The 72,089-nt window shown below is 29.4% G+C and overlaps 3 protein-coding genes and 1 non-coding gene across 7 annotated transcripts; 3 read left to right on the top strand and 1 right to left on the bottom strand.

The window, feature by feature from the left end:
• Positions 1 to 4,379: 4,379 nt before the first annotated feature.
• LOC112536437 lies at positions 4,380 to 4,486 on the bottom strand. Its single transcript, XR_003080459.1, has one exon. It is a non-coding gene; the product is annotated as a small nucleolar RNA R71 (small nucleolar RNA).
• Positions 4,487 to 14,639: 10,153 nt separating this feature from the next.
• On the top strand, positions 14,640 to 17,657 carry LOC8260086 (cell division cycle-associated 7-like protein). Its single transcript, XM_015725616.3, has 8 exons — positions 14,640 to 15,272; positions 15,358 to 15,610; positions 15,833 to 16,028; positions 16,426 to 16,496; positions 16,579 to 16,656; positions 16,811 to 16,898; positions 17,040 to 17,095; positions 17,267 to 17,657. The coding sequence occupies exons 1-8, from the start codon at positions 15,207 to 15,209 to the stop codon at positions 17,344 to 17,346; spliced, it is 888 nt and encodes a 295-aa protein (XP_015581102.1). The 5' UTR covers positions 14,640 to 15,206; the 3' UTR covers positions 17,347 to 17,657.
• A 4,457-nt stretch (positions 17,658 to 22,114) lies between these two features.
• Positions 22,115 to 40,760, top strand: LOC8260098 (chaperone protein DnaJ). Of its 4 annotated transcripts, XM_048371907.1 has the most exons (13): positions 22,313 to 22,451; positions 23,314 to 23,403; positions 24,028 to 24,251; positions 24,537 to 24,760; positions 24,851 to 24,943; positions 25,644 to 25,765; positions 28,529 to 28,724; positions 30,595 to 30,770; positions 31,962 to 32,091; positions 34,927 to 35,087; positions 37,168 to 37,250; positions 38,535 to 38,628; positions 40,096 to 40,760. In XM_048371907.1, the coding sequence occupies exons 4-13, from the start codon at positions 24,737 to 24,739 to the stop codon at positions 40,298 to 40,300; spliced, it is 1,284 nt and encodes a 427-aa protein (XP_048227864.1). In that variant the 5' UTR covers positions 22,313 to 22,451; positions 23,314 to 23,403; positions 24,028 to 24,251; positions 24,537 to 24,736; the 3' UTR covers positions 40,301 to 40,760. The 4 variants fall into 4 exon arrangements, with proteins under 4 accessions (XP_015581106.2, XP_048227864.1, XP_015581107.2 ...); XM_015725620.3 differs by lacking the exons at positions 23,314 to 23,403; positions 24,537 to 24,760 and having other exon boundaries at positions 22,115 to 22,451; positions 24,183 to 24,251; XM_015725621.3 differs by lacking the exon at positions 23,314 to 23,403 and having other exon boundaries at positions 22,315 to 22,451; positions 24,028 to 24,760.
• Positions 40,761 to 58,375: 17,615 nt separating this feature from the next.
• LOC8280393 (probable inactive receptor kinase At1g48480) lies at positions 58,376 to 61,716 on the top strand. The gene is made up of 2 exons (XM_002533381.4): positions 58,376 to 59,929; positions 60,741 to 61,716. The coding sequence occupies exons 1-2, from the start codon at positions 58,570 to 58,572 to the stop codon at positions 61,364 to 61,366; spliced, it is 1,986 nt and encodes a 661-aa protein (XP_002533427.1). The 5' UTR covers positions 58,376 to 58,569; the 3' UTR covers positions 61,367 to 61,716.
• The last annotated feature ends 10,373 nt before the right edge of the window (positions 61,717 to 72,089 follow it).

Genomic DNA, 72,089 nt, shown 5'->3' with positions numbered 1-72,089 from the left:
CATTTGCAATTGCCCTACAGCCATTTGACGAACCAAAGCAGTTAAATCAAAAATTTGATTTTCAAGATTTTTAGTGCTTACCTCATTAACTCGCCTAATAGCTCCATCAACTCTTGTACCAAATTGCTGAGAATTTTCAGCCATGTTCGAAATCAATTGTTTGGCTTCTTCAAGTGTCTTATCTACCAAAGCTCCACCACTTGCTGCATCAATCATACTCCTATCCATTGACAATAATCCTTCATAGAAGTATTGGATTAAGAGTTGCTGAGAAATTTGATGATGGGGGCAGCTAGCACACAGTTGCTTGAACCTTTCCCAATACTCATACAATGTTTCTCTAGTGAACTGTGTTATGCCACAAATTTATTTTCTGATGTTGGCAGCTCTTGTTGCAGGGAAGAACTTATCTAAGAACAATCTTTTCATCTCATTCCATGTTGTTATTGAACTGGAGGGTAGATAATAGAGCCAATCTTTTGCTTTATCCTTCAAAGAAAATGGAAAAGGTCTGAGATTTATTTGCTCTTCGGTCACACCATGTGGCTTCATTCCGAAGCATACAATATGGAATTCTTTCAAGTTTTTATGAGGATCTTCACCTGCACATCCATGAAAAGAAGGGAGTAAGTGAATTAAACCAGATTTTAATTCAAAATCAACTGCAATATTAGGAAATATAATGCATAAAGGTTATTGATTTAAATCCAGTGCAGCTAGCTCTTTGAGAGTTTTGTTCGCCATGTTTTCTGTAACTTCTTAAAAAATAGATGTGTCGCCAATAGCTAAATCTATTTCCAACTCCTCTATGAGACAACTTTTTCTTTGCTTAGTCTCCTTTCTTAATCGACGCGCTGTCTTCTCAATTTCAGGATTAAACTGCAAATCAATATCTTGAGAAGAACGAGTCATAAACAAATAATTTAAACAATGAGAAACTAAAATAGGCTCCCCAGCAACGGCGCCAAATTTGAACGGGTTGTCGAAGCCCTTCAAAATAAATTACTGATTTTCCTAAACTAAATTGTAGAAATAGTGAAACCAGGTCAAATCCCAAGGGAACCAATGTGGATAGCTTCTTAAAGTAAAATAAAAGGGCGGTTTTTGAATGTTTGAATCAAAATTATAAATAAACAGAAAATAATGAAGGCTGAATATTAAAGTAAATAAAAATCAATCTTAACAAATTTCCAATTCAAGAGTGCTAATTCCATCCAATTGTAATCATGATCATAAGCTAAAATATCAATTCTTCTATTCAAGTACTTAGTCTACTTATTCGAAAAAGCCGCAATAAGTGTAATTCTCCTAATACAATTGACTCAAACCTAACATCCAAATCAAGACTTATCATTAGTCAACTGAGCACGATAGCATTCCATATCAACTTAATGATAGCATTAAGAATAATGAGAATGACTAAACCAACATTAATTTAATTGAGATAACTGCAATTGAAATAACCTTGTTCCTTTATTTCCCTAGAGCCTATTATGCAAGCTATGTAATTCGAATAAGCCGTAATCACACACACATGAGCCAGCTCCTTGCTACTTGTGTTAATCGTTCATGACAATTACAGATCACAAACTCAAAGTTTAGCAATAGAAAATCAATATCAAAGTTGAGTCATCAGTTCAATCAATATCAAGAATTCATAAATAATAAAAACAAGAAATAAAGAATACTTGAATTAAAGAAGAATTTTGTTAAGCTCAAAGCCTCACAAAATCACAATTGGAATTTATTCACTCTTGAATTAGAAACTATAAACTTAGCCACTCATGGTGGAGTAAGAATTCACAAGAATTGTAGAGAGTAGAAGAAGAATAAGAATATGAATCTTTAAAGGTACTTCCAGCCGTCCTTATATAGGAAGTAAAAACCTAAACCCTAATAGAATCCTTATAAAAAAGAAATAAGCTTCCTATTTAATCTTATCCCTACAAGAAAGGATAAGATTAAAAGTGATCTAAATAAATTAAAAACCTAAATACATGGAAGAAAGTTCTATTAATCCAACACTTCCAAAAATAGAGGAGATTAACTAGGGATATTTCCACCACAATGAAAACTCTGAAAATTTCGAAGCTCTCCTTCGCATCTTTTAGCAGCTCATGGGGCGCAAGGCGTGGTCACGCCTTGTTGATGTGAATCTTCCGCATGATTGCGGAGCTTATAATGGGCGTGGTCACGCCTTGTCGACAGTGATCTTCTGTGCAGATTTTTGCACTTCCTCTAAAAGACTTGATTTCTGATAAATGATGGCTTAAAACATGTCTTTAGGCTGGATTTTGCTCCATCCTTGATATTTTATCACCTAAGTCAGAATAAACATAATTAAGTACATTATTCAACCAAATCGCAAGGAAATTAAACACAATAAATATAACTATTTGTGACCTTTCAATCTACTAATCAAAGGGTTGAACAGAGAGTTAGTTGATAAATCATCAAGGGGAATAGGATTAAAGCCCATGCAAGAATATATCATTGCAATGGAAACGCAACCTAGTTGACTAGAGATCCCAATATCTAGGTTCAAAGGGAAAATTAAGTTGTAAAGACATGGCTAGAACACTGTGGGGGTAATCCTTCTACCCATTTCTATGATGACTATAATGATAATAACGTGAAATAAGGATAAGCAAGTGCTTTTAATGATTCTTATGGAGGAAGCCATAAGAAATTGATGTAGATGATTCTATGCATATTTATTGGCTATTTATTAGTCGTTTATTCATGTATTTGAGTCATATTTATTCCTGTTTGATCGCACTTTGGTATGTTTATGAGTTTTTCAGGTTTTCGGACTCCTTGATGGGAAATTGATTGATTTCCAGATAGAAACCAAGCTATGTGGATGATTTACGCATATTAGATGTTTGTTGGATTCAATTCCTTGTTGGCACGTAATTCGAGGCTTTTGCAAGGGCAGTTGCACGGCCATGCATATTTGCATGGCCTCCCTTGCCCGTTGCACGGGCTAGGGCACTTTTGCCTATAAGTAGGCGCACGTAAAATGAGACAATGTTCCGCTTCTGATTTCTAGACTTCTTTACGTGCGCGACCCCCCACTTTTACATCTATGTTCTTGACATTTTGGGAGACCAACATCATTTCAAAGGATGGATTTGGGAGATTTAAGCAAAGATTGAAGGTTATAGCCGATTGATCGAGACATTCAAGATCCATACTTGAGTCTGATTTCAGAGTTGGCTTGCGACATTTCCACTCCGATTCGAGAGAAGAGGGGTTACATGTTCCATTCGAGAGAAGAGGGGTTCACCTTTATTAATGGACTATGCTTAGTTATTATAGTTTTATTTGCCATTCTTGTAATCTTCTTGTTGTTTAGTAATAAAGTTTTATTCAATTAATTTGAGACGTTGAATTAATTGTCTTTTAGATTGTTTCTTGACATTGAGAAATGCTTGTTACAACTGAAATTTGAATAGTAAGAACTGGTAGTTAACACTTAGAGATAAGGTTAATTTACTCCCCGGATTAAGAATTAACAACTTTTAATAGTTCTAAATCACGCTTACTGCTAATCTGTAATAATGTGATAGGAAAAGATTCCATTAGGTTAGTGCAGGTTTAGGAACTCGGTGAGCTCGAGAAAGTAACCGAGTTCGATTCAGGATTTAGGCACGGGTAAGCAAGATTGGTAATTTATAAAATCAACCTTAGAATTCCATCACTTAGGTCCCTTTTGGGTTTATTTCTCTTGTGCGGTTGTCTCTCGATTTTTGGTTGTTGTTCATTCATTTATTTGCATTCATAGTCATTAGTTAATTAATTTAGACTTCTCTCACCTTATTTCAAACTAGATAACATAGCAAACAGTAGTAAGTTTAGGTTCACTCGATCTCCAGGGATACGACCTTGATACTCATTAGTGCTCGGCCGCATCGATAGGTTCACTGCCTTAGGTGTAGGTTGCATCAGTAGCCCACTAAGTTTTTGGCGCCGTTGTCGGGGAACCACAATCCCTAGGCCGATGACGATCAGAGGACGATGTACGAGTTTGCTCGACCATCTTTGGATGGGACGAAAACTAGTATAGTCAGACCTGCTGTAGCGGCCAACAATTTTGAGATAAAAGCCAATGTTATCCAGATGATCCAGCAAAGCATGCAATTTGGAGGATTTCCCAGCGAGGATCCTAATGCTCATATCTTCAACTTTTTGGAGATTATGACACATTTAAGATAAATGGAACAATCGATGACGCCATTCGGCTGAGATTGTTTCCATTTTCCTTGAGGGACAGAGCAAAGAGATGGTTACAATCTCTTCCACAGTAAACGATTACTACTTGTAAGGCGTTGGCCGAAAAAATTTTATATAAGTATTTTTCTCCCGCTAAAACTGCTAAACTTAGAAATGACATATCTTCTTTTGTGCAGTTTGATGATGAAAGCATGTATGATGCATGGGAGAGGTTTAAGGACCTGTTGAGATGCTGCCCATATCACGGATTTCTAGTGTGGATGCAGGTTCAGACGAGGCAGATGGTGGATGCTGTATCAGGTGGGCGCTAAACAGTAAGACGCCCGAGCAGGCTTAAAACTTAATAGAGGAAATGACCATGAACAATTATCAGTAGCAATCCTCTAAGATCCGACCAGGAAGACAAGGAGTGGTCAACCAAGTGGATTTTACAGCAGCCTTGGTAGCTCAGGTGGAGCTTCTAGCCAAGAAGATTAACCAACTCCAGATGTCGGTTCATGCAGCGAATGTTGGCTACGAGTTTTGTGGTAGCCCGCACTATAGTGCGAACTGTACTGCGGGAGGTATGTTTGCTTCATCTTCCTCTATTTCTCCATCTGTTTCTGCTGTGTCTTTTGATGTTGAGCAGGTTGATTATATGGGGAATGCCCCAAGGTAGCAGAACGACCCTTACAGTAACACATACAACCATGGGTGGCGTAATCATCCCAACTTCAGTTGGAGGAACAATAATGCTCAGGGTCCACCTGGTTTTCAGAGACTTCATCAGCAGCTACAGCAACAGCCAGCTGGGCCTGCACAAGCTCCTCCTCCACCAGAAAAGAAATCAAATCTAGAGGAGCTTATGATGAAGTTTGGACGACTATGAAGATGAGGTTCTAGCAAATTGATAGTGCACTTAGGAATCAGCAGGCCTCGATTCAAAACTTGGAGACTCAGATTGGCCAAATCTTTAAGATGTTGTCTGAGAGGCAACAAGGAGCGCTCCCTAGCACCACTGAGTCTAACCCGAAGGAGCACGTGAACGCCATCACTTTGCGTTCAGGTAAGTTAGTTTTAGCTCCTTATAAGCATGTTTTTGACGACTCCACTATTGATGTGCAGGTTGAGGCAAGCAGTAAGGTTAAGGAACTTGAGGAACAAAAGGTGAAACCGATCCCAGTTAAGGAATATCAACCTAAGATTCCTTATCCTGCTAGACTCGAACGAGCAGAAGCGCAAGAGCAGTTCAGTAAGTTTTTGGATATTTTTAGACAACTACATATTAACTTGTCTTTTATTAACGCATTGAAGCAGATGCCAAAGTATGCTAAGTTGGAGGAGGTAGCCTATGTTAAGCTTAATGAAGAGTGCTCAGCAGTGTTTCAGAGCAAGTTGTCAGAGAAACGTCATGCTCCAGGGAGTTTTACTATTCCTTACACTTTAGGTAACTTGTGTGTTGATGATGCATTAGCTGATTTGGGGGCTAGCATAAATGTCATGCCCACTAGTTTGTTCAATAAGCTAGGTTTGGGGGAGACAAAACCCACTAGGACGTGCATTCAATTAGTTGACCGTTCTATTAAGCTTCCTAGGGGGATTGTAGAGAATGTGTTAATCAAGGTAGATAAGTTCATATTTCATATGGACTTTGTGGTTATGGATATGGATAATGAGCATGGTGTACCGTTGATTTTGGGGAGACCTTTCCTTGCCACGGCTAGAGCTAAAATAGACGTATTTGAGGGAAAGTTAGAACTTAATGCAGGGGATTATTGTGTTACTTTTAGTTTATCCCCATTTGATAGTTCTCCCACCGACCATGTTCATGCCATTTGCAGTATTGATGGAATTGGCCTTGCATATGATAAGAAACCACAGGATGTACAAATAGATGATGCTATACATGTTTCTTTCCCTGTTGATATGTGTTATTCATCTGAAGAAAACAACTTGTATCAATTTGAGACCTTGTGCTATGATACACCCGAGAAGGGTAGTTGTAAGTTTGTTTATGACAGGTCACTTAGCCAAGATTTGGAGTGGATGAATGGGCATCCCAATTCGGTGCAGAGAGCACCTCCTTGGTCATCTACCACACACATTGGACCTCCTCTTTACGCTTATATGCCTCAAGCCCCAACTTACAATGAGCCCACCTTCTCAATTTGCCCACAATGCAGGAATGCTGCTGCAGAGTCCAGCTAAACGACTCGAACAAAAAGAAGCGCCTTCGGGAGGCATTCACGAATCTATTTATGTTTTTTGAGTTTTTAGACATATTTTATTTATGTATTTATTTTTTCTTTTAGTTAGGTATTTTAGTTTATTTTTAGTTTGTTTTATTTTGAGATGATTTTATTTTATTGAACCTTTTACTAGATGTTGCTTGGGATGTGCTTATTCTTGAATTTTGCAGGAGTTAGCCTACTCGATGTTCAATGCAATTTTGAGGACTAACATATCTTAGAATGTTAAAGCACACATCAAGGGCAGTGTCCAGTAGACTGTTTCTAGTTCTTATCTCTTTCTGTTGTCTTGTTTTTCTTTTAGTTTTCTAGCTTTTTATGGACCCCTATAATTTGCTTCTTTGTGCATATTTTATCTCCCTTTTTGGAGTGCCTATCTTATTTCACACTAAGGACAGTGTTTCTCTCAAGTGTGGGGTAGGTACCTTAGTTTTGTGCAGGTACCAATTTTGTTATCTCGAACCTTTTTAAGGATGGTATTTTGTTGTTTTTATTTTGCTTTCATTTCCCTTATTAATTGAGTCCATTCATTCTTACTGTCCTTATCTTTAGTTTTATTTTAATCGAGTAGTTGATGATTTTTCTCTTTTGAATGGATACCCTTATATTTATTGAATCTTGTTGAAAGAAGGCAATGAACGAATCTCTTAATTTCAATCAAGCTAGATAAAACTGGTGTTTTTCCTTAATTTTTTTCATTTTACTTTATCTTGGATATAGAACACTGTTAATATTGATGCTTATTAGATTGATTGATTGTTTAAACTTTGGTTTGAGAATTCTTACAATTTTAATCCACTCAAATGGTGAGGTTTTTATGCTCCATTTATTTTTTATTAGTGAGCATTGTGCAGAATTTTTGTTTCTAGAACTTTTTTTATGATGACTTTTGAGATTACATGAATTTTTGATAGTCATGAGATGATTTGGGCACTTAGGAATTACACAATTTGGCCAAAAGCCTAATCTGTTTTTCCCTTAGTGAACCAATTTTAAGCCTTAGCTTTTTTCTTTCATTGTAATTTACCTTGACACTCATTTTATCACTTCTATTCATTCTACCATTGTTGCTGGAAATTATGTACGTTTATGCTGCATTTCATTTTGGATCAATTTGCATATATTCACTAAGTTGCTAGATTTTCCGTAGATACTCCCTTCAATTCAAATGGTACATATCGTTTACTACTTTTGATTGAGCATTTTATTACTTTATCCTGTATTATCTGTTGTTGCAGGAGTAGTTAAAAATATAATAATAATAAAAATAAAAATAAAAATAAAAATAATACATATATGTATAATTTTCTTTTAGTTCATTTCGAGCATCATCTTATTATTGGAGCAACTTAGTGTTCAATTTTGGTACAGCATTTGATCCTTGGCTATTTTCTTGCATTACCTGCATAATTTTCTAGGAACTTTTAGCTTACTTTCCATATTTCTCCATACCCTACCTTAACCTCATTACAACCTGGCTCAAGACCCTTTGATCATGTTTATTGATTATCTCACAGTAGTGGAGATTGGATTTATAAGCAAGCTTATGGTAAGCACCTTTTTCTATATTTTTGCATTGAGAGCTTGGCGATACTCTTTCACCTATATACACTTATGTGTTTTGAGTGACATCTTGTAAGGCATGGTTCTCAAATTCTTAGTTTGGATGGTTTATCATTTTAATTTTAGCAGCTTTATTAACTTTGTTCTCTTTCTCAAGGATTTAGTGATTTGGAGATTTTGAGAAAATTCGTCACGGAGTTTTGAGACTTGTTTTAAGCTAACCTCCTGCAAAGTATTTGATTGAGTTATTTGGTATCTGTTTGAGGAGTGAGTTGTTGATTGCTTGAGGACAAGCAAACGCTTAAGTGTGGGGTAGTATGATGTAGATGATTCTATGCATATTTATTGACTGTTTACCAATCGTTTATTCATGTATTTGAGTCATATTTACTCCTGTTTGATTGCACTTTGGTATGTTTCTGAGTTTTTCAGGTTTTCGGACTCCTTGATGGGAAATAGATTGATTTCCGGGCAGAAACCAAGCTGTGTGGATGATTTACTCATATTAGATATTTGTCGAATTTGATTCCTTGTTGGCGCACAATTCGAGGCTTTTGCACGGGCAATTGCACTACCATGCATATTTGCACAGCCTCCCTTGCCCGTTGCACGGGCCGTGGCACGAGTTAAGGCATTTCTGCTTATAAGTAGGCGCACGTAAAATGAGACAGGGTTTCGCTTCTGATTTCTAGACTTCTCTACGCGCGCGACCCCTTACTTTTACACCTCTGTTCTTGACATTTTGAGAGACCAACGTCATTTCAAAGGATTGATTTGGGAGATTCAAGCAAAGATTGAAGGTTCTAGCCGATTGATCGAGACATCCGAGATCCATACTTGAGGCTGATTTCAGAGTTAGCTCGCGACATTTCCACTCTGATTCGAGAGAAGAGGGGTTACATGTTCCATTTCCTTTTCTGTTGTTTATTTCCTTTTGTATTTGTTTCTTTCATTATGAGTAGTTAGGATTGCCGAACCCATTGGGGTTCACCTTTGTTAATGGATTATGCTTAGTTATTATATTTTTATTTGTCATTCTTGTAATCTTCTTGTTATTTAGTAATAAAGTTTGATTCAGTTAGTTTGAGACGTTGAATTAATTGTCTTTTAGGCTGTTTCTTGACATTGAGAAATGCTTGTTACAATTGGAATTTGAATAGTAAGAACTGGTAGTTAACACTTAGAGATAAGGTTAAATTACTCGCCAGATTAAGAATTAACAACTTTTAATAGTTTTAAATCACGTTTACTGCTAATCTGTAATAATCTGATAGGAAGAGATTCCATTAGATTAGTGTAGGTTTAGGAACTCGGTGAACTCGAGAGAGGAACCGAGTTCGATTCAGGATTTAGGCACGGGTAAGTAAGATTGGTAATTTATAAAATCAACCTTAGAATTCCATCACTTAGGTCCCCTTTGGGTTTGTTTCTCTTGTTGCGGTTGTCTCTCGATTGTTAGTTGTTGTTCATTCATTTATTTGCATTCATAGTCATTAGTTAATTAATTTAGACTTCTCTTACCTTATTTCAGACTAGATAACATAGCGAATAGTAGTAACTGATAGTTAACACTTAGAGATAAGGTTAATTTACTCGCCAGATTAAGAATTAACAACTTTTAATAGTTCTAAATCACGTTTACTGCTAATCTGTAATAATCTGATAGGAAGAGATTCCAATAGATTAGTGTAGGTTTAGGAACTCAGTGAACTCGAGAGAGGAACCGAGTTCGATTCAGGATTTAGGCACGGGTAAGTAAGATTGGTAATTTATAAAATCAACCTTAGAATTCCATCACTTAGGTCCCCTTTGGGTTTGTTTCTCTTGTTGCGGTTGTCTCTCGATTGTTAGTTGTTGTTCATTCATTTATTTGCATTCATAGTCATTAGTTAATTAATTTAGACTTCTCTCACCTTATTTCAGACTAGATAACATAGCAAATAGTAGTAACTTTAGGTTCACCCAATCTCTAGGGATACGACCTTGATACTCACTAGTGCTAGGCCGCATCGATAGGTTCACTGCCTTAGCTGTAGGTTGCATCTGTAGCCCATCAGAAATCACCTATGTGAGGGAGAAGTGGGGCCGTTTTAAAGGAGAATTGCCTAGGGCTCAATTCATTAGAAACTCTCATAGAACCAAAGAGATGTTCATGGCCACAACGAATATAACAATAAGAATTGAAGTGTGTTTGAAAAGACTCATGTGTGAAATGTATCATCTTTACATAAAATGGTAGAATAATTTAGGAACACCGTGTCTATTATTTAGCTAGTGAAGTAAATATAATTTTACAAAGGAAGTTTCAAAGGCTAACCCTAGCTATCCTATGTAAGTTTTGATCATTGAGCTATAATACTAGGTATAAAAAATTATTTATTTTTTTTATCAATTCTCATTCATGTGAGGGATTGTTGGAAAATTGGTAATATTTGTGAGACATATGATGACTCATTTTGAGGAGGGCCCACTCAAAATGAATGATGGGTGAATGATAAATTGATATTCATTGAATGTTGACATGGAAAAGTCGTATCAAATACCTAAAAATTATATGATATATCAAAGGTCATGTATTAATGATGAAGTAATCATGATATACCAAAGATCATGGATTAATAATGAATTAATCATGATATATCAAAGGTCTCAAGATATGTCAAATGTCATTTTTCTACTTTAGTCATTCCCTATATATCATCCATATTTCTTTCAGTTAAGGGGTGAAAAAGATCCTCCTCTCTCATATTCTTTGTCTTTTTAAGTGTGATAAAACTCAAACATACTTCAAGTTTGCTGGTACAGTTTTTGTGGTGTTCATCAAATGTGTTGATCCGTTGTATTCTGGAAAATAGACATCATATCATCCTTAAACACCAATGGTAAAAGGCAAATCTATTTTCAGGAGATTGTGTAATACACAAGCCTTGAATTTATTATGTCCTAATTTCTTTTCATCAGTGTCTTGATCTCGTTATGCTAGTGTACCAAAATTTATACTTTAGTGTCTTTCTTTGAATTCAAAAATTCTCAAATTATTGACATCCTATTTTTCTTACATCTGTGTCTGATTTTATTACTTGGTTGTCCATACACTTTTATATTTTTGTCCTTATAAGCTTGGTAATTATTGTTTACTTTTGAATTTTAATTTTAGAATTTGTTTATATTTTATATATTATTGCTAACACCAAGTATTTCATATCATGTTCTAATCTTAATATGACACTTTACCATAACTTTTGTTAGATTTTAGCATACATCCTATGTATAGTTTAAGAATTCATCATATGTGTCTTTCTTAAAGACAACTTGATCATAATAATATCTATAAGTTACATAATTTATTTATGTTATTTATTTATCCTAATATCAGTATATAACATTTATGCTAATTTAAGATTACTTTAGATTTTTTATAACAAGGTTTTATTTTCTTACTTTCATATAAGATTTTGTATGATATTTTAGAAATACAAATCATTTAACTAAACAAGGCAACAATTACCTAATATTATTAAATAAAAAATTTATTCTATAAAAATAATTAAATAACAATTATTAAATTCTAAATAAGAAAAATAGAACTAATAACTAAACTAAATGGCAACAATCGCCTTCAAGCTAGTCTATTCCTTCTTTTCAGAATTAAAAACTTGTTCTTACTTCTTATCCTTCAAAGTAGTGAGATAAACCTTGCAGTTGTTTCTCCAATGTCCCTTTTTTAACAATAGTGACACTTTCCTTTATCCTTATTGACACCTCTAATAGTCTTTAAGGCTTTCTTAGACTTCTAGACTTTCTTTTCTTTTTCTTCTCAAACTTACTTTTAGCAGCTTTAGAAGAATCTATCATTAGAATAACTCCATTTTCTTCTTTAGGGTGCTCTCTACAATCTTTACCATATTAATAAGTTCAAGTAATGAAGTATCCAACTTATTCATATGAAAATTCATAACAAAGTATAAATAACTATCAAGTAGAAATAAAATTAATTCTATACTTAATTCGTGGTCCATCACAAAATTAAGATGCTCTAGATGTTTGATATATCCAAGCATCTTTAGTCTATGTACATTCACAGAGACACCTTCGACCATCTTGCATCGGAACAATTTCTTTGAGGTCTTATAACTTTCAGTCCTCGATTGCTCATCAAACATTTTCTTCAAATATAATATGATGGTTTGAGCATCCATATTATTATATTGTCTCTGTAGTTTGGAATTTATATTTCCTAACATCATATAAATAAATTGGTCATTGTCTTCTTATCGCTTTTTATACTCTTGCATTATCTCCTAGGGTGCATCTATGACAGAAAGAGGCAATGGAGGTGTGTCTAAGACATAAAGCTTATTTTCTTGTTTAAAAATAATTCTCATATTGTAATGGATAACCTAAACTTGGTTGTCCTAACTCTTCGGTGATGCCAATCAAGAAAGTTTAAGCTTGTTGGTGTCAAGGATACTACAGAAAGATAGATTTCCACTCATATTTTCTTACAACCTTCCAATATATGGATAAACAAAATATAAGTTAATTTACACAAGTAACTAGTAAAGGTCTTGCAACTAGTTACTTTCACTATTTTTTGTAATAAATTAATATTCTCACTATCAATTTGGGATGCTAATGATTAGGTTGCCCTAATGGGCTAAAATCCCTTCTATTTATCAATTGTATATATAAATAATTTCTAGATTAATTAGGCGATAACAATGTTTGTCTATACATATTTTATGATAGTTTAAACATCATATATATTTCACCTAATTCTTGCCTCTATCTTCATATAATCAAGGCTTTGCGCTTCCGAATTATATAAGATAGTTAAGTAAGACCCAGAAATTAAAATAGAGACCATACCCAGGTAATAGATGATGTTGAATTTGCTCAATAAATTGACTTATGAACAAGCCTCCAGTTCCTATTTTAGTTATGGAAGATAACTTAATCATGTTCATAACATGTGACTTAATATTGCATGAGGCATTTGTTTTTAATGGTGATTAAGATCTCATGCTTTGGCATGAACATACAAACATCAAATATAAGGGCTTCATATTTTGTCAAGATCATGAATATATCATACATTACATACATAATATAAGTTAATCATATTTCTAAACTAGTTATCTTGAGCCATCGAAGATAACTGGATGGTCAAAACCTAGGTATTGCTTTCATGATCTCCAAGTCTTGAAGCAATATCTCATTTATCCCTATTTGGCACCATTTCTCTAATTGGATTACAAAATAAAATTCTATCTAACTATTCTAAAACTATATAACTGTTACATAAGATTTAAAGAAACCTTGAGTTGCATTAAAGGAGAGTTGAATGAGAAAAAAAATTCACAACCCATAGAAATTTAAAGAAAGGCAAGGAATGCAATCCTTATTTTAAAAATACCAAATCAAAATATTCAACCATTCAACACAATCATATTGATTTTCGTAGTTCATAACCATCCATTTAATGCCAAACATAATTATATTATATAAAGCATAATTCAAGTTATTTGATCATTGCATACAACTAGGACTAAATGGAATATGAAAAATTAAAATAACTAAAATCATATTCAAAAGTAAAACTCTTCTTATTTTAAAGTGTAATTTTAGGTCAAAATAAAAATTAGGACATAAATTCAACTTTTTAACTAAACAAATTTTATTAATCCTAATCATACTAGGAATTCAAGATTTAATCTTAGTTGTAGTAAGTTGTAGAGAATTAAAATTAATTAAGTAAGATTTAGTTAATAACTCAATTTCCTGTAAAATATCTTTATTTTTAATGTTATTATTTTATGTCCTTTTACGACACAAAGTCAAATATTAAGTTATAAAGTCATACTTATGCCTTAATTAGAACAAACAACCTAGTCATACTAGGATATTAAGACATAAGGCCTAGGTTAATTAGGATTATTAAGAATTTTAATTAATTAAATCAAATTTTAAAAAATAAAATCCCCTTTTAATCCTTCTAACTTTTGGCAATTTCTAAAATTTAGAATAATAGTCAAACTCTAATCTTAATCTAGACAACTATCTAGTCCAATTAGAATTCTAAAACTACATGTCATTATCCTAAAGATTAATAGTACTTGTATTAATTAAAATAATATTTTAATTAATCTCCTAATTATATTAAAACAAGTAATTATTATCCTAAGATGACTAGGATATGTCTTAAGACAATACGTCACATGCTAACTACCTTATTCTCAAGCAAGGAAGCTTATTATTTAATAAGATTTAAAGATCTAACAAAGCTAATTAATCACATTAATTCTAAAATTAATTGAGTTCATCAAGATTCATCATCAAGAAAAAAAAAATTTCTATCAAACAATTCAAGATAATCAATATTCACATGGCAATCATCAAGAAACAAGAAAATTATGCAAAAAACATGATCAAGACTTAAATCAAATTTCAAGATTGCTTCAAGAACTCATTTTATGCATGATCTAGATATGATGTTTTTCCTTAAAAGGCTTGCCATTAGACCAAGAACACAAGCATATGCCGAATTCCACAAGCAACTCATACTATGCACATACCTCATGAAATCAATACTTTATTTGTATGTTGTGTGCATATATGGTTTTCATGAAGATCAAACTTTAAATTTCTAGAAATCAAATGTTCATTATTCATCTTCTAAATCATATTTATTTTTGTCCAAAATTGAATTAAATCAAAATTTATACACACACGTACATGCCAAGTCTTAAAATATGTAGTATATGCATAGTTATGCTTTGATCATCAAGAATTTAATTCTATATTATTTTGAATATGTTTTACAAGATAAGGAAGAGGTCTCTAACCCTAGAAGAAAAGGTGCAAATTGGGGAAGATGGATTCTTTCATAGGCACCCTTTCATTAATTGGATGAGTGAGCAACTTGCTCACTCATTTCTCTTTCTTCAGCAAAAAATAAAAAAGTTAGAAGAGGGATTTTTAGGTGATTAGGCTTATTTATATGTATCCCAATTAAATTTGAAAGTGGAGCGTTAGAAGCTGAAACAAACGCCAGAAAAAACCCAAACATTTCAAAATTCAAACTCACTAGAAACGTGAAACTTAAAAACCGAAGATACCCATTTCTTTTTTGTCTTTCAATCTTTTTTTTGATAGCTTGAAGCACTCAGAATCAATTCAATGGGAAGGCTTAAAAACAGAACTGACTATGAAAATCTCAGAAATGCTCGCATCTTAGAGAACCAGGTTCCTTCCTCTTCCTCTTTCTCTTCCTCATTCTGTTTTATTTTGGTTTCTGTGATTATTTAACAGAAAAGTGAACTTTTTACAGGCTCGCTTGGCGGCTTTAGGACTTCAAAAAACCATTTTTGAACTTCGATCGCTGACTTCATCTGCGAAATCAGTAGAGAAGGGAAAGATCCAGAAGAAAAATTGTGTGAAACGAATTTATGAGACCTCAAATTTGCGTCGCTCTAATCGATTGAAGCATTTTGCTGCTGACTCTATGACAATAAAGGCTGTTCCTTATCGTCGCTCTGATCGTCTAAGAGGAAAATATAGCGAACCCACTTCGCTAAACAAAGGTATTTGCCTTTTCCTATGTTTATGTGGAAAATGGGGTCTTGGTATATTCTTTTGTGATTCTTTAATAACTGTAATGTAGAGTAGAATTCTGCTGCTATCAGTAATTGGTATCCGTAGTTTCTTTGGAGGGTGTTAACAGTATATAAAATCTCCTTTCATTGACCTAAAAAAATGGGTTTGGGCCATAGCTGATACTTGTTTGTCTGTGCCACTGTTACTAGTGAAAGGAAGCTACGGTGATAACAGTAAAGAAGAGAATTTGGAGGAAGAGATGAGGCCTGCAAATGCTCCATTGCTAAAGGTAAAGGGTTTGAAGGTTCCTCCTCTTTCACCCGAGGCTTCAGCTAGGCGCTGTGATACCAAGGGCAGGGGCTCCATCTACGACCCAGTTCTTGGAATTTGCTGCCATTTTTGCAGGTTTTTTTTATTATTAAACTTAAATCCACAAGAAATAAAAGATTTAGGAACATAGCTATGCAGCAATGACTTGTTTTTGGTAATTGATATTTGCTTACAGTTAGTATCATGTGAGCATATCATTTTTTCAATCTGATATAGAATTGCTGGTTGTAAGATCTGTCTTCAATGATTGGATTGCAGAATATGAAAAATATGATGATGCCCATGTCTGTGTATGACGAGAAAATTGAGGTTTTTTTAGAGAGAGATTATTCAGAAAAGAGCCTTTCTATTTTACCTTAATTTGTGAGTTTAATATGTTTAACTTAGGCATGGAGAGGTTACAATTTGAAAAGTTAATTTCTTGGCCACTCATAGGTAACTTATACTGCAAATCTATTGCAAAAAAATGCAGGCAAAAGAAATTATGTGGCGAAGAAGATTGCAAACGGTGTAGTAGTCTTGATCCAGATCAACCGTGCATGGGTTAGGATCAATTGAAATCACCATTCTAAATATGGGTTATCACTGCGTGTTCTAATGGTTTGCCTTCCTCTTTTTTAACCAGGAAAAACAGACTGTTCAGTATGTCATTCTACAAATGGCGTTTTCTGTCGCGCTTGCCTAAAAGTTAGATATGGAGAAGGTAAGTGTCCAACACACCCTTGCTGCCTTATGGCTCTTGGCAGCTAGAATGCCACTGATGAACTCCCCACTTACAGTAATAAGTGCCATTTTGAGATCAATAACTCTTTTACATTGTGGATATTAAACCTTTGATGATGACGATTTCTTGTTAGAAATGGAGGAGGTAAGAGAGAACAAGGAATGGATGTGCCCTCATTGCATAGAAGAAAAAGGAATAAACCCCTTTTGGATATGTAACAGGTACTAAAACTCATCCTCATCTTCTTTCTTTTACTTCTGATTTCAGCTGCATTTGCTGATATATGGCATACTAATCCTAGCTTGGGTTGCAGAATCACTTAGTAATCTTCTTATTCATCCCTTGTTTTGTTTCCTGTCCAGTTCAATCTGCTTAAAGAAGCGAAAGATGGCTCCAACAGGGCTTGCTATATACAGAGGTTTGTTTTCATGCTCTATCATCACAGTTACAGGGCCTGTCATAACAAGGCAGGCACCAAATGTCTGCTATTTGAAAATGATAGCCATCATCATTTGTACCCTTGTTTTTGCAGCATTTATAGTATTAAGAATGTTGTACTGACTTGTTTCACTGGGATTTTACATTGAAGCTCTAGACATGGGATACAAATCAGTGGCACATCTTCTAATGGATGAGCTGAAACGAAGAAACAAAGTAAGATCACTATGAGGATATCTTCCAAGATCAAGATATGACTAACATCACTGAAACTAAAGTAGCTAATGGTGGAAATATTTTGTTGCTTATATGTGAAGTAGCAAGGGTTTGTACTTCAATTCCATCTTTACAATTTTAGACTCCTTTTGACAGAGAAGAAAATCCTTCTTGGTGTGCTCCAAACTACTTGGAGAGTGCCAGCCTCTTGTCCTGTACAAATAGTGTTTCTTCTGAATTAATGATTGTGTTCCTGTTCTTTTTTGCTTAAGATTAGTGATTGTTTCAAGTCTAACGCTTAATATTAGAGTAAGATCAGTTTTTAATGATTTGATTTTACAGTACTAAATTGTTATTGAGTACTAGTTTTTTTTGCTCACATGCGTGTTGCACGTGGATTGACTATTTCATTCATTATCACTCAGAAAATAAATAAAATATATAATTTTAAATTTCAAATCATAAATATCTCTAATATTAACATAATAAAAAAATATTATTATAATAAATTCATCTGCCAATGAATCTATTTATAACTTATAAATTTATACATATTATTTTTATACTAACAATAAAAAAATTTTACTATATTATTAAAGAAAAATTAAGATTTAGATATATTATGAAAAATTAAATTGTAATTTAAGAAAAATAAATTGTACATTAATGATTTTATTTTATTTTAATAAGATAAAATATAACAAATATCTCTAGTATGAGTTATTATTATTTTTTTACTTTAAAAAATTTCAAATTGATATAAAATGGATTAACACGCTTATAATTCGAATTCAAATAACTCTAATTTTGATTTATCCAATTATATATTTAATTACATTATATAATGCATGTGAATATTAATAATTTTAAAATACTAAAACTAAAATAAATCAATAAAATAATAATTTTTAAATCATTATTTTATCTGAACTTTACTTTTGTTAACCAATTAATATTGACTAATTTAAGAGAAAGAAATCTAAACAATCAATTGTAATCTCCTCTAATATAGTATTATCTTTTGGTTCTCATTTAAGGCAAAAGTTTGTTAGAAAATTTTGTAAGTCAAATTTAACAAGCTATAGAGTAAATAAATATTATTAATGCCACGTTTGGTTGAAATCTATTAAGGGATTTCTTTTATTTGAGAAAAATTATATCAGAAAGAAAGTAAAATAAAAATAATAAAGTTAAAAAAGATTTTTTAGTAAAATGCATTGACAAATTAATATGGATTTCATTTACAAATTCTATCTATTTTGATAGAATTTAGTTTAACTATAACTAATTCCATATAAATTTGAATATATAGAATTTTAAATTAACTTTTACTTTATTCAAAACATATAAATTTTAGATTCGTAAATGAATTTCATAAATTTTATGAATTTCAATAAAACATAATGTTTAATGCAACGATTGTAAAAGAAATGAAATCTCCTCCCGCATAGTAAAATTTTATTATTTTTGGACAATCTTGTATTGTCCTATTCTTATACAAATTTTATCTCTATATTTTACTATTATTTATTTTATTTTTTATTACAAATTTTATCTCTATATTTTACTATTATTTATTTTATTTTTTATTAAAATTTATTAAATTAATAAAAGACTAATTAACCACTCTTAACAATACTAATCATAAGATCTTTTCAATAAATCTGTTTGATTATATTAAAAGATTTTGTGGAATTTCAAAGAAACATAAAGAACACTAATTGAAAGATAAGATTATACAAACACATCTACATGCTTACATATAAAATTCAACTAATTACGCTCTTGTAAGTGATGAAATCAAATAACGCGTTGAACAATGAATTTGTAGTACCTTCTAATTTAATGAGAGTGGTAGCAATGCAATTAGAATAATCTTTTTTCCTAAACTATATATATATAATTCGATGTAATTATTAATCAATTAGAATTATATATTTTAATTTCTATATATGTTGAAGAAAATTTTTAAATTTAGGATTTTGAATACCAATATATTGGATGATTCACACTTTAAAATTTGTTAAATTAAGTTTAGGATAAATGTGTTGAAATCTTGAATATTCTTTATTAAATATTGTGACAAGTTAATAAGCATAAGTTTAAAATAAATATGTTTTATCTTATAATTTTAAATATTTTTTACTATATATTTTGACCAGTTAATAAGCATAATTATATTGACCAAGCATTGGCGTTAATTAATAAAAATAAAATAAAATATTAGAGGTACGTAAATGAAATTACTTGATAAATTTTCCAATAAATTAATAATAAGTACATTATTATTAGTCTATAAATTAGTATATTAATTCTTTTTAAGTCAATCTAAAAATTCATGTAGAATTTTATTGTGTTTGTTACAATAATTTTTTTTATTCATTGGAGAACTAACAAGTTATAGAATGGGAATAATCATTCTCTTTCATTGGCCATAAAAATGAAAACTCATCTAGTATAGAGGAGAGGACTTGACTCAAGATCTCTCGCTTCCAAAAGCGAACACTCTTATCATTTGAGCTAGGCTTCGAATATAGTAAGAGGAGGTCTTTGTAGGCTATAGTTGCATTATCATCATTGTTAAAATTAAGCTCTTTTATCTTGTATTAATTTTGTGCTCAGAATTCTGAACCCTACCTAAATATCTGGAACTCGGTAGGCAAGTTTCTATTCTTTAGATAAAAAGCACAATTTCATTTACAACTTATTCATATATTGCTCGATTATGTAGAATTTTATTTTCATATTTTTATATAAAATATATTTTTATGCTACTAATTTAAATTAATATAATATTAAAATATAATTACTATTTTTATTTGCTTTGCATGATGCGTAAAATCTAATCTCTTAGTTTTGTAGAAATTTAGATTGAATTGATCGCTTTTGCCAAATTGATGGATGAAATCGGCCAAAAATTTAAAATTCAAGTTAATTGGCTATTGATTTCGAGTTGAGGGGCAAATTGATCTTTAAATTAGTGTCAACCAATTCATGCTTGCCATGTTTTCCCTTGTTCAAGACATTCTGACTACATGAATTTGTTACTCTACAAGGTTGGATATCATTTACTAGCGTATTGACGAGACATTATCACAGTTAGGCATCTATTTCAGTAATATTAAAAAAAAAGGTTAAATACTATTTATTTTTTAAAATTTAGTTTAATATATGACTTAGTCTCTGTATTTTTTTATTACATTAAAATTTTCTGCATTTTTAATAAAAATAACTATTATTTCATTCTGTGTTAGTTTAAGGACTAAACTGGTAATTTAAGATTATAACTCGACACTTAAACTTATTAATATTATTTAATTTAATTTAATCTTTTATATAGTTTAACTATAATAATAATAATAAAATAATATTATTATTTAAATAGAAATGTTTATTTTATATTAATAACTAAAATTAAATTATATAGTAATTTAATAATATGATTTCAAATATAAATAGCTTTAAAATATTTAAATTTATTTTAATTAAATAGTATTAAAAAACTTAGAGGAAGAAGGAGAATATTAAATTTATTTAGACACTAAAACTAATTTATGCTAAAAATAGAATTTTACTCTAATTTGATAATTAAATTAATTTCGAATGAGTTTGATATTTGAAAATAAATCTAAAAATTAAATTATAATATTAAATTGCTAGTTTAATCCTTAAATTAACACAAAAAATATTTTAATATAATAAAAGAATATAAAGACCAACTCATATATTAGATTAAACTATCAATGATAAATAATATTTAACTCTATAAAAAATAATATCAATTACAGTACCCATTTTCATTTTGAAGTAAATTTGGTGTGTTGAAGGTAAAGTTATTGAGTAAATTATTATAGAACTACCAATTCCTCCATATTTATTTGCATTATGGGATCGCAGATTATGATTTATTTTAAGAATATTGGTAATAGTTTATTCTTTCCTATTGTAAATGATATCGCCATGACCATTATTATTATTTTAATTATAAAATTAAATTAATAAGTATAATTTAATAAGTTTTTAATATTTGATATTAATTTATAATATTTTAAAAAATAATAGTAAATTAATCATTTTAAAATATTTTTTAATTTTTTAAAATTTTAAAATTTTATTAGTACAATAATATAAAAATTATTTTACAATTTTTTATTAATTAATTTTTAATATTATATAAATAATATCCTCAATATAATTGATATTAATATTTTTAAAATTATAAATTTATTATATAATTAAAAACCAACTTATTATTGAATATAATTCTAAAACTATAACTTAAGATATTATCTTTTAAAATTATAATTATTGTCCAATTAAAAAGTTAATATATTAATTAATATAACATTAAAATATAATTAATATACTTTTTCTAAATTGAATCAGTATAATTATCTGATTAAAAAATTATTTATTAGTTAATATAATATTAAATATAATTAATATTTTATTTCTTAGGAGTATTTAATTAGAAATATAATTTATTAATCAATAAATTAATAGAAAAAATTATTAAATTATACATAAACTTAAGTTTCAGGTGTCAAAAACAGTACATAATATAAAAATTATATATGTCATTAAATATATATATAAAAAAATTAAATTTTAAAAATTAATATATATGTTAATTGTTTTTCAGTTAAGAAGATTAAAATTTAGTATTTTTCACATAAATCTAATAGAACTAGATTAAATTGCTAGAAAGTTAAAAGCTGAGGATCTTTATGTAATTTTACATTAGAAGCATAATCAAACCAAAAAAACCCCAAAACCCCATGGATATAGTAATACTAATGGTAATGCCGCTTAAAAATCCCCAATTTGGCAATTTCTCTTGCTGTATCATTGCTACAATGCCTGCAATTCAAATCCCATGCTATGCTAACCTGAAATCCACATTCAAACCCTCCTCAATTCCAAAATCTTCGATTTCATTTTGTCATGGTAAAGTGTCCTTGCAGTTTAGTTCAAGTTTCTTTCGTAAAAATGGAAAAGATCGTCGCTGCTGCAATTGCGTCATCAGAGCGGCTGCAACTGATCATTATTCCACTTTGAATGTTGATAGAAACGCCACTTTGCAAGAGATCAAAAGCTCTTACAGGAAGCTTGCCCGCAAGGTTGGTTTCATTTTATTAATAATTTTTTTGTTGCTTGTTTGAATTGTTTGGTTTAGTGTTAACTGTTGTTTTTCTAAATTACTACACGAATGCAGCTCAGTTATCAATGGAAAATGTAATTATGAAAAGCAAAAAATATTGAAGAGTGCATTTAGTAGAGGGAAAATGTGGTAATTACAGTGACAAGAACATAGTTTATGGCTTTTGGTGATACGGGAGTTGGTATTATTTGAAGCAAAAGAGTATTAGAACCCCCAAAAAAGAGCAAGTAGGCCCAAACACAATTGACATACCCTACTTTAAGGTCACTAAGCTAAATCTGCGAAATAGATTACGACTATTCTATGGAAAGTACTACTAGTATTAGAAATTCATGGCAAGGATGGGTATTTTACAGGAATAAAGAAGGCAATCAAATTGGCACCTGACTAATTTTTTGGACTTCTTCTTTTTTTTTTTTATAGTTTTTATTCCATAGCCTTTTCAAATTAGTTTCAAAAATTTGCTTAAACTCGAAATGTACATGGCATGTCATAGGATTGTCTTGCAAGTCTATTTTGAACAAAATAAGTTCTAGAAATGTACAAGAATGTTGCTATCGCTACTCTTTCCTTATTTTCTCAATTTCGTATGGAATACTCCCTTGATATGACAACACATCCATTTCTCAAAATAACATTTAGTCTCATCATGTAATCAATCTGCATTTTCTTTTTAGAATGAGATTTTATCGTAGGCTAAATCTTATTTTGAATGTATCGATATTCCTTCTAAGAGCTATCTTAAATTTATATGCATTCTCACCTTGAGAATGTTTCCCACTTTAATTCTTTAATTTTCTCTGTTTGGGATCCTTAAACAGCATCATACCTGCCATTCATTTTCGTACTAAGGAGTAAACACACTCTTTGCTGCTAGACCTTCACTTGGCAGCACATTGAATTCCATCAAGGTCACTCACTTTTCCTCCCACAATTCTCACTAAGTTATTCTCTCAATAGGTATCACATTCACAAGTTATTGCTCATACTCTGTCCCTTGGTCTGAAGAGCTACTTCAATATTGGAATATAACGTCATGCAACTTTAGTTTTTCTTTTCATTATCGTGCAAGAAACTCTGGAGTTCCTATATTCTATATTGATTTCTTAAACGTATTGAAATCCTGTTATATAAATGCAATTTTGGCCATACTTGAAATGGCATTATTGCCTTGCCTACCTGTAATAGTCTAAGGTCTGCACATTGCATGAAAGCTCTTTTCCCTGAGCTGAAGTTATGAAAGAACCTGGAGTTGCTGAAAATGCTAAAATTATAATTTGATCTTAGTTTTACATTTCAAACATTATTTGTTATAAAAAAAAAAATTCAAAGGAAAAGTTGCATTAATCTCTGAATAAAATGGATTTACTTGTCCAACAGCCACCAAAATAAGTAGTTCTATCTAGAATTCTGAGATTAATCTGCTAATATCATTGTCAGAAATAAATCTCATAACATGAAAGAAATATATATTGTTATTTTGTTAGGCAGCTAATTATTTATTAGCCAAACTGAAATTTGATCCTTTTCTAAAGGTGCATCTGATGTGAATCGTTTTACAAGACTGAACTTCATGATGAATGGTTGCATATAAGGCAATCATCCAGATGTGAACAGCTTTCGTCAAGTACCTGCAATAAAATAGATTTCTAGATGTGTTGATTCTAGATATCTCCCTGTTTTGGAACAGTACCATCCAGATTTAAACAAGGGCCCTGGGGCAGAAGAGAAGTTTAAAGAGATAAGTGCAGCGTATGAAGTAACTACTCTTTGCTTAAAACACTGCTTTAACTGTTATCATTTGTATCGGATTTTCTTTTTACATTCAATCATAGTGAAACTATACCATTTAGCTGCAGGGTTGAGTCTATTTCATTTTATTAGCATATGATGCTTTTGTTTCCCTATTCATTCTTTTGTTTCCTTAAAGGAAAAAGAAATAAAGTTAATTGTTAATTTTCGTTCATGCATCATATTCTGTGAACTTGTGCCATACAGCCATAGCTATTCACTCTGTCTGATTAGTGTCTTAATAATGAACTAGGGGAATGCCTAATCAAATTACATCAGAAACAAATGATCGTATTGCATCTGCTCATGATTCTGAGACCTGCTACACCTGCACTTTTTTCTTATGTGAGGCTACCAGGTGGCACATTGTTATAGGCCCGTGTAAGCAATATGACCTATTACTGCTCATAAGCTCGTCGGGGAGTACTGTATGATGCATAGAGCCATGCCATCATGCCATGTCAATGCCATACAAGAGTTAGCATATTAGTATTGACTATTGATTTAGGATTATAATGTTCTGTCCCTTTTCTTTCTCTTCCATGTGTTAACAAAGCAATTATATAGGTCCTATCGGATGACGAGAAAAGATCTTTATATGATCGTTTTGGTGAGGCTGGTTTACAGGGAGAATATGATGGGTCAAGTGGTTCACAGGGGGTACGATCAATATCAACTTAATGCCCTTTTCTGCCTTTCAGAACTTCATCTATTTTGTTTATTATGCTAACTTAATTTGTAAATGTATTCTCTCTGGAATTTGGTGCTGTTTAGGGGTGTAAATGATCAAGTCACTCGTTAGCTTCTTGGACTCAATTCACAATTTATTTCAATTCAGATTAATCAAAATTTAATCGAGCTAAAACTTGTATAGTTTGATAGTTACTTGACCTGAGTTCAGGTTTTACAACTCTCAACCTCTAGTGTTTCACGGAGTTAATTGAGTATTTAAATTTTTATATTGTATTTGTTTTAGTTTTAAAATTGTATATGCATTCATAGAATAATATATGGTGTACTGTTTTACTGTAACTTTCAATAAAATCCAAGCATGATCTTGAGCTCGTCTGGATATATGCAAGCTTTAGTAGCGAATGAGTTTATAAAAATGTTTAAAGGTTATCAATTTCAGTTGGGTCAAGCTTGAGAATAATATAAACTTAGATTGAGTTTCAAGCCTGGAGTTTTTCAATCGAGTTCAGGAAAATAGTATTTGTATGGACTTGATTTGACTCAATTACATCCCCGGTATTTTATTGAAGGCTTGCAAATCAGGGGCCAATGCTTTTGCCGTTAATTTAATTGCTATACGTGACTTATGCTACTTGCTTATTAGCTGGCCAATGTTATCATTTTTCAGATGGATCCTTTTGATATATATAATGCATTCTTTGGCGATTCAGATGGGTTCTTTGGAGGAATGGGTGAAGCAGGTGGCATAAAATTCAATATGAGAAATACGGGAAAGGATCTTGACATACGGTAATGACACTGTAATATTAATCATTTATTATGAATGCATCAATTTAGTGTGTCTTTTGCCTTGAACTGTTATAAGCTCACATAAACAAAAAGGAAGTCAATTTTGTTCTGCACTTCACTAAATCTTTTATTTGCAATTCACCATCTAATGAACATGGTATTCTCAACAAAATTTGTACAATGATCCATGGCAAGACTCACCCTGTTGGTTGGAAGCATTTAGTGAAGCTGTTCTTTAATTCATTGAGCTTGAAGATATGAGCTTGTTATTGAATGTCAGCTTGTTTATACAGTTCTTGTTGTTACAGAATTTTTATATTGTATCTCAGACACTTACAAATTCCTTATTATTGTTTACTTCAACAATGGTAGCAAATCAAAAAGTTTTCTGCTATCTTCCAAACATGGGGGTATATAAACATAAATCAAAGAAAGCAAGTGTTATTGGATAAAAGCTTCAGGATCGTTTAATGAATATTAAATTGACATAGAACAAGTTTCAGTAATCTGCCTATAGTTGCATCTCTTGAGGTAAAGAGCTTGGACCATGTAGGAACCTAGTATTCAAAATTTAGAAAAAGGGGTTAGGTTTATTAAAAATATAATTTTTGAATAATGATTAAAGATACTGAAAAATTAAAGGTACTAGGAAAAGAATAATGGAGGTGTTAGCACTGAACCTCTCTAACCTATAATAAATCTCTATTTGGAGGGTTCAGAAATGTTTGTAGCAGTTTATAATAGAGAGTGGCCATTTTCTTTTCATTGCTCTGTAAAAGATTATTTTCCTGAAATTTAATGTGACAACAATTGAGAGGGATTCCCTGGTAACTTCTTGCCTGCAGTCCTATGTGGGTAGTTTGAGTGGAATGGGCCTTTAATGATGAATGCCCACTAGTGGAAATTAGAAAATCTTTTAGTTTCTTGAGCTTTTGATTAGATGGCAGTAAAGATGAAAATGGAAGGTGAGGTTGGATGGAAGGATTCTAGAAAGTTGAAAGCTTATTATATGAACAAGTTATAGAGTCTAGAAGAAGAAGAAGGTAAGAATAATTCTCTAGGAAGACAATGTCAAATTTAAACACACCTTCCAATATTTTGTTGTTTGTTCGTGAGGTTATAGGGGAAAAGATTTTGATCATTTTGTATAAAGGAGTGAAGATTTTCATCTACAGGTGCTATATTTTGAATGCCTCGAATCACAAAACTTCTGACAGTATGGATTCGAGTGAAGGTGAGAAACATGTGGCCATATAATCTCACTGCAATGAGTCAGTTTATATGGTGTTAACTGGTGATCTCCAGGTTGATGCAACCTGTTTGTTACACCGATACTTATTCTCAAGTGCTGTCTTTTTTAATTTAATTTTGAAATAGAAAATCACCTAATGTTGCTTACATTTGAGGGTGGCTGGTTTGACTAGACACATTTAACCTATCTGACTTCATCAGTTACTGTATAATTCTAACCAGAAACAATCAATGACTTTGATAAATCATGCGAACTGAGTCATTCTTATTCTGGTCATTTAGGGTGAGCAAAACCGAACCTAAACTGAAAAACCAACGAAACCAACTAGTTCGGTTTGGTTATTTTTAAATTTCGGTTCAGTTCAGTTTAATAAGGGACAAACCAAATAATATTTCTGTATGGATCGGTTTTTGTTGAAAAGATTTCGGTCATAATGGAATGGACTGAAATGTCTATAGACATCTAAAATATATTTGTTTATTTATTTATATAAAGAAAAAACAATTTATTTAACTCCAAAAATATATCAAATATTTCAATGTTATTTATTATTGTTGATTTTGAACAAAGATCTTTTTTATATATATTTATTTATGTGTAAATATTTATAGTTTAAATATTAAAAAGTATATAAAAATTTCAAAAAGTCTAAACTGATCGACCGAACCAGACCGAACTAAATATTTTTGGTTCAATTAACAAAATCAAAAAAATTCGTTTATTCTGTTTTTGGTCAAAATCGAACCGAACTAAACCGAACCGACCATTGCACACCCTTGGTCATTTAATCAAATTTAAAAAAGACAACAAGTGAAATTAATAAAGAGCATGCAAGCCATAGAATTGTGAGGAAAACTCTTATTATTATGAAATAAATAGTAAAACCTTGTGGAATAAGTATTTCTCCAATGTTTATGTTCATATATTATCGTGTTAGATCTGTTATTATATACTGTGCTATGTGGGTTATGAAATTGACTAGGACCCAAAATGATCATTTAACGAGAGGGTTTATAATCGCATATCTATGTCAGTTATAAAGAACAATTATTTAACTACCTTAACTTCCTTTTGATTAATATTTCCTGCAGAACCTTAATACTTGTAAGTGCTTTTGCTTAGTTCTAAAGCATTGCTTTCTACTATTATTGTTGTTGCTGCTGCTATTGTTTGCTCTCTTAAATCTTCTCTAGTTGCCTCATGTATTTATGTGGCGCCTTGTGCATTGTATATTTGTCATTGCTCATATGGAGTAATGGAAGAAATTCAGCCTAAGTCTATATAGTTCATGCCTTGGCAGCAAAGGATCTGAGATTTGCTCTGACCAGTTGAAGATAATTTTTTGAAGAGAGAATATGCACTTTATGGGCATGAATCTTGTGTAAATTGTCCACCATTTTATTAATTTACTTGTAATTTGATGTAGTTCTTTTGAATATAATTTTATTTTCGGTTTGGAGATGTGCTTTTCTCCATAGAAACAGGAGCTAATGCAATTCATTGTTTTGTAGATATAACCTCAATGTGAGCTTTGAAGAATCAATTTTTGGGGGACAGCAGGAAATTGAATTTTCTTGTTTTGAGACATGTGATAAATGTGGTGGAACAGGTGCTAAATCTAGTAGTAGCATAAAATCTTGTGCTGATTGTGGAGGTCGAGGAGGCGTGATGAAAACTCAAAGAACGCCGTTTGGAATGATGTCACAGGTACCTTGACTTGTTGCTAGATGCTTGACGATTGCATTATATTTGATTCTGATTTTGTTATTCTCTGATGTATATATTTGTGAGTTTGTACCAGAAATTTTGATGGTTGACGATATCTAAATACAGACAAGTAATCGATCTCTCTTTGTACATTGGTAGAAGTTTTTTTTGGTTGATGCTCTAACTTGAGTTGGCCTTTACCCTGAATCCCGATTAAATTTACATTTTATCCCATACCATTAAGAATTTGCTTCATGAGCCTAATAAGGATCAGATCAAGTTATGTTTTCCCAGCAACATTATGCACTTTTCTTGGTCTAGAATGATATTATACATATATCATTCTATTTAGCAGCTTGTAAAACAAGAAATTTTATTACATGTTACTGTTAGAAATGGAAGGCATTCCTGGTGCTGATATTGTAAAGAAATGATTGTCGAACCAAATATTTTTTCACTGTTCATTGATTTCATAATTAGAAAAAAAAATTTTGGTATTCAAGTGATGGCTTCAAAAATTAAAAACTTAAAGCAAAACGATAACAGCTGGAGTACAAATTTTCTTAATTATATTTTTCATTGAGTTTGATTTTTTCTTTCCTACGTTTTCTCAAGTCTTAAGTTGTCAGTTCTAATTTAGCCATCATTTCACCCAGTGCCATCATCTTCTAGTCCCTAAGACACCTCAGTTTACAAGGAAATTTGAGAAAGAAACATCACTGTGGAACAGTCACCACTAATATAAATACCAGTAGAGTTAAACATAAGGGTGAGCTTTGGCACAGCTACATGGCTGGATCATAGGTACACATGGCCAAAATAACATTGTTGTGAGTACAAGAGGACCGATGAATACATCTAACCCTAAGCAAAACCTGCAATGGGGAGGTTCTTGTACTAGAGCACCCCTCTGCAATAAGTTATAAGAAACAGATCTATCTCAAAGAAAGACACAATTTTGGTCAATGAGGAAAAGAAAGAAAAGCTTTATGCTATTAATCTTCAAAGAACTATTCAAACAAAATCCATATGCTATATATAACTTGATATTCATTTTTTATTCCTTTAGAATCTGTCTTGAAAAGAAAATTTATTTATCTGGGTTATTAGATACCAATTCGTTCAACTTCTAAATTATGTTGGCCTCTAAAATTAAGATATATATACATGTATTTATCATTAAATGTTGGAGATTAATGTGAAGTTTTTTCTCTATTTTAGTTTACTTCATTGATAAAGGTAAGAAAAAGTTATTAAATTAAGCCTTATTTAAATAATTTTAGGGTATGTTTAAGATACTAAGTGGTGCCATCGGTTTAAAACCGACCTGACAAAATTTAGTCGAACCAGTTAATACAGTTTCAAAATATGTTTGGTTGGTCTTGGAATCTCAATTCTGCAAACCAGAATGCTCACTTGGTTTAGCATAATATAATCCTTTACCAACCCAATGAGATCCATGTATACCCCTACCTTTTCTTAATCTTGGAATAATATCACTTAAGCGATGCAAGTCTTGCCTTAGGAGTTTGAGAAAAAAGTAAAATCAAAGGATTGAATTACTGATTTGTTAATCTTAAAATCATATCACTCAAGAGATGCACATCTTTTTTGATAAGAAAGGAGATGCGCATCTTGTCTAGGGGTTTCAGAAAAAATAAAGGGTTGAATTATGAGTATTTATTCATTTTCATAATCCTTAAATTGATACAAAATTAGTAAAAATCTCGCCCCACCTGTCAGATCAAAGTAAAAGAGTAAACTGAACTGGGATGTTCTAATTGCAGCATTATGATGAAGTCTAATTAGGCATGGCATTCTGATGAATTATTTTTAACGTGTGCTCTGTGGATTTATATATTGTCTGCAGGTATCTACTTGCTCAAAATGCAATGGAGATGGAAAATTAATTACCGATCACTGTCAAAAGTGTGGGGGCAATGGTAATGTAAGTACAAAGCGAAGTATAAAAATAGTAATTCCACCTGGCATCAGTGATGGAGCTTTGATGCGAATTCAAGGAGAGGGTAATTTCGACAAGAAAAGGTGTGTGACATGGTAATTGAATGAAGATTTTATATCCTCGAACATGTTTTACTAATATAATCTTTTCTCATGTTCATATCTTAAGCTTGGAAGCATATCTCTTGGTTTAGATATATTTCTTTCTACTTGGGCTTGGTGTTGCTAGCTTTAAAGATTAGTGATTAATCCCTAGGAACCTACACTATTGGTTTTAATTATAATAAGTTTGTTGCTGGGCTGTTATTGTTTATGTAGTTCGTTTATTGCAAAGCATGCCAGTTTGCAAACATGATGTATCAGTCCAAAATAAGGCACTTCATGTCTATGTTGAAGAGGATTATTGTCCTATAGGATTGAAGCATCTGCGCAAAAAGCCCTTGGCTTTTTCTTAAATAGAAAATGACAACCCAAACAAAAAGATATGGTGAACTGAAACACTGATTAAATTTCAGTTTTTATATTTTATACTTTTAATGGTTGGTTCTACCATGTCTAAAAAGCTTACTGTTTAATCAGCTGAAATTGAAAATAAGGAAACACTTGAACTGGATCAGCAATTACTAGTTGCTGGCAACTACCATAAAATTTTATCTTCTTATTTGTAGTTTTTATCCTAAATATGAAGTATTTTTTGGTTCCAAAAATCCTTATATGCTCTTTGATGAATTGAGATAATTTTTCAGTGCACTCCAGATATCGGAAAATAATCAGTTGACTTCTAGTGAGACATGTCTGACGTTTTTATTGGTTCCAAAAATCCTTATACGCTCTTTGATGAATTGAGATAATTTTCCAGTGCACTCCAGATATCGGATAATAATCAGTTGACTTCTAGTGAGACATGTTTGACGTTTTTATTTCTATTTTCTTGTTGGGCATGGTTTGATGTGCCAACCACGAGTGTGGAAATGTGTCAGGCATGTGTACATAAGTGTTGGTCTCTGCATTCCCATCCTAAGGGGTGTTTAGGTCCTAGTATGTTGATAAGAAAACTGAAAAGGCAAACGCAATTTCCATGGAGAATCAAATCTACAACATTCATTAATTCCAATTAATCAAAAAAGAATTTCCTTTCTATTCTAATTCACTTCTGAAAAGTAAAAGACTTGTAGAATTGATGTTGTGTTTGCACATTACTGAACAGCGAGCGAAACCTGAATCTTATGTATAGGACTTGGACAACTGGTTTAATCTCTTCTCTCCTTTCGACAGGGGTATTGCTGGTGATCTATATATTACTCTGCATATCAATGAGAAGCATGGAATTTGGAGGGATGGCCTCAATCTTTACTCAAAGATCAGTGTTGATTATACTCAGGCAATTCTGGGGACTGTAATCAAGGTAAGTTACATTTCCTGGTGTGATATAAGACATGGATCAAATTCTTGAATCTCTTACACCGGATATAATAGATTTCCTGCTTCTTAATGCTTTCAAGTACCGACCTTGTTATGCTTTGCAACTATGACCATAAAGAGCATTTTATCTTTTTGATATGGTATGATAATTTCTTATCTATCTAGGAATCTCTCCAGTATAAAGCATCAGAAAATACTTTTCTGTTTGCTAGATATTCAACAGAACATTGATAAAATTAGTATTCCTTCTTTACAGGTATTTCAGCCTTAATGATAATTAGTAGAGCCAGCTCCTCTTGACTTTGGATCTTTTAATTCCTCTTGGAAATATATGCTCCAAGGCCCTAATGCTATGGAGAAATGCTTGACTGAAATAATTACCTAGCAAGTTCTAGTTGTATTATGTTCTTGAAAAGACATTAGAAGATGAACTTCTTAATGGGACTGCATTAGATGAACAGGGATTAGAGATATCAGCAGTAGAAAGATTACAAAACCAAAATATTGTGCAATCATATACTCATGCAAGGAGTACAATGGGTATGGGATTTTGTCCCACCCGTTTCAGTTGATTAGGATATGATAAGATGATTAATAATCCAATCTCATCCTCTCTGGATTAGGATTCATCTTGTGGGATGTTGTGGAAAATAATACGTGGCCTTTGAGGGGGCTAGGTGAAAACTTTTATCTCATGGAAGCTTTCTCCACAAGGCCATAGGCAACAAGTTAGAGTTAGCTTCTTTTAATTCAGATTGTACCATAGAAATTATTAAAATCTCTTCCCTATTGGTTCACTCTTCACCTCGTCTATCGTTTTCAAGTATTAGAATGCCTGACCTGTGACCATTCTGGGGTTGACCATATATAACCTCTGGCACTATCTCAATATTGGATAACTGTGGAAGAGGCTGGCATTTTAACATCAGTTTCTTTGCTGTGCTTATCTTTTTAGATATTTCTTAGACCCAAAGTGATGCCTATTCAAAGTCCTAAAGGGAAAATTGTACCATTGCTCACTGAATTTTGTTTGAGGGTGTGAACCAACTGAGCTGCGATGAGTTCTTAGCTGTTTAGCTTGGCCAATTTAATTACCTCTTAGACAAGCTCGAACTCATCTGTTTGGCCTTTTTAAGCTTGTCTCTGCTGGAGTTACCTCTCAGCTCAGTTAAGTTTCTTGACCAAGCCAAGCTGCTCAAAGATAAATAGTATTAAGTTTTCACTAATTAATAGTGACCTTTCATACTAAAGGAAAGGCCCTTGGCCAAAGAGGGAACATAATACCAATTGTGGGGCTGCTATTTAGTAAGAAGGATCTAGTTCTGAGTGCCTCTTTTTGGTGATGAGATTGCTAGTAGACAGAAATTCTCTCTCGCAATATCTCTTCCTTCATCTCTTAATTTTTTTTTGTTCTAACTTTTATTGAAATCAATATGATATTTAATGCAAATTTCTTTTATTATCAACACATATTTAGGATGTATGATTATTGTCTTTAAGATCCCATATGATATTATAGATTCAGGCCAGAAATGGAGCTAATTAATTACTAAAATGTCAAATTTAGAGAGGTTGCTTAAAGCTGCTTCAAGGAGAGTGAACAGAGCAATATTGTTAGGCAAGACTGTTATATAATTCTTTGATAATCAATTCCATCTACTAATAGTAACAAATATGTTCAATAGTTGAACAAACATAAACAACTACTAGAGAAGACTAGCCGCAACTGTAGTCATCAAGCCAAGCTTGCCTATGTTCATGTTTAGAATTTTTTTCTGAAGCCTAGAATTTGGTTTGTACTCATTAACTTACCTTAAATATGAGCCTAAACACGCACCGTTTTTGGCTCAGGCCAGACTTGCTCATTTACAACCCTAACTTGGTTTAATTCCCATGTGGTAATTAAAGATCATTGTCCTAATTCATTGTTGAACTCTCATGTTGTCTGTATCTTAGTCATTTATCATACTGGAAATCCATGAAAACCTACAAGAATTTGTTCCTAACACTCGACTCAAGATCCAAGGCAACTAAATGTGACTGTTAAAAAAACCTAAGTGATATAAATTTGGGTTCAAGTAGAACTTGTGAGACAATTCACCTAAATATTTGTCAATTGGGAGATAATGACAAAGATGAAATGGAAGTTCGGCATATGAAATAGGATCAAATTGCTGTTTTTGCCTTTGATGAATGATGGTGTAGTTTACCAGCCTTAGAGTCGCCGGTCTTTCTGACTTGTGGTCTTCTGAATTTATCAGATCTACAATTGGTTGTTCAGTTTTGTTTCTCTATCCACGTTGTTCTCACAAGAAATGAAGTCAAACTGTCAAAACAAACTATTAGTGATGTCAATTTATTGTTAAATGCATTGCACCTATGTGATGCGGTTGAATTTTAGGAAATATAGAGGTCTCTTCAAGATGTTGCTCATTCTACTAGTAGCAGTAAACTCACAGACAACCTAATTTCTCCACAGAACTGATTTGCTTGCCAATTGTGTGCCAAAGAATACTATTTGGAGAAATCAAATGATCTGATATGGCATGGTGGATGTAACCAAATAAAAAATTGAAGTTGATGTTTTCACTATGCTAAATTTTCAGTTTCTTTGTGGATTTCTTTTCTATTTCTCATGAATTTTCCTTCAGCTGGTTATTGGTTACATTAACCTTTTTTTTTTCACATGTTTTGCGTTCTTTCATTTTTCTGTGGGATGGAGTTAATACATGCGAGTTTGGTGTAGATAAAACTGGACAATGGTAATGCCATTTGAATGTTTGGAAGTTGTTTAAGATAACATTTTAAATACCCTCAGGTAGAGACTGTTGATGGTTTGAAAGATCTTCAAATTCCTTCTGGTATTCAAAATGGAGAAACAGTTAAATTGTCATGGATGGGGGTTCCAGACGTCAATAAGCCTTTTGTTCGAGGGGATCATCATTTCATTGTCAATGTTCTAATCCCAAAAGATATAAGGTCTGGATCTTCTAGTTACCTTTTCTTCTCTTTTAATTTGTTGCATAGGGTAATGACACGCTTCATTAAATGACTTCAGTTTGGTTTACTTTTTTTTTTTTTCTCATTACACAATAAAGTTTTTTAGTCGTTTTACAATTGTAGCTTTGTACAATGGATTAACGCGTTCAAGATGTGGGTTGTACCCAATCGAGCTTGAGAATTTCATGTCAAGGCCTGAGCCTGGCTCAAATGTACATGCGTATTATTTTGAGCAAACCGGGATTGAATAGAAAAATATGATATTTCTTCTTTTATTTCATAGTTCAGGTGGGCTGGGTGTCGAGTTAAATGCATTGCATTCCCAAGCCTGCTAAAACTTCATGTAGGCTTTCTTGGGTTTGGGCTGAGTCTTATAGGGAAAACTTGATATACCAGGCCCCTCGGACAGGTCTAGATGGATAGAAAACGTTTATGAAAATTCTCTCATTTACTTCTAAAATTCTTTCTCTTCTTAAGGTGGTATCAGAAGAGACAAGAAAGATATGATAAATCTAGGCCTAATATTTTCTCATATATATGATAAATTTAGGCCTAATATTCTCTCATACTTTGGATTATCTTAAAGTGTATCTAATTTCCGTAGTTTTGGTTTCCCATTTTAAATTGATGGTTGTTATATACCCATGCTGTGACAATAAAGGATTCTCAACTAGCTGGAGAGTAATGAATTCCTAATGGGAGTAGGATGATAAAAAACAAGGAATTAAAAGAAATCTGGATTAGAGCTAATATCTGTATCTAAAAGTTGTTCAAACATGAAAGGTGGCTATAGTATATGCTAATATACTCTGCGCAAATGAACTTTTTAGGTTATTCTATGATGCAAATAAAATTTACAACTTCTATGTTTCTGGACCACCTAGTGCATTCTTTGTTGTCTCAAAGTCTAAAACACTCATTTATCCAGTTATGCTTCATTTATTTACATATGGATAAAAATGTTGGGCTAGTGCTTCAAAAAGGAAAAGTTGGATTTGGGTGGGTAGAGTATGACTCTTATGTTCCATTATAATACCTTTTCTTAAAATCCGCTGACTCTTACTTTAGACTATCGTGGTGACATACTGGAGTTCTTACTATCTGAATTAATGAAATTCCTTATCAATAAACAAATGCTATCGTTATCAACAACGATATTATTATTAGTGTAGTCTGGATGAGTTGTTGTAGATTATTTAACAAGGTAGCCCAATACGGTCTCTTATTATGATCACTATATCATTATTGTTATAATTATTAAGATTCAACGTCTTGACATATGATGTGCTTATTGCGTTACATGCTAGGAAAGAACTTTGATGCTTTTGTTGTCTTTGATGTTGCCAATGGATTTCTTAGTTTTGAGCTTTAAACTAGATTGTGCACCCAATGAAAAGTATCTAGGCTTTTCTGAGTCGAGCAGAATAGGGCAGTAGTTCATTTATGGAAGTTATCTTCAATTTAAGTTGTGTTCAGTTTCATGGAGTTTATTTAGGGCATTTAGTTTCTTTGTGATGCTAGTTAGTTATCAAGTACTACGGTATGATCTATAAGTGTAAAAAAATCTCCATTGGCCCTTTGTGATATAGGTAGAGTATGGGAAAAGTGTAGACAGGCTACAATATTTGTGGGTAACATGGGCTTGGGCTTAACCATTTACATGACTTAAATCAAGTTAATGGGTTCCCCCTTTTTTATTTATTTATCTGATGTCAAACAACCACATCTTCCAAGAATAAGGAATATATATGCTAATTTCTTACAGCAGGGATTAAAGTATTTCTAAGGACAAGCCTGAGGGTTCTTATTGTAGTTAATCCTAGTTTTAATGCTTGCTGCTAGAAGCTCTCCATAGCTTAGATTAAGAATCAAGATGAACTGGAAGCGGTGGAAGAAATTTTGAACCTATTGGAGAAACTTTGTTCATATTGTGTTTCAACATATCTCACCTACTTGAAAATATATTTTAAAAAAATTCACTGTTTATTGGTTGTTTAATAGTTATGATATTTTTTTATCCATGTCATGAAATTATTCATTTAATATGCAATTGTGGCAGTGACAAGGAACGAGCACTTGTTGAGGAATTGGCTTCACTTGCTTCTTACAGAAAACACCATGAAGCTCCTATCAACAGCTCTGGTATTGTTGCATTTTAAGAAATAATTTGTAGATGCACTTTGAAGTATTGTATTTCATTTTCTTTATATCTTTATTCTGTTATATCTATTAAATATACTTGTTCTTACCTTGCATTTGGTGCACCTAGTGAATTTTTGATTTGATGCTTTATCATATCATTACCATTATCATTTATAGATATAATTTAGGTTGCAAGTTAAACACATGGGAAAGTCGAATAACTTTGTTGATGATTATTTAGAACAGTTACAATTTAAGCCTAAACAATTTGAAGATTTAGGTTAAAGGACCTTCTTATCTAATTTCTCTCAACCTGTTGTTTTATCATGAGCAATAGATTGTAATTTAGTTGGTTTGACTGAAACGGTATAGTTCTGTTTAAGATATTTATTAGTTGAGCTTTATGTTTTTTTCTAAGATTACATTGTTTTAACTGTAATTTGTGCATCAGTTGTCATTTGCACTTGCACAAATTGAAACTTGTACTTGACAAGGATTTTCTTTCTACACCTTCATAACAAGATTTTATGGTGAATTCACAAAGAACCTAAAGAAAAATATGCTGCTAGAGTTGGGAATAAAATTCTTAAATTGTTTCGGGTTTTGAATCATAATCTTTTAAACAAATAATAGGGCTCACATTGTACTCCACCCTGTACTTTTTTTTTCTTTAACCCCATCCTGTAATTTTCTTTTTCTGTTTTTTCCTTTCCACAGAGCAGTGCAGTGTGTCAATTATTTGAAGTCTTATCGTTTTGGTCAAAAAACATAACCAAATAATAAGTCTGTCTAAAGCAGATATGAAAAGTCCCAAATTAAATTTTTAAACGTTAAGTGTATGCATTACGAGCTTGCATGAATCTGTGCAGTATGTCTATTGATGCTTGTGTTCCTGTCCATGAATCATAAATCAAGTGATTTTCTTTTTCTCTTAATTTGTGATTTATTATTTTTTAGCTTTTTCTTCTTTCTAGCTTCATTTGCACCTACAAGACCTGCATCCTTTTCCTTTTTTCTTTCCCATTTTGGTAGACTGATTTTTAACTCATCATGGCATGCTTAAATTCATGCTCGCTGTGTTTTGAATATTTAGCCAGTGTTCAAGAGCAAATCAAATATTACTTGTATGAGAATATTTTCATTTATATGGCCTATATATGCCATGTTGTATCATTGGATATATCCTGTATTTATGTCCATGCTTCTTAGTGGGTCATACTGTTGGAGGTTCTGTAGGTTCCATATTGTGTGATTTTTTACATGTATATCACTGCACCATTTCAGGGACATCTGAAAGCAAAATTGAAGAAAGTAGGACCAAAGATGCAAGGATCAAATCTGTTGCATCTCTTTGGAGCTCGATTAGAGACTTCTTGGGGTACATTTCACAAACTTCTGTCATTTCCCATGTTCTAATTGTTTGATTTGTGATGCATCCATGAGCCACTGCAATCAGAAAATTAAGATGACTTTTAATTGTTGTGTTTTCTGATGTTCCTTGGTTTGATCTGAAGTTATGTTTATTAATTCAATCTCTTTCTCTTCATATTAAACTTGTGCACGATATTGCCTATCAAATAGCATAGGGAACTTTTAGGAAAGGAGAGGGAGGGGAAGCAATGTGCCTCAATTAAGATGTTTAACATGCTTGGATGTGCATTCTAGAATTGGTTCACCATGTTATGCAAAACCCTTTTGATAAATGGGCTTGGGTAGAACTCATTTGCAAAAGCTAGCTCAAAGGAAGAGAGTGCCTAATCCACATATATACACCATAACAGCCCAGTAACTAAGTAACTAAGTAACTAAGTAACTAAGCAATGTGAGATAAATACAACTTCTAACACTCTCCCTCACGCTTAGCGTGACATGCAAATGGGCCAGGTCCAAAAGGTGGCTCTGATACCATGATAAATGGGTTTGGGTAGAACTCATTCCCAAAAAATAGCTCAAAGGAAAAGGGTGCCCAATCCACATATATATACCATAACAGCCGTGGGATAAATACAACTTCTAACACCTTTGAATGATCGCCCCCCTAGACCTTGGAGCTTCTTCTATTGGGCCACCCCCAATAAAAACTCTATTTCTGTTGCTCCCTGAACTATCTAACTCAGTTCTATCGAACCCTTTAGCTCCAGTTTAATGATGGGTACGAAAAAAAATAATCAACTGATTAACAGTGCACCATTTCAGCAATTAGAATCAAAAAATTATTGAAAAGGTAGGATTATGAAATTTAGACAAATGTGAAACGAAATGAAAAGACGAGATTGAGAAATGAATATGAAACTGGAAGTGTTAAATTATTTTAACATCATTACTTGCCACTTCTAAGCTTGTAAATGCTACAGAATTTAATGGGAAATCAAACAGGAGCAACAAGAGGAGGAAACCTTTTGAATCAAAAGAACAAGAAAAAGCACTAGATTTCAGGGCCAATTACTGGGTTTGCCTTTTGATTTTGATCATGTGATCTATATGCAGCAACGATGCAAGCCAGATGTGCAATGGTTTGGACACAATCTACGGAGAAAATATTAAAATGCTTAATGAGCTCTGATGAGCTGACACATCATTTTGTCTTTTGCTTTTCAAAACGAATGGTTTGAAGTCCTGATACTGGGATGCAAATTTCTCATTCCATGGTTTAGTTCTGCATATTAACCTCTTTTCACGAGTAGTGTGGGTATAATAACTCATGGTGCTAATTTACTTAACACTGATCTTTAAAATGTTAGCAATTATTCTTTATTGAAGCAATCAAATCAAATCTGCAGGAAACAACTGTTCCAATTCTGTTCACTTAATGCATGACTTTGTTTACTTATTTCTTGATTTGCAGGCGAAGGCAATCTCGAGAAAGGTTCACTTCCATTACTATGGACACGTCCGGATTGCTGTGGAAGTGTAGGAAGCCAGATTTCTCCATCACTTGTTCACTAATAGCAGTTTTTATGGTAACCTATATTTTGACAATCATGCGGAAGATTGACGGGTGCACATTATCACAACGAAGAAACTCTCACCCGAAAAACCTGCGGGGTTAGCCTTAGAAGAATAGTTAGCATAGGTTATTGCTTAGAGCAATCTGTCTAGGTGTATACTTATCTCGCACCCCAAGTGAAAGTAATCGGTTTCAGCAAGTCGCTGCCACATTTAGTAACATGCTTATCTAGTTCGAGGAAGACGAGAAGAATCAACGGGGAGAGAGAGAGAGGGAAGGTCATCCTCATGTAGTTTTTTTGACTGGTTCTATGCATAAAATAGCATTGGTAGTCTTGTGGACAGTAATTTGAGTAGACTTGTTTCTTCCTTCAAATTTAGACCTGGTCAGGCATGTTTCTTTCTTTTGGGTTTGTTGTATTATTTTTCTCAAGGACCATAGTTACCTGGAATGCAGTATGTTGTGAGTACGGTTTCATTTGCTTTGTTCTTTTAGAATGTGGTTGGTCGTCAAAATTATATATATTTTTGGATCTCTTAATAAATATTAATGATTATTTTTTATTTAGATTTTATAAAAATTATATTCTTGGATAGCTTAACAAAGAGTCATTATTTTATTTATTTATTTATTTATTTAGACTCTGGTCTATTGATATTATTTAAAACTTTTATTTTGTTATAATAGTAATGAACACATAAATTTATATATCAATAAAATAAAATTGAAAGTATTATATTTTGTATGACTGTCTTTAATTTTTATAAAAATTTATATTGGACTATTTTAATTCTATCATAAGTAGGTATATATAGTGTGATATATAGTAATTCATTGATTTCTTATATAATTAAGAGTGTATATTAAATTATTGTAAAATTATGACTGAATTAAATTAATCATTAATTTATTCTATTAGAAGCATAATAAAATTATTACTTATTAATTAATTCAAAAAATATCTTAGTCCGTTTAGATTTTCTCTTTTTGTGTTTTTATATATATTATATTATATATTATATATATGTTAAATTTGTTTTATTTTGATAATGTATTTATTTATTTTTATATATAAAATTTAAATTTATTTGTAATTTTATAATTATTTTACTAATTTATTAATTAATAAATTAAGTTTATAATTAAACAATAACTTTAATTTAATAAAAAGTATATTAATTTATATTATTAGTATTATTAATTAATAAATTAATTTTTTAATTAGAAGATGATTATGATTCGAGAGAATAATATTTTAAATTATATTTTTAATGTTATACTATCCAAAAGTTAGTTTTCTAATTATAAAATAATCTTTTATCCTAAAAAAAGTAATATTAATTTATATAATAGACAAATATTCTTAAAATAATTTTTACATAGTTGCACTAATAAAATCTTAAGACACAAAAATTAAAAAAGACATTTAAAAATATTTAATTTATTACTACTTTTTAAACTATTATAAATAATTATAAAATATTAAAATTTTTATGTCTATATTTGATTTATTGAATTGTTTATAATTAAAATAATTACAACGGTCGTGCAATTTGAGATAGACGATTAATATATATTAAATTATGAGATATAAGATGTGTTATTATATTTTCACATAAAAATTTAATTTTGATATTTGGGATTTCAATTTATGTATAATTTTTTATAATTTTTTTATAAATTTATTGATTAATAAGTTATATTCGTAATTAAATAATAACTTAAAATAATATTTCAATTATATTATTAATATTATATCAACTAACAAACTAGTCTTCTAATTAGACAATATAAAAAAATTATACATTTAATTATATTTTTAATATTACATTAATTAATAAATTATTTTTCTAATTATATAATGATTTTTAGTCCTAAAGAATAGTAATATCAATTATAGTTATAGTATTAACTTATATGATACTAAAAATTAGTTAATGAATACAATATTGTACTAATAAAATCTTAATCAATAAAAAGTAACAAAGACAGTTAAAATGTTTAATTTAATTATTTCTTAAAAAATATTATAATTAATAGTAAGATATCAAAACATTCATTAAGTTTTGTCTATAAATTCATTTTGCATTATTATTACAATCAAAATAATTACAATAATTATCCAATGCGCTATGGTTATTTTTTATTTAATTTTGATAATTTTAGAGTTTAAAAATGTATAATATTAATATATATATATAAAAGAAAACTTATAAAGATCGTTATGTAGAACAAACATAGTTCAGAACTAAAATTTGATATTATATAGATGAACATCTTAAAGGATTATAAATACCAAAAAAAAGAGTTGAACTGTATCACTTAAAAATTAATTTATGTAGTTAAATGAATTAGATTATTATAATTTCATATAAAATTCATAGCTATTCTAATGAAAATTGGTTATTCACTATATATATCATATCCTTATTTATTTATTCAGTTTTTCTGCTTATTATCTTTCAGTTCATGTCTTTTTCCTATATTTGTAACAAGAGCTAATATGGTCCTTTCTATGTGTTACTCCTATCATAAACTTTACCTATCTAAATTTTATAAATTTACCACTTAATTACTCCCATCATTCCATATTAATTGATATCTTTTAGTATTTCACTTGGAAGGAGAACACATTTATTAGACTTAACTGAAAAAAATAAAATTAAATGAGACTAAATTATCCGATATACTTGAAAATTTATTACCTCTATTCCAATACTCCGAATAATTTATTTCTCATTCGCTTCCATCCTATTTTATCCTATTTTTTTCAGAATCAATTGTTACAGATAAAGTTATCATAAGGATAAAATAAAAAAGAAAAAATAATATTGTATTAAATATATAAAAACGATGAATAATTAGAATTTTTTAAATGTTAAAAAATATCAATTACTATAGAATGAAGGGATTGTAACTTTTTAAATAATTTGTTATGAGATAGCTATTATTATATATAGCTATTTTCGATTATTTTGATTATTGAAAGGCATTAATGCAGATTATAAATTAGGATTATTCCGAATTCGAGCTATTTTACATTTTGAATTTATTTTCAAATTTTAATTTGTTAAGTTTATAATTGGCTTGAAAATGACATAAAATTTAGGAGTAAAATTTCTAATTAACATATAAAGAATTTTAGGATTCGGTCAAGCTTTGCTATGTGTATTTTGTTCAACAAAATCCAGTCGAACATAATGAAAAATTCCTAATAAAATAATGAAGGCACAGTGGGACCGAAATGAATGCGTAATTTTTATTTATATAATTTCTTTTCTAAATTTTATATATATATATATATATATATATATATATATATATATATATATATATATATATATATATATATATGATTTAAAAAAAATATATCTAGACTTTCTTTTTGTTTATACAACTTTTTATTTTTTAAACTTCATAATAAGATATTAAAAGCATATGTAAAAGATATTGAAATGATATGATTTAAGTATTAAGAGAATACGTTATTATTAAACCAGCCAAGTGAAATAGATTTATTGTTTATTGTGGAATTTTGTGTTTAGTATCCATGAATTGAAGCATATTAGATGTATATATATTATAGCAGCTAGCGTATTTTTTATGACAATGAAAATGCACGTTTCAAAAAATATATCAAACTGATACTAATAATAAACTAAAATACAGTTAAATATATACAATGATAAAATTAAAAATAAAATAAAAAATATCTAAGGATGCTAAGAAGAATAATGATTTGTATTTATAGCAATTATTTAGATTTTATAACAATGAAAAAGTGGATAGAGATAAAGAGTGAAAATAATATTATCATAATTTTATTAAAAAAATAATATACTAAAAGAATATTATAATATAGTTTTAAAATATACTATATAAATAAATTACATAAATGAAAAAATTGAGTCATAAAAATAAATTTTTATAACCCATTTTCGTATACATTGCAAAAAAAAAATTAATAAAAAAATGATACACTGACTTAAAATTCGATTCAAACTAATATATGTATTTATTGCTAAATTAAACCTATAGTGTAAAACTTTAGATTCTCTTTCAAACATAATTTCAAGTTAAATATAATTTAACTATAGTAGGTGAATATAAAGAAGGGGCGAAAAACTTAAAATCTATTTAAATTGATAATAATGTTTACTTCTAAAAGGTATAAAATTTGAATTCAAGACTTTTTCTCTGCATGCATTATCAGGTTTATGGTAAATATAAAAAATAGTTACTCATTAAGTAGATCAAAATCCATTAGACATCATCTGGCATATGGAATTCCTGTTAGAGACATCAAAATAGTTATGGTCAATGACAGATGAAGCTAATTATATTAAACAAAGAAAGTCTTTGAGCCCTTATATACTCTTCATTCAATGTCTTTTTCCATGCCATGCAATTCAACATTGACATAGTCTTTGGTAGAAAAAGCGAAGTTATTTCCTGATTCAAGTTTCTTTTCTTGCAAAGTATCCTTTCTACAATATGTGATGCATAAAAACATAAAAGAAAAAGGAAAATGTAGTCATTTGGGTCAATTTGATTTGATGATCCAAGAATTCCTGCACCATACATGTCTAACCAGTAACCTATCATTAGCTTCTAGTGGGAATTGGGAGGAAGATTTCACAATGTGTTTGTGTGTAAAGTGTGAAGTGAATGAAAAAGAGAAGAAAACAAAAGACAAACTAACTTTAGCTAATTCTTTAGATATAATCTATTGCTACTCCATTAATGGAAGAAATAAAAGGATGCAAGAAATGACAATGAACTGGCCATTTGATTATTGTCTTAAGTTTTCCCTTTTGGTTTGGTAAAGCTTGTATTCTTGCACGTCTTAGAGATATAAATACTTCTTAATAGCAAATTATGCCATGCACGCTGGACCGCTGCGGTGGTTTGGAGTGAGTTGTTTGGATTTAGAGTTATAGGACTTGTATTTTTCCAGTTATTTTTTTTATTATGATAAAATAAATTATAAAATTAATATTATATTAAAAAATTTATATTGAGTATATTTTTTTTTATTTATAAAAAACAGTTTTTTACTTACGTGTTGCATGACTATCATAATTATTTTGATTTTAAATAATAATATATATTGAATTTATAAATAAAATTAAATAAGATTTTTTATATTTTATAATTATTTATTATATTTTTAAAAATAATAATAAATTAAATATTTTTTAATGTCCTTCGTAACTTTTTTATACATAAACTTACTCTTTATGTGTTAAAATTAAATGTACATGTGAAAATAAAAATTTAATATGTCAAAATATAGTTACACGTGCTAAAAATATTTTATGTCTCAAAATTTAATATAAAATCTTTGGGCTGCCCCTCCTCGCTGTTGGACAGCATTGTCCGGCTCCTCCAAGCCTCACTAGAGCCGAAAATTTCCAACCTCGATCTGGTGGCTTCTGATAGGTTTCAAGCAAAGATATTTACATTTTTAAACTCCCCATAGCTTAAGCTTCGCGTAGACAGTTCCAAATTCAAATTCCCAACGTTGTTAGTTGTATCGGCTTTCGAAGTTTTTTAGACGCACAAATTTTAGATTTTTGGGCTCAGTAAAAATTTATTTGGACCTTAAAAATTACTTAAAAATTTTAGATAATATTATTATCATTAATTTTAATTATAAATAATTTAATTTAATTTGATTTAGTTAATTTTAAGCTTAATTGTAAATATCATGAAATTAATTATGCAATTAACTATTTCTCAGTTGAGAGATAATCGTGGCTGTGAATAATTAATTTAGATACCAGCAAATTATTTGTGAGTTGGTTGTGAAATAAATGTTTATGCCGGACAGATAATTAATATATGTTATCTGAATAGGGGAGGTTTCGCTGAGTTTTCGGTAGAATTTTCAAGTTGGGATCAGTCGAGATTTCTTTAGGCAGTCTAAATCTAAAATTCTAGATTAAATTATCTATTTTTATAAATAGATAATCCGTTGGTTCAACCAGCTCCATCGGAGGCGTAGGAGCAGATAGCGAAAACTCAATAGGATTATGAGTTAAAATCATATATTCTACTGCATGTATCATATTTAGAATTAAATATAATTTTTTTGATGAATAATTATTATGTTTATTTTTATTAGTATAACTATTATTAAATTTATTTCATTACTATCAATATTATTATTACTATTCATGCCTTTACAATTATTATTATTATTATTATTATTATTATTATTGTTGTTGTTGTTGTTGTTGTTGTTTAATTATTTTTATTATTATTATTATTATTATTATTATTATTATTATTATGAACATTACATTATTAATTTATGTTGTTACAACTACTCTGATTTAATTTTAGTATTTTATGTTAATTGAATAAGTTGTGATTGTCTGAGTATCATGTCATACATAATATTATTTATGCTAATGTATATTGTAGTTTGGGATGAGACAACAGTTGAACGTGCCACCTGATGGGTTGCATCAGGACCGTGTGTGCACCGGTGTAAATCAAAGTCAGGCAATAGAGAGATATTCGATGATACATCCTGGTCGAATACAACTCTCTGGCGCCGACTGCATTAGTATTTAAGTGATCAGACTGGATTTAAAGACCCTAATCGAGCTTCACTCTTCAAGTGCCAGTCTTATTGGATTAAGAGAGCCAAAAGACTGCTAGAATTGATGAATATTAGAAGTGTTTCTGGCAAGTTATGGATCCATTTTAAGGGGGATTATCGTTCATATTTTAGGGGAGGTTCTGCGAGTTTTCGGTAGAATTTCCAAGTCGGGATTATTTGGGATTTCTTTAGGTGGTCTAAATCTAGAAGTCTAGGCCTAGGATAAGTTATGAAATATTTTATTAACTTATCTTAATTATTTTCATGAATCAATAATCCATCAGTTCAACAACTCCACCGAAGGCATAAGAGCAAATAGCGAAAACTCAGTAGAATTGTGAGTTAAAGTCATATATTCTACTGCATGTACCATATTTGGAATTAAATACAATTCTTTTAATGAATAATTATTATGGTTAATTTTATTAGTATAAGTATTATTAAATTTATTTTCATTACCATCAATATTATTATTATTATTATTATTATTATTATTATTCATGTCTTTACATTTTTTATTATTATTATTATTATTATTATTATTATTCATGTCTTTACATTTTTTATTATTATTATTATTATTATTCATGTCTTTACATTTATTATTATTATTATTATTATTATTATTATTATTATTATTGTTGTTCTTGTTATTCAATTATTATTACTATTATTATTATTATTATGAACATTGCATTATTAATTTATATCGTCACAACTACTGTGATTTAATTTTAGTATTTTATGTTAATCGAATAAGTTGTGATTGTGTGAGTATCATGTCATACATAATATTATTGATGCTAATGTATATTGTAGTTTGAGATATGACAACAGTAGAACGTGTCACCTGATGGGTTACATCGGGATTGCGTGTGCACCGGTGTAAATCAGAGTTAAATAATAGAGAAATATTTGTGATACGCTCTGGTCGAACATAGCTCTCTAGGCGCTACTGTATTGGTATTTAAGCGATCGGATTTGATTTAAGGACCCTAATCAAGCTTCACTATTTGGGTACCAGTCTTATTGGATTAAGAGAGCTGAAAGGCTGCTAGAATTGGAGATTTAGGATTACGCTGAGGTACTCATCTCGGGTATACTAAAAAGTACATTTTCTTAAAATTATAATGACACATATTTATTATTCTGTGATATTTTATATTATTCAAATAATTATTTTATATATGGCTGCTTTAATTCATACTATGTGATTTTAACTCACTCTCTAGACTGAAAGTGTCAATTTTAATTTTTCAGATGATAGCTAGATTCTCTATTGTCCTTATCTTTTGACAACCTGACTTCCTTCTCCTTCGAGCCTATTGTAATTAATTTCTTTTACATTTCAGATCATTTAAAAATCTAGACTCTCCGCAGTAGTAGTTCTAAAACTTAATATTTTATTTTGGCCTGTTAAATTTGTGGGAGAAGTATTAAACGATTATGCTGATGGACTAATTTAGTTATGTTGTGATTATGCAAATGAATGTTAGTAAAGGAATTGTTGGTATATTTGACTAGTATATATGTATTTTATTTGAATTATTGATTAGTTAGGTTTGCTACGGATTTCAATAGCCTTAAGCTTACCCATTCCCTAGCGCCGGTCATGAGCCCATAGATCGGATCGTGACAATAACTCTATAACCAAAAATGTTATATGTTTGTGATGGGCATCTATATTCATCACTCATTGGCATAATATTTATTGTTTATTACAAATGTGTTCTTTTGTATTCCATCAACTTTTAAATATTCATTGTTTTTGTGAATATTGTTCATCATTTGTTCTTGTTAAATTAGTAGGTATAACTTTATATATATTCCTCATGTCACTGTGAAATATTGGTTCATACGAAAATAAAGTTGATTTTTTGTGAAAGTTAGATACACTATTTTTGTAATATATATTAAATTATTTTTATGATGAATGTAAGAATTCATCATTCGTAAGCATAATATTCATTAATATGTTAATGGTTATCCATCATTAATTAATATCATATTCATTAATTTATTCAAATAGACATTATATATTATATACTTACTATAAATTTTCCTTATAGTTAGTAAAATAAATTGAGTTAAAGTTATATTACAAATATTTATATTATGGTATAAATATCTTCTCAATGAAATAAAATTAGCAAATAATGAAGATTCAATACATTTTTAATAAATATTTAGTACAGATTTAATAAAAATATTTTCTTTTCAAACGCATATTAAAATTTTAACACATGTGTGAGAAATCTGACACGTGCATTAAAATTTTAATGCACATTGTATCTGGGTCATACCAAAATATAATGTGATCTGAGAAGCGGAATATAAGGTTCTTTTTTAATAGCCAAGACAATAAATAAAATATAATAAGTAAGGGTAAATAAAATATAATAAACAAGATTGATTTGCTTCTAATATATGTTTATAATGTATATATGAATAATATGTTTGAATTTAAATTTAAACTTATCGATATATAATATGAGTATAATAATGTATTCATTTATTAATATATACTATATTTTACTTTCATTTATTTTAATATTTATATAAAACTATGAAATTTTTGCTAATTGAAAAATAAGAATATATCTAATAAATATAATTGAAATAAGAAAAATTACAATGAAGAAGTATAAAATTAAGATTTTATTTGAATGAGAAAAAGTTATACTCATATCTTTTAATTGTCTTAATTTGTCAGTCAGCAATTAATGTGTTCACTTTTAGCTATTTACTTTTTAATAATTTTATTTTGATTGTAAGAATATTAACAAAAATACCATACGTTTCAATCCATTAAATTTCACAAATACCTTCATGAATGAGATTTCAAATTTCATAAAAAAGTTCAAGAAAAATTCCACAAAAAAGATTAGGAAATTTCAATAAAAATTAATAGATTAAGAAGTTTAAATTTATTGATTCAAATACAGATCAATGTGAAAAGAAGAAAACAAAAAAATAATGCTATCCAAAGTGACATTTGTATCAATTAAAATCAATTTTAAAAGGAAATATATATCTTTATTCATGAAGATTAAGTTATTATTGTTCGAAAAAAATAATATTAAGCGTACCACGTATGTGGGTATATGATATGTTGTAATTAATACGTCTTAAAATGACTTCCTAATCAAACTTTATGAATTTCTAAACTTTTTTGTTAGTTTACTTAGATACTTAGAAACACCACAAGAAATAATTTAAAATTAAAGCAAGAAATTATAAATAAATAAGCTAAAGGACTTGTATTTAAATTGCTAAAAATTTATATTAAACAGATGTTTGATATAAATACAAAAAAAAAAATGATTGAAAAAAATAGTTTGCTAGAAACTAAAAGTATTTACAAAGAATTAGTAATTGAATATTTGAGTTTTCTAGTGTTCTCGTTGTTATTGATTGTTGTTGATTGTTCATCCTTGATCTTGGGAAGCTGCTTCTGTTTTTTGTGCTAGAGAAAATTGTAGAGCCACATTATCTTCTTTACTTGAAGAGTTGAGATACAAAGTAAAAATAACTGCTACATGAACCATTTATCTTAATTATTAATTTGCGATCTTAATCCTTTATTACTATTATTGGACTGAAAATACTCCACTTATTATAAAAACTAAAACCACTTTCATAAAAAAAAAAATACTCATAAATTATTACCAAATTAATATTAAAAAAGCTTAATATAAATAATTAACAAAAAAACTAAACATCAATAACAGAACATATTTAATAAATACAAAAACAAATAATAGAAAATAAATTAACATATTATCAATATTTACATATAACAGTCAAAAAAAAAATTAAAAAAATATAAATATAATAAAATATATAAAAAATAAAATAGAGTTTCTCATTTATTATAGTATTATTGAGAATTAATTAATTAATTTTTCTTATCCCCTTATAGGAAACTAGTACCTAAGTACATTACGCCAGTGAAGCCAAGCAAAAGGGTGGATTCATGTGCAAATTAGAATTAATTAAATAAAGAAGAATAAAATAATACGCAAAAGAAGATCAAATATGATATGATGGAACAAAAGGGAGACAATAATTGTAACTGACTTTCCAGCTAAAGTGCTAACCCAATACCTAATGTATGTCATTATTCAATGCAAGGGTGTCTCTTATTGTTAGAGATTGCCGTGGGGCGGATCCTTTTCGGGTATCCATTTTAACCGGATTATAATAAGATGAATTTAAATAGAAATATATATAAAATTTAATCAAAACTCATCAAATCAAATCCATCCAAATCCAAATTAAAGACTATAGTTTTAATGTATTATAGATTGGTTGTGGTTTCTAATCGGAAATTTTAATTTGCTTATGGTTTTAAAATATAAAAAAAATCATAAAAACTATTTTAAACTGAATATTTGAAAATTTAATTTTTTATAATTATATTATAATATATAGAGTTAATATAAAAGAATTACTTTGACAAGTTATTGCAAAGCTTGAAACTTATGAATTCTACATTTTATCACATGTTAGTTTTTATATTATATTTATATTTTTTAGAGTTTTTAGTTCATTTTTATATTTTTATAAAATAAAAAAAAACTATGTATTTTTTACATGTAATTATAAATAATTTCATTTTTTACTAGATATAAATTTATTTATATATTTTCAAAGAATTAATATTATATTAAATTTGTTAAATAATCAGAACTGGCCAAATTGATTATTCAAACAAAGTTAAATAGAAATGATTTTGTATAAATTTTATAATTACTTGGTTCGAATATGGTTTAAATTATTCATAAACCAGTTAAATTAGTTTGGTTAAATATTTTTTTCATTAATCAACCAACCTAAGTAATCTGGAATAGAATTAACCTAGCTTAAAATAGTTAAGAAAATTAAACTCGAACTTGAAATTATCTTAATAAAAGAGTTGAGACTGATACGACTCAAGACTCGATATAATTCGATTCAAAATTTAAATGATTTGAAATATAACTTTTTTTTAATTAGACTTACATTTGCTGATGTTTAATTATCATATAAAGGTAATATTTTTTATACTAATTTTTTAATATAAATTATTTTTAATTAGAAATTTAAGATATACTATATTAATTTCATCACCAAATTTATAATCTTTTGAGATTATTAGTTTGATATATCAAGAAATAAAAATAGTAGTAAGTAATGGAACATAATTATTTAAGTTTTGTTTTCTTGTAATTTAGTCTAATTTTTGTCATTTTTTAGAAAAAGAAAATTTGAGAATCTTGATTTATGAGGAAAAGAAGTTTGAGACTGGAAATAAAGTTATTCATATAAGAGTAGAAATTCAATTAATAATTTTACAGTATTTTTTAATAAAAGTCAAGAAATTTAAATAAAAAATCTATTCAATAATTTTTGATGCTGGCATCAATTTAAATTTAAAATTTTTACTTTACCAACAAAAATACTTTTCATAAGTAATTAAAACTTAAATAAATTTTTAATATCTTGAATTTTACCTTATTTTATTTTATTCAAATGTTACTTTTTAGGAGTATTTCAGTAATTTAATACTTTTAGATCACTAAATATTTTGATGCATGTTTAGACGTGGTAAATTATTATTATTATTTATCTAATTATTTATCTTTACCACTTATATTTGAATAATTATGCTTTCTTCAAATTATTTTATTTTATTTTATTTATTATATTTTAAATGTTTTTATTCTAATTTTATTTTTATCTTGATGTAAATTAATTTAATTTACAGATATATTATTTTAAACATGGTTTTAAGTTAAAAATATATTTTGGTAGCCTAAGTAGTGGAAATTAATGAATTATTATTTAATTAGACAAAAAAATAATTTACTATTTAAACCCCACAATTAACAAATTTCATTGCAAATATATAAATTAGGGACAATGTAGCTTCTTCTTTTTTATCTCAAGGGCCCAATGATAAGTTGGACTATTGCAAAATATGCAATGAGGCCCCTGAGCAATATTCCTCACCGACAGCTCCCCTCACTACCGCCACTGCCACCATTCTCCTACATTCTTCTCGTTCTGACTGTCGTTCGATGTCAAATGCCTACCATAGAGCCTCCTCAACATTGTGAGCTCATTTCCACCATTAGTTCTGCTTGATATTGCTAGAGATTGACAAAGTAAGGATGGAAGAACGTTGCCTTTTGCTATCGTCGCTAGAACACCCCTATGACGGCGTTTTTTGGTCAAATCGAGACCAGAATCAGTTTTGTCGCCCTCAAAAATCCGTGCCTAGAAATTTGCAGCCCCAAGGACGCGTTTCGGCCGGTGATCGGAGGTGGACTTGCCTCACTGAAAATATTCGATTTTTGGATCATTTGGTGGCCTTTCCAATGAATGTTAGGTGAAAGTAACCATATATTTGGACTCTCCCCTATTTAGATCTACAATTTGATAAATTCATATTGAAATTTTTATCACCCGAACAATCTCAGTATATATGGCACGAGACGATTCCACATATCGAGGTCGGAATGGGATCAGGTGTTTTCACGTCTTACTTACCGTAGTGTCTGGCTATGGGTCTTGATGGCCTTACACCTATCCATTCCCTAGCGTCGGTCACAGACCTACAGATCGGGTCGTGACAAAATTATTCTTAAAACTAATAATGAATTTAATTTCATAGGAATTTTTATATTTATCTCTTATAATTTTAATTGTAACAACCAAAAACAATTCTTACCGAGAAGTTAATAAAGAAATTATAAGCTCTTCAAAACTCACAAACACAAAAAAAAAATAGAAATAATATCTTCCTTTTTTATCTAACTGATCCTTGATATGCATGGATTGAAGATAATCTAAAGGGGAGAAAAAAATAAAAGAGGAATTAATTCTAATTATATTTAGCTATTAGAATATTTTAAAAGTGGAGAGGAATAGAAGGGGAATAATTCCCCTTCAATTCCTTTATAAAAGTTGAAATTAATTACACTTCAATTCAGGATGTAAAAAATTCCAGTGCTATAAAAAATATTAAAATATAATTACTTGCTAATTTTATTTCTCTTTTCTTTTCTTTAATGATTATTTATTATGTAGCCAAATACAAGAAGATAAATATTTTTTCTTTCCATTCCTTCAACTTCCTCTCTTCCTTTTAAAATACATTTTCCTTCCTTCTATATTGTCATGCATAGTGTATGAAGAATCACAATTTGAAAAAGCTTGAAAAGGAAACTCTTTATTCTCTATCAACATTCAAGCAAGTGGACTATGTTAAGAATTTTGTCAATGAACAAGTTAACAAATCCTACAACATTTTATAACCCTTAGTGGAGGAATCATCCAAATTCGAACGAAGCAATCAAAACAACTCTCATTTTATTAGTGCTTCAAATGACAAATATGAAAAGTTAAAAGCCAAACTTGATCAATTATCCTACGACAACCTACAGATACAAATGAGAGAATTAGCTAACAGAGAGACTCAAAAATCTGAAGAGTTTATCTAACGAAATGAAAAATTTTAAAAGAGTTATGAAGCAATACAGAAACCTCAAGAGGCATTGCGAGACTATTTCTTTTCATAATAGTAAAAAGGTGAAAAATGAAATAAAGTGAACACTGAAATAGAAGAGAAAGATTTAGATAAAAAAAAAAATTAGGTCCAATCACCAAATTGAAAAAAATCAAGACCAAAAAGTAAATATTAAGATTAATTCTACTTCACTCATAAGTGCATGGGGCAAATTAGCATATTAATCTCTACAAATATATTAAACATATAAATAACTAAAAAAGAGGAACATAAAATTGTCTTCCCCAATAAATCTGAGATCACAAAAGCCAAAAAAGTAGAAAAAAAAAAAAAAAGATGCAACCCAATGCCATTACTGCAGACTACAGCTGCACTGCCATTTCTGTTGCTTTAGAAAACAATTTGGGAGTAGAATATTAATAAAAAATAATAATAATAATAAAAAAAAGAAAGTAAAAAAAGCAATAAAGAAATAGAGAAATATATAAAATAATAATTTCCATGTTTCCTACTTAACTTTTACATTTAAGAAAAAGAAAAAACAATTAAAAAAAGAAAAGCAACACTTTGGGAAGCTAAAAGGTAAACTGTTAAGTAACTGACCTGTCCATCACTGCTCTTTCAGTCTTCAATAACATAATCATACAGACAACTAGGGTTTCCTTTTATTATTACCCCACATCACAACACTTCTCCCAATTCTCAAACCCTACCCTCTTTATATTATAATTAAAATATTATATTTTTATTATATTGGTGGTGCCAGATAAGGGTTTCAATATTTTTTTACTGAAATATTAATAAAAATATATATGCAGATAATATATATCTAATTTTGTTTCATAACTGTTTGAAATTACTGGTAGGTATTAAAAAAAAAAATCTAAATATTTTATTTAATATATTAACTTTATTTTGTATTTTTGAGAATTTGTTTTAAGGAATATAAATCTATTTATTTTTTAAAGTAATTAAGCAAATGAAAAGCAGATTTTTACTATGAAGAATGTTTATCCAAAATTTGGTTGCCCATATTTTTTCATGACCTTCATGTAACTTTAGCAGAACTGAAATTACTATGTCAACTTTTTATGAAAAACAAGCTGTTGAGATTCAAATCTGCAGCTTAATAAATACACCTGTTTAACAAAGACAAATTTGTATTCCACGCACGCAAGCTTATTATGATTTGTGTGAAACTTTATTTTACACCACACGATCTAACAAATGATTTCATTATCTAAGATAACTAGATTTGGAAAAAAACAAATCTAAGATAATTAGATATTGTCAAGTCGATTTTAATTAACATTACACCATGATTATTGTTATTAATTGTACTCCGAATATTAATTTAAATTTTAAAAAATTTAATTAGAAATAATAAATATTATGTCCATATATATATATAAAATAATTAATTTAATATTTTATTTTAATTAACAGATATTAAATTTTTATTTTTTAGTTTTTAGTTTTTATTTTTTTTTAATTTTTAATTTGGTTAACATATAGTTAATTGCTATCTATCACTATTAGCAAATGACAGAAACACTCATAACCGGCGTCGTTTCATAAGCTAGGGACTGGCGAGACATATGAATAGATAAATCAATTTTCCAAAATCAATTGAAAAAGTACTGTTCATTCAGCATAAGGCTAATATTATTACGTTATTGATTTTTTTCTTTACAGCATTTCAACATATACGCTGATATACAGTAATATATTTCTATAGTTATATTCTATATAAAAATAATTTTTATAAAAATATAAAAAGAAATTATAATTTTTCGTAACTTACTGGTCCATTACTTGTACAAATGTGAAATGCTCTTAAGTTCAGTTTTAAAGAGATCGAGAACAAAAAGAAAAAGCAAGACTTGATGACGTCTTAGGAAATTTAATTTATTGACAAAGAATTTACCCTATCCAAATGAAATTTCAAAATATATGTATAGATGCGAAGATAGAAAATTAGTTGATCGAGTATTCATATCATTTAAATTTCAGTTTTAATTTAGACTAGTTATAAATAAAAATAAACTTTTTATCATAATAAATTTTAAATTCTTTAAGTCTCGTTTTAAGAAAATATTCTTCTCTATAATATTATTTATATTTATATAATTTTAAAAAATATATATTTATCTTACTGTAAGATTATTTTATTTCATTAATCTTATTTGTATAATATAACAATATATTGATGTATGTTATTTCTAGTTTTTATATCTTAACAATAAGATTAAGTATTAAGTCAAAAGAAAAATTTAGTAATCAGATTTCTATTTAATTATAACTGCTTATAGTTATAAATTTTATTTATTCCAAATATATGATTATAAAAATATTTTACTATATATGTGAGTATTGAATAAATAAATATATTAAAAATTAAAATATTATAAAAAATAATTTATTTAATTATTTAATTATACTCAAAGTTATAATATTAAACTAACTAAATAGCTAAAAAATATATCTGGCCACTTTAAGGCTATTCTAATACTACTAGGATCGGGTGGTATGTTTGGTTTAAATTTATTTAAAAAATTATTTTATTTAAAAAAAAGACATGAAAAAGAAAATAAAATAGAAATGATATAGTTAAAAGAGATATTTTGGTGTTATGATATGTATTGACTTACTAATGTGAAATTCATTTGAAAATTTTATTTATTTTGTTAGAATTTAGTTTAGTTATAATCAATTCCATACAAATTTAATTACGTACTAAATTAATTAATTTTTATTTCATTTAAAGTATATAAATTCTAGATTCACAAATGAATTCTATAAATTTTATGAATTTCAACCAAACATTAAGTAAAAGAGAATTAAAATAAAAAAAGATATAATTAATTTTTTATATGGGACAAATAGAATTCCAATGCTTGTATGTATATTTAAATTTAAATAATATGCAACTTATATCTAGTGAAATAGATTACCTATTTTCTTAAAAAAAACATCAATTAAACATTAGGAAATCTTTTTATGATATTCATAAAAACATATTTTGTTCTTTTTTGAAAGTGAATGACAACAATCATAGGAATGATTTTCTTTTTTGAGAAAATTATTAAAAATTATAAAATATTTAATTAATTAGAATATTAACAATAATGGCTTCTTTAGAAAGTAGTTTGACATTGGCTATACCTTTAAAATAAAAAATTTAAATCTAATAAAATAATACTATACAACTTACTCATTTTTCTTTAAAACTCTTGTTAAATTCTTAATATTATAATATTAAAAAATAATTTCATAAAAATATTACACACTAGATCAAATAAATAAAAATCAAGCCAAAATAGATATAATATTTAATATTTTTTAATATAATATTCTGACTGATTTTTTGAAGTATTACTCCATGTAATAGGCATTATTTTATGAGGTCTCAAAACTTTAAAATGCTATTACTTATTTGTAAAATTGGAATAAAAATTTAGAAGATAAAAATTTAGTATATATTTAAAAATTTATCATTAATTAATTTAATAATATCTCAATTCTATAAAAATATTCTGCCAAGATTTTAATAAATATTTTATTTATTTTATTAACATGTGATAATTTTATTGATATGTCATAAATAGATATAATATCTTGTTTTAATAGTAATAAATAAATTTTTTCAATTTTTATTTCGGTCAAAAAATATTTTTATTAATTTATTTTAGAGTACCATTATTTTCTAAAATTTATTAAATAATCTTAGATATTAAAGATTTATTAGGTTAGAAGGTTTTATCTATTAATTTATTTTAAGTTATTATTTTAAGATATTTAAGAACTAAAAATTATATTAAATTAAAATGTTTTGTATTACCTTTTATAAAATTGCAATTATTTCCTAATAAAAAACCATAGAATATTAAAACTTTATAAGGTTAAAAAATAAAACATCCTTTCTCTAAATGGAAAATAATTTTTCTTTTTATAAATTTCAATAATAATAAAGGATTAATTTTAATTTTAATTATAAATTTATTAATTAACAGGTAAGGTAAGAGCCTATTATCATAGTTCAATGACAGCAGTGTTTCACAAGACACCAAATCAAGAACCCTTCTTACTTAACTCACACTGTCTCACTACTGCCACTGCTCAACTTCTTGTCTCTCTCAAGACAATGCCTCTTTCCTAACCAAAAACATCACTCACATTATCTATTTATCTGTCACTCTTACACCAAACGCTTTTTTTAATCTCTGGAATTCATACCCAAAACCAAAAAATGCATACCCGTAATCTCTTTTTGTTGTTTTTCTTTACAATCTTCCTCCCATTCTCAAAACCAGATCTTGCCGCCGACCGCGCAGCCCTCCTAAAGCTCCGCTCCTCTGTTGGCGGCCGTACACTCTTCTGGAATATTACCCAGCAAAGTCCTTGTTCATGGGCTGGTGTTGCTTGTGAAGGGAACCGTGTCACTGTCTTAAGACTCCCTGGAGTGGCTCTTTCTGGCCAGCTTCCTGAGGGCATTTTTGCTAACCTTACTCAGCTTCGTACTCTCAGTCTCCGTCTCAATGCACTTAATGGTCACTTACCTTCAGATCTTGGTTCGTGTACCAATCTCAGGAACCTTTATTTACAGGGTAATATGTTCTCTGGTGAGATCCCGGAGTTTTTGTTTGGCTTGCATGATCTCGTACGTCTTAATCTTGGTGAAAACAACTTTACTGGTGAGATCTCGCCTAGTTTTGGGAATTTTACCAGGTTAAGGACTTTGTTCTTGGAGAACAATAGGTTATCTGGGTCTGTTCCTGATTTGAAGTTGGACAAATTAGAGCAATTCAATGTTTCTAATAATTTGTTGAATGGTTCTATACCTGAAAGGTTGCATCTTTTTGACCCTAGTTCCTTTCTGGGTAATTCATTATGTGGGCAGCCTCTTGCTAGTTGCAGTGGAAATAGTAACGTAGTGGTGCCCAGTACACCTACTGATGAAGCTGGTAATGGTGGTAAAAAGAAGAATTTGTCTGCTGGTGCTATTGCTGGTATTGTAATTGGATCTATAGTTGGACTTTTCTTGATTGTTTTGATTTTAATGTTCTTGTGTCGAAAGAAGGGTAGTAAGAAGTCAAGATCGATCGACATTGCGTCGATTAAGCAACAAGAACTTGCAATGCCAGGAGAGAAGCCTATTGGGGAAGTTGAGAATGGCAGTGGAGGTGGTTATGGGAATGGGAATGGGAATGGATATTCAGTGGCCGCAGCCGCAGCAGCAGCAATGGTGGGGCATGGAAAAGGAGGAGCAGCAGGAGGCGAGGTGAATGGAGGAAAAAAATTGGTGTTCTTTGGTAAGGCGGCAAGAGTGTTTGATTTGGAGGATTTGTTGAGAGCCTCAGCTGAGGTCTTGGGGAAAGGAACATTTGGAACTGCGTATAAGGCCGTGTTAGAGATGGGAACCGTGGTGGCTGTGAAAAGATTGAAGGATGTGACTATTACAGAGAGAGAATTCAAGGAGAAGATTGAGACTGTGGGAGCTTTGGATCATGAAAGTTTGGTCCCTTTAAGAGCTTACTATTTTAGCAGAGATGAGAAGCTTCTTGTTTATGATTATATGCCCATGGGAAGCTTGTCTGCACTTTTGCACGGTGAGTATTTCTTAAGTTTGCCTTTTTGTTTTCTTACAGTGTTCAGCTTTTTCTGGATTGTAGATATTGGTGAGTGATTGTGTAGATCCTTGAAGATAATTACCCTTTTCTTTTCTGGCTTAAACTGTACCTAGCTTCTGTCTGTTTTTTTATGGTGATTTATTTATAATTCAATTCCTCTGCCAAGTTCATGATGGACTCGTGAGCCAAATTTTGCATCTTCTGTAATGTCTTTCAATTATGTTTATGGGTTTTTGCTATATATGCCTATTTGCTTGTTTTTTTGCTCTAGTGATTTTTATCTTCCAGGATCTTTCCTTGGTCTTGTATACATTTGATTGTTTCCTGCAAAACAGTATGATATGAATGTTGCTGATTGAGTAGAAGTCAACGGAATTTGTCATTTCTTGTTTGAAATTTACCTAAAATCAATAATGGTTGGTATCAATTATTCTCTTCTAGTGGAGTTATCTTCTTGTGCTTTTGTTAACTGCATGATCAAGCCTTCATGAAAATTTGCATTGTCTTATATGCAATAGTATTTTTCATTTGCTGTGACGAATTCATGTTTGTTGAACTATTTGCTTGTGCATAGCTTTCTGTAGTTTTGTTCTATCAACAATTCTGGTTAACTTTCCCTTACAGAATGCAGTATAATCTCATGATATGGAAAATACTTTGTACTTAAAAAGGATCTCGATGATGAAGAATATTTGCCTTTGTAGAACTGCTATAGTTAGAGATATGTTAGTTTATTTTGCTTCATTGACTTTAGTTTCATCATAAGCCTTTATCTTAAATTTTACCACAGGGAACAAGGGAGGTGGTAGGACTCCATTGAACTGGGAAATTAGATCGGGTATTGCCCTTGGAGCTGCCCGAGGCATCCAATACATACACTCTCAAGGTCCCAATGTCTCTCATGGAAACATTAAGTCATCCAATATTCTTCTCACTCAATCGTATGAAGCCCGAGTATCTGATTTTGGGCTTGCACACCTTGTTGGTCCTTCCTCCACACCTAACCGAGTTGCTGGCTACCGAGCACCAGAAGTTACTGACCCTCGTAAAGTCTCACAGAAAGCTGATGTTTACAGTTTTGGGGTATTGCTATTGGAGCTGTTGACTGGGAAACCCCCAACCCATGCCCTATTGAACGAGGAAGGTGTTGATCTTCCCAGATGGGTTCAGTCCATAGTTCGAGAGGAATGGACTTCAGAGGTGTTCGATCTTGAACTCCTCAGATACCAAAATGTCGAGGAGGAGATGGTTCAACTTTTGCAGCTTGGAATAGATTGTGCGGCCCAGTACCCTGACAATCGTCCATCAATGTCTGAAGTAACCAACCGGATTGAGGAACTACGTCGTTCTAGTATACGGGAAGATCAAGACCCCGAGCCGGATGTAGTTGATTTGGATGATAGCTCTTCTCGGTGAGCTAGCACCATCACACCAGCATCACATGAAATGTAAAAGGATCTGCCTTCCATTGTTCATGCTCGCAATTATCTTGTTCTAATCTTGTCTCTTGTCATATGTTTGATCCATTAGGAGCCAACTATCATTTTTTCTTTTTCAATATTTTTCATTTTAAATTTTTATTCTGCATTGTACTAGTTTTCTTTTTCCTTATTTTCTTTAATACTTTGGGGAGGATATCTGCTTTATTTGTTATTGTTGGGTGGAGGATGGTGGTTGTAATTATTACTTTTCCTTTTGCTTTTGATGCAACTTTTCATCTGTTTAGATTGGCATGTTGGTTGTAATGTTTTTTCAGGTGATACTCATCTCTGATCTTGTTTTCTTTTTTTTTTTTAGCCTCTCTTTCTTGCATGAATTAGTTGTGAATTTACTCATTGGACTATTAGGTGTAATTTCTGTGTATGGTCCAAAAAATCATGAAATAAATTCTTGACTCTAACCCAAGAACATGTTAAGTTATTAATTTTCTTTCTAAATTTTTGAATTTGAAATATCAGCTGCTGGAGGCTCCAAGTTCATAATAATTAGTGCTGCTGCTGAAGCTTAACAGAAAGAACAAAAAGAAATGCAGAAAAGGGTATATATATTTTCTTGAGGATGATGATGGAAAAGCTTTATTATTGGTGGTGGACCTGTTGTTGCATAAAAATGGAGGGTCAGCTGCAAAAGTAGCTATTACTGATATTGTGGTCCAATGTGTATGGTTATAAGTCTGTTGGCATCCAAAGAAAGCCAATGTAATTCAGGAAAAGAAAACAAGAATTTTATTATTGAAAACAAGAAAATGAAAAAAAGATGGACCTTCAATTTTCCAAGATGATATTCTATTTTGTCTTTCTTTGGTAAGTGTTGTTCTTTTCAAAGAAATAAAATTACAAAAACTTTTGTTTTCTTTTTTCTTTCTCTTTCTTTCTTTTGTCAAACACAAAAATAAAAAGTGTTTTTGGATAATCAATTGGGAATTAGATTTAGAAAAGCTCAGGAGTGATGGGGCCAAGAAAACTAGGGTGGCAACTGAGACAAACCGTTTGGTGGGGAGTTGGTTCTTTTTCTTTTTTTTTGAAATTTTTTAGAAATATTTTAAAATTAATAAAAAATATCATTTTTATTGTAAATTTTTTTAAAATACTGTTTTTATTTTTTTTTTTAGAAAATACAATGTGGTTGTTTTTTAATTATTTTTGGTTTTTCTTTAGTTATTTTTTTTTAAAAAAATCAAAATTATATTTTTGATATTTTTACACCGTAAACACTGTATTTTCTATAAAAAAATATAAATATTTTTGTTATTTTTCCTTTCTTTTTTCTTTTAAAAAATCAAGTAATTTAAAAAGTTAAACTATTGCAAAAAAAATAAACAAATCAAATATTTATTAAATTATATCAAGAACTAAAATATTAAATTAACTAAATAACCACAATTTAAAAGACATAAATATATATTTAGCCATTTACATTATTAAAGTTTGATTTAAATATACACTCAATAAAACTTTATAGTTCTGAAATTAGGTAGTTTAGTCCAACTTCCATCATAAAAAGTATGAAAAATTACTAGCTTTGTTATATTATATTAGTTAGAATATTATTTTTAACAGTAAATTAACTATTTCTTTTAATATCATTTTCTTCTTCTCCTTCTCCTTATCCTCCTCCTATTTCTTCTTTTCCTTCTTCTCCTTCTCCTCCTTTTCCTTTTCCTTCTCCTTCTCCTTCTTCCCCTTCTCAGATTTAGGGTTCTCACAAGAAGATATTTGTTTTTTTCTTTTTTTTTTTTCTCTTTTTCAATTCAGTTTTATAAATTAGATTTTTATTTTTTTTATTTTACCAAAGAATCTTGTATAGCTGTTTCTTCTATCCTATTAAATTTCTTTTTGAAAACTAATAACAAAAATATTCTAGACCAGAGAATTACAGTTATTGTAAATTTACTCTTTGCATTTCCTCATGTTATATTAATTATTTTTTAATATTTAAAAATTATAATAAAAATTATACTAAATGTCATTTCGTCAAAAAATTTCTTAGACAATGATTGATTAGATTTTATTTTATAACAAAAGATTGCCATGTGAAATAATTTATTTAAAAATTTAAATATTTACTGATAAGCAGATTCGTAAATTCAATTCTCTCATACATTTGTAATAACTTTTTAGAATTTATTTTGTATCTTCTTACTTAATGCTTACTGTAAAATTTAAGCGCATAATTTATTTTTAATTAGAAAATTTACAACTCTTGTTTAGTTAGTTAATTGGAGCCTTCAAGCCAAGTTCGGACTTCAAAACAGACTTAAATTTAAGTTTATAAGTGTACTAATTACCAATCAATTTAAGTTTATAATTGTACTAATTACTATCAATATTTGACCGATTCTGAACTCAAAAATAATTAAGAATCTAAAATTCAATTGAAGACTTATTCCTTTTGATTTTATTACTAGAAATATCTAAATAAAAAAATTGCATAACTCTTTATTAACTATCATTTAATAACCCCATCATCTTAATGGTCTATTTTAATTTACCTTATTATTAAAAATCTCAATAATGATGAAAAAGTTATTTACATTATTGATTATACAACTTTTCATTTGGAATATTTTCTGAAAAAAGAAAAATAATTAATTTTTTTATATGCATTTTTGTTAATACTCATAAAAGTCTCCATTTGTTTTACTATGTTTCCAACTTATTTTCTCTATAAATTTTCTTGTAGTTTGATGAATTTAGTCTATTAATATAAATATTTAAATAAATAAATTAGATAATTTTTCATGAATCATCAATTAATAGCTATCATTTTCTGGTCTATTTAAATTTATTTTATTACTGAATACTCCAATAATAATAATAAAATACTTACATTGTTAACTAAGTATAACTTATTATTTGAAGTTATTTCTTTTCTATAAGATAAATGAAATTTTTCTTTATATTCTTTTCAATGATTATAAATTTTTTTATATATAGACATATATTCACATTTATTCTAAATTCTTGCTTCTATTTAAGTTGAAATGATATATTTATTATATTTTTTTATTAAGTTAAATTAAATAGTATATTATTATTATTATTATTATTAATGGGATTAAATTACTTTACATACGATTATTTACAGTAACACTTACTCAATATATATATATATAAAAATTTTAAACTACTTACTTGCTTCAATTTTTAGCATAGTTTACTATTAGTAAAAAACTTAAGCATTTTAAAAGTATTTATAAAAAATTAAAAATTCATATATTTAATTTTAAAATATTAAAATAAAATAAATATTATTTTTATCATACTAGAGTTGTAACTTTTTATAATTTTTTATCAATTTATTTTTTTGATTACGTTAACTTTCAAAATACAACGATATTTAAGTGCAATAATAAAATACAGGGGATAATTTATATATTACACTAAAAATTAAGGAGCAAATAGTATAAAACTAAACATAGTTATTGATTATTTAATAAAGATTTTGAGACAAGAACTTTTTAATATAAATTTGTAAATACTTAAAAGTAACTAGTATAATATGACAAAATCCATGGATAAATATAATTATCCTAAATTTTAAGACATATATTCAATTTTTGGAAACTTATAAAGTTCAATGAACTTACAAAATCCTTCAAATTGTATCTGATTCAATCCAGGTATTGTAGGCATCTCTTCATTTCCATCCCCGAGCATTTTGAATTTTCCGTTTATTAAAAGAATTCCATTATTGTATTGGATCGTTCTTCATTCAAATTATATGGATCGATTTAGCAATCATGGAATTTATATTCTATTTACAGAATCACATAAAATTTTATCTAACTCTATAGATATGGAATGTATGAAATATGTATTGAAAAATTTTACATTCCATTCATTTATATTTTGCACTATATTCATAATGTATTTATAGTATAGAAATAAAATTTGTATAATGATATAAAACTAAAATTTTAAATATAAATAATAAAAAATTCTATAAAAAGAAGACAAAAAAAACTATTGTAAAGAAAAAAAAAATTCTATTAAAAAATAGAAAAAAACCAATGGAGAAAAATATAAGTTTGGGATAGTACATCTCCATCATCATCATTATTTATTATTATTATTATTATTATTATTATACAAGTTTGGATAAATGGTGATTAAATTTTAAGAATATCTTAAATGATAACTTATATTAAGAAATTTCATATTATGTATAATATAACATTTACAATTAATTAGAAATAACAGTTAACTTGAATTTTATGATTGTGAAAAAAATTAAAATCCCATATAAAAGCATGAAAGTAAAATATGACTTTTAACTTTGCTTTCTTATTATTTCTAAAATAACATAGATTTTCTTATAAGAAAAATTCTTTTTATATACACACGACCAATAGAAAGCGGTTTTCAGCTAATATATTCTTAGTTTTATATATTAAGAAGAGAAAGATCTTAAATTAATCTCTTATATCTTCACGTTGATTAAATCCGAGTGTTGTTTATAATCGACTCTATAAATTTAATGGCTGAAAAATAATATATACAAATATGAGACTTACATAATTTATCTACTTTCACTCATAAATTAAATATGAAAGAAAAACCACACCTTTACTTCGTTAACTTAATAAATAAGAATCTAAAGGTAATGAGTTTAGATAAATTTAAAAATAAATAAATAAACTCTTAAATAATATTCTATAAAATTTATGCTTAAAGTATGAAAGGTAATATCAAATATACAAGTTAGTCATTTAAAACTAATGTTATTTTTATGTGGTCAATAATTGAATCTTGTAATTTAAATTTTTTATAATTTCTTAATATTAAAAATTTTTATTATAAATTTAATAGTTGTTCTAAATATTTAGATGAACTAATCTAATTAAAAACTATAACATTATGTAACATTAGAAGTATTTACAAATATAATGAGTGTCACGACCCCACCCGTGGGCCCGTGACCGGCACTAGGGAATGGGTAGGTTTAAGGCCACCGAAACCCGTAGTAAGCCTGACACTCACTGATTTAAACAAATCTATCTCAAATTAATATTATTAAAACCACAAATTATCTTAATAGTTACATTCTACATAAATACTTCGGTCTGCCAGAAAAACTAGGCGAGACCTGAAGCTCAGAAAATTTACAACTGATACATTTACTATTACTACTGCGGAGAATCTAAGATTTACCAATTTACATACCAAATCAAATACATCACCCGATGATGAAGGAGTCGGGTTCTTGAATAAGAGTCGCGGAGAACTACTTGATCACGAATCTGAAAAACATAAATGGAGACCGATGTCGAGTGAGTTAAAATCAAATAATCTAGGGACTATTGCTTCTTCTCGGAAAACATAGATTATTCAAATCAGATATCAAACCATACTATAATCATACCCTACTATTTCCTTCACATAAAATATTAATCATTCGAATCAAAATATCAACCATGCACGTAAATACAATCCATATTATAATCATACCATAATAAATAAATAAATAAATAAATAAATAAATAAAAATATATTTTTACTTTTACGGGACGAGTGGCTCGGTAGAACCCTAAACCCCAAAATCTAGTAGCCATTCGGCTCTCTTAATCCAATAAGATCGCCCCGAGAGCAATGCTCGACCAGGGACCTTACCTCCAATCCGGTCACTTAAGTATCCAAATAAGAAATCTAGTAGCCATTCGGCTCTCTTAATCCAATAAGACTGGCGCCCCCGAGAGCAATGCTCGACCAGGGACCTTACCTCCGTCTGGTCACTTAAGTATCCAAATAAGCCCGAGAGCAATGCTCGACCGGGGACCTTACCTCGGCGAATTTACACAAATCAGCCCGAGAGCCATGCTCGACCAGGGCAAACCCATGAAAATCTTATTACATGTCCATGATCATTACTCGGTGGCATGTTCTACAAGCCACGTTTTCCAAGACACAATCATCACATATAATAAATATCATTATCTGATGAACTCAACCAACACATATCGAAATAAAGATTAAAGATTTAAGGTAAAACAACGTGCAATTTGTGAGGGGAAAAATAATAACGTTTATCTTATTATAACATACTAATAATAATATTTGTATTATTTCAAATATTAATAATCAAGTGAAATCATTTATCTTGCGATACTAATAATCATATTAAGCACAAATTCTAAATAGCATATTAAAATCAGACTAGCAATAGCGCAAAGATTAAATGACTTTAACTCACAGGATTGGGCGACCTCCTAGCTCTTCTCCGGTGCCTCGGTTGGAGCGAGCCGAACAGACAGATCATCTAATCACGGAAAACAATTTATCAAAACGCTGAAACAATTACAATAGATCCTAGGTCTAGATTCCTAGGACTGACTGTCTAAGAATCTCGACTCAGGAACTACCGAAAATTCGGCAGAACCTCCCTTACAACACGAACATTACCCCCCGTAAAAACGGGTTCAGGACCTGCCAGAAAAATACTCCAAATGTCCAACAATTTAAACAACGGGAGTCGGGTCCCCAAACTTCACTATTTCCTGACTCCGCCACACAGCACAAAATACGACTATGGCAGGCCAACTGACAGACAAATATTTTTGACTCACAAAATCATCAAATACTCAATATAATCCAATAGACACAAATTTAAAATCAAGGATTTTTAAGATCAACGGCCAGAGAAAATTACCGAGACGCTCGGTCGACTTGCCTCCGGCCGCCGGAGTCCGATCAACGATTTGGACACACCATCGGACTCACAACGACGCGCTGACAACGATCCCCGCTTCCGATTTTCCGATCTGACACCCGATCATCCGGAGAGATTTGCGGACGATCTCGACCGTCGATTCGCAAACGAAGCCCGATCGCCACCAAACCGGTGCCATCGCGAAGCTTGAGCTGAGGAGAGTCGGGATACGTCCTCCGATCGTCCATCCTCCCCCGAATCTCGCCGAAAAAAATGGCCACCATTTTCTCTCCACCGGATCTTCCGTCTCCCGGCCACCACAGGCGTCGGCCGCTAAAAGAAAGCTCTCGCCGTAGAGAGCCGATCGCCACCCGACTCGGCCGCCAACAGCCGGAACACGCTGGAAGCCGGCCGCCTTTCTTCTTCGCCGTGCGCTGCCAAGACGCCACTCCGTCGCCGGCGCTCCACGCCCGACCACCACCACGCCTGCGGCGTCCCTCACTCTCTTCCCGGCCGCACTCTCTCTCTCTCCTCCTTTCTTCTTCCCCGATTTCTTTCCCTTCAATATTGACATTTGACCCCTGAACTTTTCCTTATTGCAATTTGGTCCCTCAACTTTCTTAATTACTTACAATTTCATCCTGCAGAATTCCAATTTGACCCCCAAACTTTTTTTTAGCCTTTCAATTAAGCCCTTAACTAATTAATTTGGGCCAAATCCGAATTATTGAAAATACACAATTACAAAAATACCCCTGACCGACATATTTATTTACGAAAATACCAAACTCACAAATTTCCATTAAACCCTCACAAAAATAAAATTATACTTTTAATCCTTATTCCAAAATAAATTTCCAATTTAGTCCTAACACACAATTAAATTAAATAATCAAATTCCAACTTAAAATTTAATACTACTAATCAATTATAATACCAATTTTCTCAAAATTCTTTTATAAAAACATCCCTTACAATTTCTATCATAATTTTCCAATATATAATTTTATTTATATAAATATGCATTTGGGAAAATTTGAATAACCAAAATATAATCATTTCTCAAATAGTTTACTTGAATAAAAATAAGCTAAAATTAACTTAAATAAAAACTCACTATTAAATATATAAAAAAAAAATTCCGGGTGTTACAATGAGTATATATATAAAAGTGCGAAAAAGAGAAATATAAAATTACTAAAAGGGCTTCATTAATTGTATAATCTAGTTAATTTAGTTATTTATTAATTAAATTAATTAATAGATTGTATTAATAATTCATCAACTACAAGTCTAACTCTAAAACTCTGACTCTATTAGAATTTTTCAAAAAGAAAATATGAAGTCTAAAAAAAAGTATATTTCAAAAATTAGATGCATTTTCTTTACTAATTATTTTTTTATTTAATATTTATTAATAATTAAAAATTTTCTAACATATTTTATAATATTTTATAATAATGAGTTTAAGTATAATTTTTTTTATATTTGAATTAATGCGTATAAGACTTACATGAGAAAAGATATATATAATAAATTAATAATAACAAATCAAATTACTAAAATTTACATGCAATATACATGAATAAAAAAACTAGTATATATAAAAGCAAAGAAAGGTCAAACAAATGTACTAAAACACCCTTTTATATTATTACATGAAATTTATTAATATAATCTTTTATTAATTGAGTTACTAATTAATTAATTATTAAGTGTAAAAGTGCGAAAAGGGGGAGACGCATATTTACTAAACGACCTTTAGTAAAAATTACCAAATTTTTTTTACTATTATTTAGTTTATTCGGGTCAGTTTGGTCATTAAATAATTAAATCAATTAATAATTAATAATTATATTTGTTAGAATTGATCCAACAAGCAATGGTGCGGTAGGATTATTGGATACTTCCAAATATTAATAGCATGCCAATAAGTGCTTGCAAATTCTAATTAAAACTTAAAGTTGGTAATAGATTTTATTTGGAACACTTTGTTTGAGTAATTGATATTTGCTAAACAATTATGGATTTTTTAAAATTTAGTAATTGTTTTATTTTATGAATAATACCAGATTTAATTTTCTTAATTTTGTGTGACAAATTTGTTAGGAACATCTTATTAAGATTTTACTAAGAATTTTTATGGGTCAAATTAGTAATTTATTAATTATTAAGTGAAAGTTTTATTAATCAAACCTAACTTAAAAAATATTTTTTTTTTTTAATAATGACACGCAAAACTATAGTATGTACGTACTAATAAGGTATTATCTATGTGAAAGAAAATCCTACTTATACTTAAAAATCTTGAATCATAAAAAATATCTACTTTATTTTATTTATTCTATTTTTTAGGGATAAGTATATAAAAGTACCTTGTGGTTTTAGTATGACGTTTTGAATTGTTAAGCTCTAAAATCATATTATCAAACACGAAAAATATGATAATTATGACTTATCGAAATTGACAGCTAAATCATTGCGAATTGAAACTTTATGAGATATTACAAACACTTAAAAATAATATTTAATCAAAATAAAATAAGTAATTTTTGTATACATTTTTAATTAAAATAATATACTTTCACAATATTTTTGAATCTTGACTTTTTGTAATAGTATATTAAATTACTTTAGCAATCTATAAAAATAATTAGTATGAATTTTATGAGGTATAAATAGATTAATTTGTAGATGAATTTATTAAAATTTAAGAATTTTGTTATTTTTTAAACACTAAAAATGTTAGTGATGATAAATTTTACAATATATATAATATTTTATATTGTAAGTAATAACGAGTCAAATACCTAATATTCATATGGAACGCAAGTAAATAAAAGATATTACTTTCTTTGTCACAAAAATATAGTCTTATTTTTAATTTATACATAGAATATAATTTCATTAAATTTATTAATAAAATTAGAATATTAATTTCTTCTTTAAAAAAAATGAAAATGTCAATAATTGAAAGCTAAAAGATTATTAAAGTAAAAGAGACAATTGTTATTTTTAATTTTTAATAATTATAAGCCTCACATGATATAAATATGAATTTTACACGAGTTAATTGATTATATTTTTATATTTTAATCAACTAACTAATTTAATTGAAATATATCATTCTTTAACATAACTGTAATTAATTTTATCTTTATGATATTTTGATTAATTTGATTGTGATAAATTGGAATAGTTGTAAGGATGAAAGCTATTTTCTCTTGTTAAAGGATTTTGTGAGTATAAGATTTGATGATAAATAACTACCAATGGCTAAATATAATGCTATATTCAATTGCTTATTCACTAGAAAAGAAGTACAAAAATATATATCCTATGATCAGTGCCTTTGCACTCAGAGTACTGTGATTTTTTTTTTTTTTATGATAAAGAAATACCTGTGAATTAGTTTTTTTATATTTTTACTATTTATAAATTAATATTTTTATATCTTTATAATTTAATATTAGTATAATATTTATTTTCAATAATAAAATTATTTTATAAGTGATTTACTATCAAATCAACTATTATGATACTCCTAAAAATATTATGATTTTTTTTAAAAATTATTTCTTTTTATTCCTAACAAAATTAAAAAATATATTATTAATTTTATTTAACATGAACTCAATATGGTTAGTTGTATGCTAAATCACTTAATAAGTAATTTTGTTATTGAAAATAGTATTATATTAATATTAAATTATAAAAATCTAAAGACATTAGTTTGTAAGGTAGCAAAAATATAAGGAAACTAAATTACAGAATACTTCTTTGTCACAAAAAAATCACAATCTCTTACGTGCAAAAACGCTAAACCACATTATGCTCCTTAAATTAATTTATTATTTTTAATTTTTTATTCCTTTATCATTGTAATTTTTCCATTTCACTGTATTAATGTTGTCTTTTTTTTTAATGTACATTAGAACCTCTATAAAATAATAACCTTGGAACTAGAAAAAATTATTATCTTATAGAGGTT

This window comes from Ricinus communis, chromosome 3 (assembly GCF_019578655.1).
Source record: "Ricinus communis isolate WT05 ecotype wild-type chromosome 3, ASM1957865v1, whole genome shotgun sequence".
Classification (NCBI taxonomy): domain Eukaryota; kingdom Viridiplantae; phylum Streptophyta; class Magnoliopsida; order Malpighiales; family Euphorbiaceae; genus Ricinus; species Ricinus communis.
Note: the sequence above shows the minus strand (reverse complement) of the source record. Positions and strands in the feature narration are given on the sequence as shown.

Coding starts and splice junctions, on each gene's coding strand:
- LOC8260086 (XM_015725616.3), top strand. CDS start 15,207: ATGGGAAGGCTTAAAAACAGAACTGACTATGAAAATCTCAGAAATGCT. Junction 15,611..15,832: donor ACCCACTTCGCTAAACAAAG/GTATTTGCCTTT, acceptor CACTGTTACTAG/TGAAAGGAAGCTACGGTGAT. Junction 16,657..16,810: donor AAAAGTTAGATATGGAGAAG/GTAAGTGTCCAA, acceptor ATTTCTTGTTAG/AAATGGAGGAGGTAAGAGAG.
- LOC8260098 (XM_015725620.3), top strand. CDS start 22,128: ATGGTAATGCCGCTTAAAAATCCCCAATTTGGCAATTTCTCTTGCTGT. Junction 37,251..38,534: donor AGCTCCTATCAACAGCTCTG/GTATTGTTGCAT, acceptor GCACCATTTCAG/GGACATCTGAAAGCAAAATT. Junction 38,629..40,095: donor TCGATTAGAGACTTCTTGGG/GTACATTTCACA, acceptor CTTGATTTGCAG/GCGAAGGCAATCTCGAGAAA.
- LOC8280393 (XM_002533381.4), top strand. CDS start 58,570: ATGCATACCCGTAATCTCTTTTTGTTGTTTTTCTTTACAATCTTCCTC. Junction 59,930..60,740: donor CTTGTCTGCACTTTTGCACG/GTGAGTATTTCT, acceptor ATTTTACCACAG/GGAACAAGGGAGGTGGTAGG.